The 72089-nt window shown below is 38.8% G+C and overlaps 1 protein-coding gene across 1 annotated transcript; it reads right to left on the bottom strand.

Moving 5' to 3' along the window:
• Nucleotides 1-19258: 19258 nt before the first annotated feature.
• On the bottom strand, nt 19259-70711 carry LOC118852268 (DNA (cytosine-5)-methyltransferase 1-like). Its single transcript, XM_036761975.1, has 34 exons — nt 70512-70711; nt 61750-61792; nt 60609-60716; nt 60154-60397; nt 59399-59471; nt 58800-58884; nt 55579-55619; nt 53920-53968; nt 52731-52814; nt 51964-52073; nt 50534-50652; nt 48793-48885; nt 47195-47346; nt 44127-44314; nt 43070-43259; nt 42232-42329; nt 41494-41641; nt 37342-37457; nt 36894-37095; nt 36660-36793; nt 36168-36341; nt 34449-34670; nt 33365-33557; nt 32508-32598; nt 31894-32025; nt 31422-31704; nt 29070-29211; nt 26558-26724; nt 24776-24953; nt 24278-24473; nt 22696-22859; nt 22169-22285; nt 21695-21785; nt 19259-19648 (listed from the first exon to the last, which is right to left on the bottom strand). The coding sequence occupies exons 1-34, from the start codon at nt 70589-70591 to the stop codon at nt 19611-19613; spliced, it is 4545 nt and encodes a 1514-aa protein (XP_036617870.1). The 5' UTR covers nt 70592-70711; the 3' UTR covers nt 19259-19610.
• Nucleotides 70712-72089: the final 1378 nt, after the last annotated feature.

The following is a 72089-nucleotide window of genomic DNA, read 5'->3' as shown; positions in this document are numbered from 1 at the left end:
TGGAACATATTTTACCGAAAAGACTGTTGCTTATTACATTCCTGAGAAACAAAAATACTTCCTAGAATGGGAATTATCTCAATAGATATAGATATTTCTAACTTGCTGTGATTTTCCTAAGTTTGTTACTTGGAAAGTTTAAAAATTGATTTGGCTGCGAATATACAATAGAGAGTTGGCTCCTTTTCAAAATAATTACCCCACTGACAACAGCCCTGGACCCCTGGGCACCCTGAAGCCCACACTTCTAGGGAAATAGAGGAACCTCTCCTCTCAAGCCCCCAAGTCCTTGCTCCCACACCACTGGAACCTGGGATTTTTGCTCCTAGTCTTCCAAACCCAACAACCTCAATTAGAAAGTAAAGATCTCTCAGGGACCCTCCTCAATGACTCCTTAGACCTTTAATTCAGGTGCTGGACTCTGCAGCTTCCCAGCACCACGCCCCTCCCCACCCCCCACCCCAGCCAGGCTGTGCAACTATGAGGAGAGAAGAAAAGCCTCTATGCTTGGTAAGCCTAATACATGTAATGATTTGGGAATGCAATTAATGTCATCTGAAATTTTTCTGTTTGTACTATTATGTACTTCTATATTGTAGTAAAATTTTCCTATATTGTAAAATTTAAGTGGCTAAAAATAGTGTTAGACAAAGCAATTTTTAATCTGAATTTTGTTAAAAAAAATGAAATGAGAACAATTGTGTAAAACTGGTTACTTTCTCAGCCTTCATTGCCATTTAGAAAACCAGCTATTTTCTACTTTACCTGTAGTTAATGGAAGGTCACAGCTAAAAAATTCAGCCAGCAATTACTTGTAAGATTGCTAACTAGGTCATTTGGGATTACTGTTTTAATGTTAAAAACCAAGAAAGTTCTGAAGAGATAAAAGAAATTATGTCTACCCACCTTTTGGGCTAGATTTGTGGGTGGGTTCTATTAAATTTTACATGGATATTGATTAGGGTAAAGATATTGATTATTGTGAGTTATTATTATTGCTGTTCAATTAATTATCAACCCCCTCTGCCTGGAAGGGAAACTGACTATACCTTGTTAGCAATGATTCAAATTTCTTAGGCTTCCTTTTTACCCAGGGCAAAAGAAGTAGTTAGAATACTGGCCCAGCACATTTTAAATTGATCTAATTATAATAGGTGATTGCAAACTATTTGTAAAACTTTCCCAGGAAAAATGTGAATGGAACTTAGAAATTCATATTTGAATAATTTTTTTAAAAAGTGCATATTGTTATTTGGCATTGATAAATTTATTAACTATATAGCCCCAAGAAAATTCTATTTACTGTAGTTTACTGCTCAATAAGGGGATGGTGGTGGAATCCATTCCCAGGGGTATTACAAAGATTGCATGATTGTAAAGGTGCTTGGCATAAAATAAATGCTATTTGAATGTAAACTGTTTTAAGTTAAAAATAATTGCTTCATATTCATTAACTTTATGTGGATTTTCTTCAATGTGCAGTTTTGGTGATGAGATGAATGATTCTCTGTTATCAGGCAATTTGGGGTCATATCTGACTGAGGTAAAGCCACCAAAATGGAAATTAATTGGTTTTGGTTTCCAAGTTTAAATAGATGATAATTGTTTATGATATTGTTATATTTCTAAAATTTCTTATTGCATAACTTGGTAAGCAGCTGTATCATCTGTGTTGTTAGAAAAACAATTTCTTTTATAATCTAAATGTTATTAGGTTAAGAATTGTAATTTAAGAAATCTTAAATTACCAAATTTTGTCTTTAATTGTTTTGCCATTATTTGGGAAATTTGTGAGATCGTTAATTAAGCTATTGATGTTATTGCTTAGAGATAGTATTTACAATAGTATGTTTAGTTTTCTTTTTTCTCAATTATGTGGAAAAGGTTTGGTGATCAAAATTTAAGAATTGCTTAGCACTTAGGAATTAATAATAATATCAGGATAAATTATAAGCTGTTTCTGAGAGAGAGATTTTTTTATGAAGAAAAGTTTTGTAAAATCCTTTGCATGATTTTTAGAAAGGCTCGACCTTGAATAAGTGTGCTCAGAGAAACAGCAAAAGATAGCAAACAGACCCAAGGTTTTTCTATTTAACCCCTTCCTGGGGACCATGTTACTTCTCCTTAGTTTCCAGGAGCCTTGGCAATTTTACAAAATATCTGCATGGGCCATGTCATCAGCCCCAGAAAAAGAACTTGTTTGAGTTATGTAGGTCCTAAACAATGAACTTAGCTTGCTGAGAAACTGAAAGTTTATGTACAAGAGATAGAAAGGATTCTAATATTTGGCTTTTACACCAGGACAAGTTTAAAGTGGAGAATGAAAGATATTTAATTAAATCCCTTATGTATGTGAGTCCTGGTAAATCTTTATTGTTTATTGCTGCTCTGTATCTGACTCTAAGCTGTGATTGGTGGGACTTGCTGTTCAAGGTTAAAAGGCACTCGGGACCATAACTAATTTTGTTTTGAGTTTGAATCTGGGTATAGTTGTCTACACTACATCAGTATCTGAGAGAAATGCCACAAGCTACTCAGAAGGAATGTGATCCATACTGTTAAAGGTGGAGATCTGCATTTGGGAAAAAGCTGAGGGGACAATCTTAGCCTCAGTCTAGGCTGGGATCCTCCTGGCCTCAGTTTCCCCCTGTGTTCCTTTGGAAAGGAGGTTTCCCACCTATTTCTGAGTGTAGCAATGAGGTGGAAGAGATACTGCATAATTGAGGAATCATAACTATATCTAGATTATAAACAAAGCCAAGGAGGTTTTATCCTGTCATATTTGGTGTGTCACATGTCCCTGCTTTTTTTCCTTCTATAACAAATTTCTGTGATCAGAGCAAGTAGTCAGTATAAGATATGAGCCCTTTTGTGTTATCTTACTGGGCAATCTAATATTTTTATCTAGAACTAGGGCATGTGCAGAAATTTAAACAAACTGCTTAAGACTCACTTTAAGATGTTCCCTTTGTCTAAAAAGGAATTTAAGAGCAGTAGTATTTTTCCTATGATCGCTCTCTTACTGCTACTAATGTGAAATTCCATTACAACACTTTTTTGACTGAAAAAAAAACTTCATGATATCTAAGAATTCTGCAATAACTAGAAACTTTCTTATGATGCTTTGGAATTAATGTTACTTATGGACTTTTGCACCAACTTAATAAAGCTTTATGAAGAAGGGTAGAAATGCATACAAGCCACTTAGAACTCACTTTGTAAATGTTCCTTAAGCAATGTGAGAATGTTATTTTGTTATTTGATTAATATCATGCATGTTTAAAATTTTGGTACAATTAATGATACTAAAAAGAAAAATGGTCTCTGGCTTATCTTGTAGTGCCATCAAGGAAACATGACATGACTAGGTTAAGATTTTATATGTACTGTGTTAAAAATTGGTTATTTAATGTATATGTATGTACTAGAGTCTTATCCCTCTAGTGGGAAAATTAATAATGAGTCAATGTAAAGTATGAGAATTTGGGTTCTGATGTGAATTTCTTAAACATGGCAATTGGCCAAGGTTTCAATTTTGAATTTGTAAAGATGATCAGGGTATAATTATTAGAAATGGTAACAAAATTGTGCTAAGGTAAATTTTGTAGGAGAATGGACAGAAAGCCGGTTCCTCCAAGAAGAATAAGCTGTGGGGATGGCCGAAACAAATACCTAGGACCAGAAGACTTCATTGATGCTCCCTGACAGACAGCTGTATGGGAAGAGACTTTTGAATTTTAAAGGGATGATTGTATTGTTGTTTTCCTTTAGGTCTCTGTATTTGTACTTGTAAAGGGGACTGCCCCCTTTGATTTGTCAATACATTGTTCAGTCCTTCCCATATTTATTAAAAAGGGTAATGGGGACACCAGAATGATGGGAAAGAAAATGTGGTATAAAAGTATGACAAGTGAAGATAGGTGGGTGGATAGTTCATATCAGCAATGGTGTGTGTGTGAAGTCTTCAAAATAGTGTCAAGGAGAGGAGGGATTGTGTGAGGTAGTGAGAGAATAAAGTGTGAAGACTTCACAGGGTATATGTGTGTATATATGTATTTATATCTAAAATGTTTGAGAATCAATATTTAGAGAAGGGGGAAATGGGATAAGTTTGAGTCTGTGGGAATCTGATTATTTAGCCTTTAGGAATGTTTCTCCCCCTTCTTCTTTAGATTTATAGATGTCACCTCAGCTGTGAATGGAATACAAGATTGTGAAAGCTTCCCTATGAATAACTCATGCAAGGCAATATTCAAATAGAGATAGCACAAATTTAGTTAGGATGTGAACCTCACCAGGCCTAAGTTTCGTTTTCCTGTAAATCATATGATTTCGGGGAAACCAGATGATATTCCCCTCTCCCCCTCCCCTCCCTACTTACAAATGGCCATCTTAGCATTAAAGTTTCCCTATATAAGGTAAGTCTGTAGTTTCTGTGCTTGTATTGGGTAAAAACTTATTCCTGGTTAGATTGTGAGGCCACTCATCTCCGAGAATGGGGACAGGGGTCCAGCCTCTGGGGTGGGATTTCTTAGAATTGTTTGTACAAGGGTATGTATCTCCCTGCTTGCCTTCCTGCTCTTGCCTCTCTTCACTGCTATCTCTGCCCTGGTAGTGAGAGATGCCCAATTCTCGAGACTTGATCAAATAAAGCTTCTGGTTTTTTTTCTGCCTTTAGAAACAGAGACATCTTTTTTTTTTTTCACTTGAGCCAGTGGTCTTTTGTCCCATATATATATGTATTACTTTTTCTGAGCTAAAAGCCACGTTTGACATTGTGTCTTTGGTATATAGGATACTCCTGAGTTAGGAATATCAAGGAAGTGATTTTTCTTTTGAATCCCTCGACATCATAATCATAAGAGATATTTGAGGAGTGGAAGACACACTAAAAGATTTAAAGAGAAACCACACTAAAGCTAAAGGCAGAAAAGAAAAAAAAAAAGAGTACTAGAGACGGCATATTTCTTAGAAGCAAGACCAAGAAGTTTGAGCAGAACAGAAGAGAACCAAAGAGCCATAGACCAGAAGGGCAAGTTGTCACTCCAGGTTTTCTTTGTCAATCTTCCCCGCCCTACCTTACGATCTTTTAAACACATAGACACACAACTGGTAATAATCAAGACATTACTTACGGCTCCAGAAATTCTTTAATTCCTTGATAGGTTTTTAGTTTTTAAAAAGAGCATTAAAATACGCAACTGACATCCAGCCAAGGCTGAATGATAACTTGAATCTCTATCCAAGGGATGATGCCCAAAGAAAAAACTGTCAAACCAAAGACAACACAGCTTCTCGGCTTCACCGCCAAAAAAAACCCAACAAAACACAAAACCCAACAGACTAACAACTGATAACAGGCTGTCTTGACAGTACCTCTCCCGTTGTGATTTTAAGCTCATACAGGGGGCAGCTGCACTTCCTATTGGCTGCTGACCTTCTACTCCGGGTGAGATGCAATACACCTGCATCGGTACTCATTCCTCCCAGCTGAAAGCTTTTCTGTTCTAGCCACTATCATAGAGCCAACACAAGTGCCTTCTTCCCATTTAGGGGAAGATGGTGCAGGGCTGAGTCTCAGGGACCAAGCCACTAATGCCATTCCTATTTGGCTCCCTGGGGTGGCTAGGATGCTTTTCTGTGAATTCTTTTTTTTTGTTTGCTTATCTTATTTTATTTTTATTACTATTATCATTATTATTACTGCACTCAGCACTTGGTATAGTACCTGGCCCATAGTAGGTGCTTAAAAAAATGTTGACAGCATTACCACCTTGGCTTCCAATCCATGGGAGAATGTAACTCTCCTTTCAATAGGGTAAGCATTTGAAACTTGTTACACGTGAGACACCATGCTAAGTATTAGGGATACAAAACGAAACCAGAAAAGACTGATATGGCCTGCCCTCAAGTTGCTTATGTTCTAGGTACAGAACATATAAACAGATAAGTAAATATGAGATGATCCGAGAAGGGAGGGCGTTGCATTTAGAGCCTAGGGCCTCAACAAAGCTCATCTTCCCATAGGAAGTGAACTTCACCTAGGGTAAAGTTGGAGGAAGTCGGGGATTCTAATGTGACTCAAATTCCACAAGCATTGTACTTATTAAGCATGTGCTATGTGCCAAGCACTGTGCTAGGAGCTGGGAGGACAAAAATAAAAACCCACAGTTCCTGCCATGAGGAAGCTCACATTCTGGTGGAAGGCAGGGGATGGTCCACAAATAAATCAAGATGAGGAGGAAATAGATGCCAAGCACTGAGGATAGCCTGGGCAAAGAAGCAAAAGATGGAATGCTGATATTGGGGAAACAGGAGGAGGTTTATTTGGCTGGAATACAGAGTTAGGTGAAAAGAAGTAACATAATCAAAAATAGTTTGGGGCAAATTGGAAAGGGTTTTGTTGTTTGGATTTATATATTAAATTGAAGAACTGGTCTTTTATCTTAGAGGCAGTAGGAAGCCACTTATGCTTCTTGAACTGAACAGGTGTGCCTGCCTATATCTCTACTCTTCAGATTTCCATTTTGAGGAATGGTCTGGAGCAACCATAATTCATTCATCTTCTGGACTTCATCACCATTCTTCAATGGAAGTGCCTCTCCCTTGCCCCTTTGCCTCAATTTTCAGCTCCCTTTTAGTGTTGTCTTTCACCATTAGAATGTAAACTCTCCTGGGCAAGGGCTGTCTTTCCTTTTGCTTGTATTTGGATCCCCAGTGTTTAGCACACAGTAAGTCCTTAATAAATGCTTGTTGACTTGACTGTGTAGTGCTAAAGGGATTTAGAGCTACTGTTTTGGCTGATAAATTTGCCAGGCGCAGCTGATGAAGTGACTTTAGCTTATTTACTAGATTAGGGTCCTAATGCTCTGATTCCCCTCCTCTTTGCCTCTCTCCCTGACGGGTGGGAGCAATGGGGAAAATATGGTGTCCTCATGGGCACCAAACCTTTCAGAATGTTAGCAATCAAAGAATATTGTTTGAAATGTGTGTCCTAATTTGGTTTATTAATTACTTGATATATGAGCCTTCACTCCTAGTTCAGTGACATCGTGACTTTTTAAACAATCATTTTTATTGATATCTTTTATTTTTGCCACTTTCACTTCTCTTTCCAAATATATCCTTCTCTCTCCCCTACCCAGTTACCAGCTCTTGTAAAAAAAAGTTTTTTAAGAGGAAAAAAGCATTTTGGTAAAGCAATACATCAATGCTGTCTGGCAGCTTGTGCAATATTTCCGAACTATAATCCCCACGTCTGCAAAGAAGAAAGGTGCATTTTCTCAACTATTCTCCATGACTCAGTTCTGTCATAATTACACACTTGTATTTTTTGGTTATTCTTTCCATTTACATTATTATAAATCATCTTCCATATCATTTTTCTATTCTGCCAACTTCAGTCTTTATCAGTTCTTTTAAGTCTTCTTCCGTTTCCTGTGTGTGAACACATGCATGATTGCAGTAAAAAGAAATAAAGTAACTGGAGCCAGATTGGGAAGGGCTTTGTTATTTGAATTTATTTTTTAAATCACACACACACACACACACACACACACACACACACACACACACATTTCAGATAGCAAAAATCTAAATTCTCTTCCTCCCACTCCAATATCCTTCCAAATTAAGAATGAAAGAAAAATAAACCACCTCACCTTTATAAACATACATGGGTAAGCAAAACAAATTTCCTCATTGGCTGAGTCCCCCTCCCAAAAAATGTCTCACTCTTCATCTCTTCCTTCATCTCTTTATCAGGTGATAACGAATCCTCTGGAATTGTGGCTGGTTATTATGCTGATCAGATTCCCTAATTCTCTCAGAGTTGTTTGTCTTTACCATACTCTTGCTATTGTAAAAGCTGTTTTCCTGGTTCTGTTCACTTCACTCTGCATCAGTTCATATAAGTTTTCCCAGGTTTTTTGGAAAACATCCTCTCCATCTTTTCTTGCAGGACAATAATATTTCATCACATTCACATACCCTAACTTGTTTAGCCATTCCCCAGTTGATGGATATCTCCTCAGGTATACACTCTTTGCCACCTCTAAAAGAGCTATACAATTTTTTTGCATCATTAAGATTTTTGGAGTTTTTTTTGCATAGGACTAATCTCTCTCTTAATCTACCTTCCCTCTAATTCTCCCTTTTCCCCTTTCTCCCTGTACCCAACTCTGTACACATGTTCTTCCCTCATTTGACCACTTCAGAGGGGACACATGTAGAATCTCCCAATATTTGAATGTAAACATTTTATCCTTGTTTGGTCCCTTATAATTGTTCAATTATGTTTATCTTTTTATGTCTCTCTTAACTCCTGTGTTTGAACTTCAAAGTTTCTACACAGCTCTGGTCTTTTCATCAGGAATGTTTGAGAGTCTTCTGTTTACTTAGAAGTTCATTTTTTCTCCTGTAGCATTTTATTGAGTTTTTCTGGATAAGTTATTCTTGTCTGTAATCCCATATCCTTTGCCTTTTGGAATATTTTATTCCAAGCTCTCATCTTCTTTATCAAAGTGGCTGCTAAATCTTGTGTGATCTTGACTGTGGTTCCTTGGTACTTTAATTCTTCCTTCCTGACTGCTTGCAGTATTTTTTATTTAACCTAGAAACTTTGAATTTTGGCTATAATGTTCCTGGGAGTTTTCATTTTGGGATGTGACCAGTGGATTCTTTCTATTTTCACTTTGCCCTCTAGCTCAAAGAAATCCATGCAGTTTTCTTTTAAGATTTCTTGGAATATGATGTCTAGATTCTTTTCTTTTCTTTCTTGGTCATAGAGTTCAGGTCATCCAATGTTTCTTAAATAATCTCCTCAATTTTTTTTCCAGGTCTGTTGTTTTTACTGTGAGACACCTTACATTTTCTTCTATTTATTTAGTCTTTTAATTTTGTCTTAATGTTTCTTGTTGTTTCATGGAGTTATTGGCTTCTATTTGGTCCACTCTAATTTTTAGGGATTTTTGTACCTCTTGTGCCAAGCTGTTAATTTCCTTTCCAAATCTTTCTTCCATACCTCTCATTTCTTTTCTTTTTTTTTTCTTCTTGCCATCTCATTTAATTTACAAAAACATTTTTAAGCTCTTGCTTCATCTCTTACAGGAATTCTAGTTAAATTTGCACCCAAGCTATGTTTTTCTTCAAGTCTGTGCTTATAGATGTTTTAGAGTAATTTTCCTCTTCTAGGTTTGAGTGAGCATAATAGCTTTTTGTGGTGGAATTCTTTTGTCTATTTGTTCAATCTAATAGCCTACTTCAGATCTGAAGGTAGGGCATGGCTCTGAGCACTTCTGGAGGGTAGGTCTGGCACAGTCCTGTTATTGCTTTCTTGGGGGTATTGAGGATCTCAGGGACAACTTAGGCTCAGGACCTGTAAGCTTTCTTTCACTGGTCCAAAAGTGGTCTGATCTAGGACAAAGTCTGATTGCTGCCACTCTGGTGAGCTCTGCAAGTTCCCAACCCACACTGCTGCTGGACCTGACCACTATCATCTGGCTGGAAAGCTCTGCTAGATCAGAATGACAAAACTGCAGGCTCTCTTGGTCTGAGATTTCAGAAATGATTATTCCTTTGTAGATTTCAGACTGGGCTAGAAGCTGGCATTGTGACCCCCCTGCCCTGCTCCTGGGGTCTAAGCTGCTCAGCTGCTGCTGGCTTCTGAACTTGTTCCCCAGGACCCTCTGCCCCATACCTCTGGAGTGCCACCCTTGGGCAGAGTCCCCCTGCTCCGTTCACCCTGGATCTGTGACCTAGAGCTGAATAGTGGGCAACAAAGCTGCCATGTGGCACCTGTTCCTGCATCCTTCACTTGGCATCCTAGTTTGGAACCTCCTTTTTGCATCCTTTCCCTGGGTGCTGGAGTGCCTCCTGCAGACCCTGTCCCCAATGTTCACAAACTTCTCTGTCTCCCTATACTGACTCGGGCTGAGAAAAACGTCTTACTGAAACTTTTTCTTGGATTTCCCCCATCAGAATTTGATCTGGTGCATTTTCTAGATCTGTTTGAAGTTGGAATGAGGGACCAAGTGCTGCTTCCTGCGACTCCAATATCTTGGAGCTGCCTCTTCTGTTGTTTGAATTTAAATATTTTGGGTTTCTTTTTTTAGGGACTTGCACAGGATCACACTGCTAATAAGTACCTGAGGTTGGATTTGAACTCGGGTCCTCCTGATTCTAGGGCTGATGTTCTATCCACTGAGCCACCTAGCTGGCCCTGAATTCAAATGTTAAACTGAGAAACTTAAAAATCCAATCCCCTACTGACGCTCATCGACTTTATGTCCAGTTCTTTGCCAAAAAAAAAAGTGCTGCTGTGAATATTTTGGTGTAGAAGTGTACTTTTTGTCTTTAACCTCCCTGGGATTATATAACCAAGAGTGAGATCTCTGGGTCAACGTTAATGAACATTTTGATCACTTATAAAAAGCATCATTCCACAGTGCTTTCTGGCATTGTTGGAATTCCACTTGGAAACCTCCATCCATCCAAGCTGATCATCAAACTTGTTTGATTGTATGTAGATCAGGAGAAAATGGGCTGTGAATCCCTGAGAGGATCCCCCATGAGTAGAGTGTAATAGCTCTCAGTTACATGGCTGTCAGTATTGATTAGGGCTTCTCAAAAGCATTTCTTAAATTCTTTGATGGTGGACTGTCTTCTGGGTAGTGATGTTCTCAGATAACAGACCCTAAAGATACAAAGGAAAACAATTCCAATAAGAAGAATGAGTGAAAGTTGCCTGAAGAGACTGATATGGATGCATAAGGAACTCACCAACCAAGATAGTTTTGTTTTGTTTTGTTTTTCATGTGCACAGAAGATAGAAGCAAGAAAAGGCAAGAGAGGATGCGTGTGAGATTGTTGTACAGTGCTGTAAAAATGGTGTCAGAAGGGCTTGAACTAAAAACAATTTTTTTAAAAGTCTTTTTTGTTGTTGTTTAGCTACATTGGGAGAAAAAGGAGAGGAGCAAAGGGAAACTAGGACTTCTGCTTGGGGTGGACAGGATAACTGACAACTGAGAGAAGGTAGAACTGTTCAACTCTTACTTTGCTTCTGGTTTCTCTATCAAGGAGAAGGAACTTTGGACTGAAAAGGACAGAACAAAAAGAGCCAAAAGGAAGTTGACACCCAAGATAAGTTAGGAGACGGCAAGGCATCACCTAGTTGACTTTAATGAAATCAAGTGTTTTGGCCCAGATGAACTATATCCTGGTAAAAGGGATTATTGGGTCACTGTTTGAAAGATCATGGAAAATAGAAATGCTGAAGGATCGGAGAAGGGCAGATGTCCCAATTTTTTAAAATGGGCGTGAGGGGCTCCAGAGAGAGGAAGAACAGTCTTGAAACTATAGACTGGTGAGCTTGATGTCAATTCCTGGGAAAATTCTAGGACAAATTAGGAAAGATAAAACCAGCAGGTGTTGCTATGGAGAGAAAAATTGAGTAGATGCATTCCTTTCTTATTTCCTTCTCCCACCAGGGAAAGGAGTGAAATGGAGTACTCCCAAGCCACATCTATGTCTACCCACTGGGGTGGGTTTGATGCAGGGTCTTCCCTTTTGGCTGTCACCCACTCCTCTGATTTCTCTCCGCCCTTTCAATAAGGGGCAGAGATTTTTTGCCTCAGGGATCATCACTGGACCGTGCTCATCCTGCCTCCACTGGGGTTAGAAACTTAGTGAGCTGGTATTCAGCTAATAATAACAGGCTCCCTTATGCCCCAAGGTAAGAGTGGGAGTTATTTTAAGAGAACGATGTAGATGGACAAGGAACCTCATCAAAACTTCAGATTTTTAAAAGAAATGTCCGTAAGATACAGAAGATCTATGTAGAAGACACCAAATCTTTCTTTGCTCTTTGGGGGAATGTATAGGATTATTAACAAAATTAAAATAACAGCGTTTTATGCCCTCAGTGGAACCAAACAACTGGAAAACTTCCCCTTTTGGACTCTCCATCCAAAACCAAATATATTCAGGGGAAAATCACATTTCTAGGTTGATCACATGTGCTTTATGTGAAGAAAAACACAATCAGAATAAAAGAATAGTTAGGATATAACAAGAGAATAAATCATCAATGGATGCTTGATAAAACAAACGAGATGTGGGGGAGGGTAGAGAAGGAAGTTGGAGAAAGAAAGAGAGAGGTAGAGATAGAGAGGAAGAAGGGGGATGAGGAAGAGGAGAGAGAAAACTGGGTGACTTTTCTCACATGTTCAGTTCATCTACCTTTTCCAGAAATATTTCTTCATGATCATGACCTAAAGTCAAAAAAAGAGCAAGCTTCTATATCCATGGGGTATTCTTATCCTTTTTTAAAATTTCATAATTTAATATTTTATTTTTACCCGGTTACATGTAAAAGAAATTTTAACATTATTTTTTTCAAATTTTGAGTTCCAAATTCTCTTCCTCCCTCCCTCTTTCCCATGCAAAACATATTTCCATGTAAGTCATGCTGTGAAAGAAAACAGACAAAAAAAAAAAGAAAAATAGAGTAAAGAAAAAGACTCCATCAGTTTTTTTCTCTGGAGATGGATAGAATTTTTCATTGTAATTGTCTTAAATCACTGTATTGCCAAGAATAGCTAAATTATTCACTTACAGTATATCATCATACAATATTGCTGTTACAGTATACAATGTTTCCCTGGTTCTGCTCATTTCACTTGGCATCAATTCATATAAGTCTTTCTAGGTTTTTCTGAGAGCACTTGCTTGTCATTTCTCATAGCACAAAAGCATTCCATCACAATCATATACAACAATTTGTTCAGCCATTCCCCAATTGATGGGCATCCCCTCAATTTTCAATTCTTTGCCATCACAAAAAGACCTACTATGAATATTATTGTACATATAGGTCCTTTTCTCTTTTTATGATCTCTTTAGGATACACACCTGGTAGTGGTATTGCTGGGTCCTTTGGGCATAGCTCCGAATTGCTCTCCAGAATGGTTAGATTAATTTTCCCACATTCCCACATCCCCTCTAACATTTGTCATATTAGCAAATCTGATAAGTGTAGGGTAGTAGCTCAGAGTTGTTTTAATTTGCATTTGTCTAATCAATAGTGATTTAGAGCATTTTTTCATATGAATATAGATAGCTTTGATTACTTCGCCTGAAAAAATTTCTTGTTCATATTCTTTGACCATTTATAAATGAATGACTTATTCTATAAATTTAACTGAGTTTTCTATATATTTGAGAAATGAGGTCTTTATCAGAGAAACTTGTAAAAAAAAATTTCAGTTTATGATTACTGTGTATTTCTTTCCATCCTATTCTCCCTGTTTATCCTGCTCTTTCCTTTCACCCTGTCCATTATCAAAGGTATTTTGCTTCTGACTTTTACCATCCCCAATCTCTTCCTTCTATCAGTCACCTTCTCTTATTCCCTTCCTCTCCTACTTTCCTGTATGGTAAGATAGAGTTCTATACCCAGCTGAGTTTGTATGTTATTCCCTCTTTGAGCCAATTCCAATGAAGGTAAGGTTCACGTGCTCCCCCAGCCCTATTTTCCCCATCTTTTCCTCCACTGTAAAATCTTTCACATCTCTTTTATGTCACATAATTTATCCCATTCTACCTCTCACTTTCCCCTTCTCCCAATCCTTCTTTCTCACTCCTTAATTTTATTTTTTTAGATAATCATATCATAGTCAACTCACACCCATGCCCTCTATGTATACTCTAACTACCCTAATAATGATGTTTTTAAGAATTACAAGTATCATTTTCCCATGTGGGAATGTAAACAGTTTAGCTTCGTTGAATCCCTTATGATTTTTCTTTCCTCTTCACCTGTTTATACTTCTCTTGAGTCTTGTATTTGAAAGTCAAATTTTCTATTCAGTTCTGGCCTTGTCATTAGGAATGCTTTAAAGTCCTCTATTTTATTAAATATTTATTTTCTTCCCCTTAAAAGATTGTACTGTTTTGCTGGGTAGGTAATTCTTAGTTGTAATTGTAGCTCTTTTGTCCTCTGGAATATCATATTCCAAGCCCTCTGATCCTTTAATGTGGAAACTGCTAAATCTTGTGTTATCCTGACTGTGGCTCCACAATATTTGAATTGTTTCTTTCTTTCTGGCTGCTTGCAATATTTTCTCCTGGACCTGGGAGCTCTGGAATTTTGCTATAATATTCCTGGGAGTTTTCATTTTGGGATCTCTTTCAGGAGGTGATCAGTAGATTCTTTCCAGTTTTATTTTACCCTCTGGTTCTAGAATATCAGGTGAGTTTTCCTTGATAATTTCTTGGAAGATAATGTCTAGGCTCTTTCTTTTTTTAATCATAGCTTTCAGGTAGTCCAATTCTTAAATTATCTTTCCTGGATCTATTTTCTAGGTCAGTGTTTTTTTTCCAATGAGATATTTCACATTTTCTCATCCTTTTGATTTTAGTTGTTTCTTGATGTCTCATGGAGTTGTCAGCTTCTACTTGTCTAGTTCTAATTTTTAAGGAATTATTTCCTTCAGTGAGCTTTTGTACCTCTCTTTCCAATTTGGCCAATTCTACTTTTTAAGGAGTTCTTCCCTTCAGTGAATTTCTGTATATCTTTTTTTCTATTTGGTCAATTCTGCTTTTCAGGGCATTCTTCTCTGAATTGGATTTTTGTCCCTCTTTTACCATTTGATCTATTCTGTTGTTTGAGGTGTTAATTTGTTTAATATTTTTTGTGCCTCCTTTACCAAGCTGTTGACTCTTTTTTCATGATTTTCTTGCATTACTCTCATTTCTCTTCCCAATTTTTTCCTCTGCCTCTCTTACTTGATTTTTAAAATCCTTTTGAGCCACGCTTGGGGCTAATTCATATTTTCCTTTGAGGCTTTGGATGTAGGAGGTTTGACTTTGTTGTCTTCTGAGTTTTTGTTTTGATCTCCCCTGTCACCATAGTAACTTTCTGTAGTCAGGATCTTTTTCTGCTATTTGTTCATTTTTCTAGCCTATTTCTTGACTTTTAACTCTATGCTAAAGTGGGGCTCTGCTTCCTGAGTGGAGGGGAGTACTGTTGTAAGCTGTAGGTTTCTTTGTGCAATGATTTTCTGAGGTAATTCTGGGGACCTGTAAGTTTTTGGTTCTTCCTTTTTTTTTTTTTGGAGGAGGGAAGGCAGGGCGATTGGGGTTAAGTGACTTGCCCAAGGTCACACAGCTAGTGTGTCAAGTGTCTGGATTGGACCTCAGATCTTCCTGACTCCAGGGCCAGTGCTCTACTCACTGCACCACCTAGCTGCCCCAAGTTTCGGTTCTTCCAAAGTGGTATGATCTAGGGAGAGGTGTGCTTACTATTCTCTGGTGTGTGAGCAACCACAAACACTCTTTTCCTCCTTGGAACTGTGACCAGGATCACAGCTCCCTTTGCAGACACAAGCTCTGGTGTGCTGGTGCTCCTCCTCACCCTAGGACCGAGACCCAGGATTGTAACCCAAGATCCAAGTATAGGCAATGCAACAGAATCCTGCCCCTGGTGCCAGCAAAGGGACCCGTGTAGTCTTCTTCTGACCAGTTTTCTGATCTCGTCTCTGAGCTAAGTGGTTTAGGAACTACCACTGCTGCCACTGATTCATTTGTCTCCAAGATCTCTGCTGGTTTGCTGGGCTCCGCTCTCACCTTTCCTGCCAACCTTCTAAGTTGTCTTGGGCTGGAAAATTGTTTCGCTCCATCCTTTTATGGGTTCTGCTACTTTAAAATTCGTTTTGAGGTATTATTTAGAGGTGTTTGGGGGGGTTTTGAAGAGAGTTCAGGCAAGTCCCTGCCTTTTCTCTGCCGTCTTGACTCCGCTTCCCCAGGCTTATCCTTCTAATCACCATTGATGTTCCCTGAGTGCTGGGGGAGGGGAAGACACTACCTACCACTGGTGCCATCAATCTTGATGGATCTTCTGCATTCTCTGGTCTAGCCTTCTTCAGGCTTCCCTAATGTACAATTCTACATAGTCCAGACCTAAATCTCATGACATTCCTTTCATCTTTTTTTTTTTTTGCTAGGAAAAGGAGCACATAGTTTAAGTCCCAGAATTCTCAGCAAGGGTCTCTTCCATTTCCTACACCTGTAGAAGAATTTGTTACAAAGAGATGAGTGAACAACTAGAAAGGGAGCAGTGATTAATTATAAAGAGGCAGCATGATTTCATGAGGGATGGGCTGTGCCAACTAACCTTATTTCCTTCTTTGTAGAGTTTCTGAACTAATTGATCTGGGTAATGCTTTAGAAAGCTTGTCTAGACTTTAGTAAATTATCCAACATAGCATCTCATACTATTCTTGTGGAGAAAACATTAAGATGTGAACTAGATAATCATAAAGCTAGATGGATTTGAAGCTGGTTGTACTCAGAGTAATTGGTTAATAGTTTGACGTCACCTTGGCAGGTCTCCAGTGGGATCTATGCTTGGTCCTGTGGTAACACTTTCATTAGTGACTTGGATAAAGGGATAGACAGCATGTTCGACAAATTTATAGGTGATTCAAAGCTGTGAGGGATAGCCAATACAGTCAATGACAGCCAGGATTTTTTTTTTAAAAAAAACCAACACTATGACAGGCTTGAATATTTAGCTAAATCTAATATAATTGAATTCAATGAATAAATGTAAAGTCTTACATTTGGGTTCAAAATAATCAACTTCACAAGTACAGGATTGGGAAACCAGAGTTAGATGGCAATTTATGTGAAAAAGATCTAGGGGCTTCAGTGGCATACTGTGAGTCAGCAGTGTGATGTGGCAGCCAAAAAAGCTCATTATCTTGGGTTATATTGAGAGGCATAGCTTCTAGGAAGAGGGTGACAGTATCTCTACTTTGCCATTGGGAATAGTGTGCCATCCTTTATCAAGGACTTTGATAAGCTGGGGGGCATCCAGAGAAAGCAACCAGGATGGTGTAAGGGGCTTGAGTTCATGTTATATAACAGTTGGTTGGAAGAACCTGGGTTTTAGCCTGGAGAAGACTTGGGGAAGACACGATAGCTATAATTCAAGTATTTGGAGAGTCGTCATGTACTAGAGGGATAAGGTTTGTTCTGAAGGCCCCCAGAAAGCAGAACCAGGAGCAACGTGGAGGGACGTAAAAGAGGAAAATTTAGATTTCATATCAGGAAAAATTGGCTAATAAATCAAGAGCTATCCATAAGTGGGATCGGGAAGTGGTGAGTTCCATCGCTTAGCTATTAATTACCTTTCTGCTTGGCACGAACACATCATAGCCATATTGGTATATCAGATCTAGTACAAGGCCTGGCATATAGTCGGCATGTTAACAAATGTTTCTTAGATTGAATATTCTTTACTTCAGCAGGAATTCCTTTCCCATAGTACTGCAGCCAGTGTCTCGGAGTACGATAACTATCTTCATATACTCCATGATTCGACGCCTTGCTGGAGGTCACTTCAAGTTGGATTTAGATGTTAATGCATAAAAATGATAATCATTATTATTAACACGTTCTTCAAAACTCATTATTATAAACATCTATGCACCTGTACTTTCTGTCTAGGCCTATATTTATTGAGTGCCTACTATGTGCCAGATGGGGCAGCTAGATGGCAAAGTGAATAAAGTGCCCAGCCTGAAGTCAGACTCACCTTTGTGAGTTCAAATCTAACCTCAGATACTTGCTAGCACTGTGACCCCGGGCAAGTCATTTAACCCTGTTTGCCCCAGTTTCTTCATCTGTAAAATGAGCTGGAGAAGGTAATGGCAAACCACTCCGGTATTATTGCCAAGAAAGCCCCAAATGGAGTCACAAAGAGTTGAACACAACTGAAAAATGACTCAACAACACAAAAATGTGCCAGGCACTGTGCTAAGCACTATCAGCAAAGAATTTCTATCTGCACAGATCTGCTAATATTCTGCTACCTGTAGTCTAGAGTACTGCCTATGCCAGAGAAGCTAAGTGATTTGCTTAGAGTAACTCCGAAAGTACCTATCAGAGGCAAAACTTGAAACAAAAACTTTTTGTCTGAGGCAGGCTGTATCCACTATACCAAAATGCTCTTTTATCTATCTCCAGGATATTGGATGATGGCTAATATTTTATATGGATAACTATAAAACACAAGACCTTGAGAGCTTAGGGGGAGAAATTAAATAAGCTTAGAAGATACTTGGACAAAGGATAAAACTGTAAAACCGACCCTAGGCAGCGTGATGTGGAGAGGAGGGGGCAGCACATTGCATGGGGTGAGAAGGTCTGAGATTGAGACAAGACATCTTGGTCTCCTTTTGAGCCACCAAGCTGTTCCCCAAATTAGGCATTCCATCTCTCCCTACCTTCTTTTACAAAGATTATCTGTCCCCCATGCCTAAAATGGATGCCCTACTTAAACCTCTTAGAATCCTTAGCTGCTGTCAAGGTTGAATTTAGGTGCTATCTATGGAAGTTTTCCAGATCTCTTTGGTTGTTCATTTTCCCTCCTCTGAGGTTGCAGCACTTTTCTGAAAATGATGTATTTACAAGCCTGCCCCCTCTGCCCACAAACTGCCCTCCCCCTGAATTAAGTACCTTCAAGGATGGTCTTATTTCATTTTTAAGTCCTTAGCACCTAGCACAGTGACTTACAAATAATAGGCACTTAAACACTTGTAGGATGGGCCTTTATACACACTTTATTAGACCTGACACTAGGGATATCCCTGAACCCTTGAAAGTCATCCTTCCTCATCTGTAAAATAGTTTTCTGAGGGAAAACACCTCATGAGGAGGTCTTGGAAGAGTTCTACAAATTGAGCGCTTCATCTGAATTATCATTATATTCACTTTTTGTTTTCAATTTCAGCCTGGTATATGTTATATATATTTTATAAAATGGGAAACCAAAGTAAAGTTGATTCCAACATAAGACAGCTTCCTAACAAAGCAGTCTAAAAATGAAAAATGAGATGGACTGTCAGGAGGGGCCCAATTCCCTGTCACTGAAGTTATTCAGGCAGGGACCTGCACTTGTTGAAGACAATGTTGGGGGATAACTCACCAGTCAGGGCTAGCCCATGATTGTCAAGGCCCTTTCTAAAGCTGTGACTCCAAACAAGTAACAGATATATAACTAGAGTAAGGGTTGGGTGAGGGAGGCTAAGGTGTCAAGTGCAGGAATGAGAGCAGAAAACAAGCCCAGGAAGACACTCCCACACTCAGCTTCCTTTGAATCATTTTTAGCAGCTAGAGAAAAAAAGTCATTTTCCTCTGAGTAACAGAAGCAGATCAAATGAGCAGAGCCAGAAATAACTTTCAATACCACAGGAAACAGGATACAGGATAATTTATAGGAGAGATTTATTTGAAGAAATATTACAACATATAAAAACTACATAAAGTATTAATTTCCACTTGCATAAAGTGGTAGATTATTTAATACAATGCATAATAAAAACATATTTAAAAATCCAGAATGCACAAAGGGCACCGCACAGTTTGATCACTAAATGATTATTAGTTGATAATCTGAACATCACAAAACAGCTCAATGTCAGCCAAGGAGACAAACACTGTTCACAAGGACAGCTGAACAAAAACAGATTTCAGCATGTTCAAAAAAACAAGTCAGTGCATGTTGGAGATCCTGGTGCCAGAAAGGAGGACGATGGGAGATGCAAAGGCTAATCCGTGGACTCTAAGTTTTCTTTTTTAATTTTTTCTGAGGAGAAACAAGTTGAAGACACATTGAATAGAAAGGGACAGCTGTTTCAACAATCCGACTAGCAGCTTCTGTGGGGGTGTAAGATCCACCCACAGCCAGCACCCAGAAAGCTGCTGACAGCACAGGTTCTTTTGATCTGCTTAACTAAGGAAAGCAAGGTGAAGGGGTTGACAAGCTTACTTTAATTCAGCATACAAATATCATTCACTTAATTCAGGGGAAAAAGCCAGCACCATGAACTTCAGAACAAAATACAAACAAATTACAAACATCAACAGACAGACCTTGTCTGATTCAGATCCCAATATGTAGTTACCAGAGTTCAACAAAGTCTTAGCATCCGGGTTTACAAGCTGGAGGGCTCCTTAGCTACAGCTGACCAGAGTCTCCTCATCGACACCATCTCAAGAACCCTAGTAGCGTTTTGTGCCTCAGCCCCTGACATTGTCTCATTTTCTCTCCACTCCCTTTCCCTGCCACCATGGCAAGGACAAAGCAGGCAGTCAGGCTCCATCTAGGCTGAGTTGGAATGCACTCTTGGCTTATTTGGCCTCCCATTGCTCCTAGCCACATTAATAGGAAAATTCTCATTTGAGTCAGTAGATTCTTGAGCAGCAGTTTGTTCTCCTGTTATCTGAGATTCCCCTTCTTGCTGCAGGGTAGGAGTGCCCTGGCGACGACGTGGATGGGATCACTAGGTATAAGATCTCTATTTAGAAGCAGAAGAACTTCAGAGGAAGAGATGAATATCCCAGGGTGGGAGGATCCATTTTATTCCTCCCTAGCAAAGGAATTGGCTAAAAGAGGTGGACCCTGTGAAAACTGGGAACCAAGGCTACAGAGAGGAGACCCTAGGGATTTGTAAAAGGTGTTTACAAGAGGTTGGAATTCAGTCAGGGGCATCACTATCTACGCAAAGCTGGATAGTGTTATCAGCCTACCAGCTAGTATATGAAAGATTGAGATTAAGTGAGAGAGATGGGGGCACTCCTGCCCCACAGCAAGAAGGGAAATCTCAGATAGCAGGAGAACAAACAGCTGTTCAAGAATCTACTGACTTAAATGAGAATTCTTCTATTAATGTGGCTAGGAGTAACGGGAGGCCAAATAAGCCAAGAGTGCATTCCAACTCAGCCCAGATCGAGCCTGACTGCCTGCTTTGTTCTTGCCATGGTGGCAGAGGAAGGGAGTAGAGAGAAAATGAGACAATGTCAGGGGCTGAGGCACAAAACGCTACTAGGGTTCTTGAGAAGGTGTCGATGAGGAGACTCTGGTCAGCTGTAGCTAAGGAGCCCTCCAGCTTGTAAACCCGGATGCTAAGACTTTGTTGAACTCTGGTAACTACATATTGGGATTTGAATCAGACAAGGTCTGTCTGTTGATGTTTGTAATTTGTTTGTATTTTGTTCTGAAGTTCATGGTGCTGGCTTTTTCCCCTGAATTAAGTGAATGATATTTGTATGCTGAATTAAAGTAAGCTTGTCAACCCCTTCACCTTGCTTTCCTTAGCTAAGCAGATCAAAAGAACCTGTGCTGTCAGCAGCTTTCTGGGTGCTGGCTGTGGGTGGATCTTACACCCCCACAGAAGCTGCTAGCAGGATTGTGGAAACAACAGCACAAAATTATGACTGCCAAATGTGAGTTTAAATGTCTGGGGTTAAAAAACAATCCTATTAATGTTAGCACAGTTAACAAATTAATGTTAACACAGCAACAAGTTAGTAACGCTGAACACACACACTCTCTCTCTCTCTCCCCTAAAACAGAGCCTAGAGTTCTCCAGAGTAGCTGCTCTCTTAGAGTAAGGTAAGGTGTTAGAATTCTCCATCTTTACTTAGCATCTGACACCCAGTAAAGGAAGCCCACCCAGAAGAGGGGATCTCCCAAGTGAGTTCCCTTCCATGACCTAGTAGTCTGCTTAGACTCAATGAGCAATGATGGGGAGGAAAAGGGAGCAGCTGAGCTACCATACATTATACCTAAAATATAATAGCACACAATCCATTTCACACACCAGAAGCTTCTAGCCATACTGACACCTACCTCTGGCATTCTCTTTCAGTTTGGCCAACACACAGAGCTTGATCTCCAGGCCTATGGCTTTGGCAAGGGGTGGAGGCACTGCATTACCCACCTGCATGGGAAAAGGGGAATAGAATTTGGTGTTGTGCAATAGGGTTCTGTGCCTAGAAAGGTCCCTGTGAACACCTTAGCTTTCAGCACACTATCAGGAAACAGCAGCAGTCTGACCAGGTCTCAGAGAACTTGAGTCAGGATGCCATTCTACCCCAAGGTAGAATCCTCATTCTATTCCCCAGTCTGTTCGAGTGGGTCTTGTTCTTAGAGGTCTCAAGGCCACCTCAAGCCTTCTGGGGAGAGCCAAATGCAATTTATATCAGATATTCACTTGGCAAGAAGACACTTCATTTTGTTCAAGTGTCAACTGCATCAAGCAATGACAGAATTCCTAATGAAGCCCCTTCTGGCAGCCTCAAAAGAATGGAGGTTAACACTGACCTGTCTGTGTTTATCTAGGATGTTGCCAAACAATCTGTAAGTATCTGGGAATCCTTGTGACCGGGCACATTCCCGCACGCTCACTACTCGGTGCTGTTCTGGGTGAAGTACTCGACCCTGTGGACACAAGAATCCATGCCATCAGCTCCCAAGGTTTCCTTTCATTAGAAAGCATGAACTTGCACTAGCCTTAAAGGACAGTAGAGAAAAATAAGACTGCTGACAAGTCTCCTTCCTGTAACACAATGGCCAAAAAGCAGGATCACTGCTTAACCGCAGCAAAGCTTTAGAGACGACATCATGGGATAGGGATCTCCATTGGGACATGGATTATTGGAAAGTGTATGGAGAGAAGTGCCAATGAAAACAACACTCTGAACTGAATGGTCACCTAGGAATGATAGGCCTCAAAATGTAAGGTCATTTGTGGAGCAGCTCTATGGTAAGTAGTGGCTACCAACATTTTTAGGTTCCGCAAGGACAGGGAAATGGGTGAATTCCACTTCCTCCCACTGACACGCCCTCACCTGCTTGCCCATGGGTTCAGGATTAGTAACTGTAGTGCTGAAGAAGCCATCCCATTCCAACCTTCCATAGAGCCCAGCCCAATGGTTGTGCCTGTTCCCAGTGTGGGGCAGGCACCATGGAATCAAGGTGTTGAACTGTCTATCTGCAGGATCACATGGTTTACCTGAATGGAAGAAAAACCAAGCTGAAATTCAGTGGTAAAGGGGTACTTGGTACTTAATTTGAGCGACCATCACAATGAAATGGAATGCTGGGTTTAGAATAGCATCTTTTACCACAGATCACAATAAGCTTCAAAGGAATATGCAATCTAAATGTACAAGGTCACATAATAAGGATAATTAGAGAGTAGAAGGACATACTTTTCACACATATGTCCAAGTAGAGAAAGTTTGATTTTTTTAAAAATAAATCTTTTAGTGTTTTTTTTGTTTGTTTCAACAAAACCTACATTTTCCAATGTATCCCAATCCCCTCTCTAAGGCGGAGAATTCGTAACCAAAAATGGACAGGTGCAATTTTAAAATATAAAATGGACAATCTGGATTACAAAAACTAAAAAGCCTTTGAACAAAAAAAAAATGCAGCTGGAATAAGAGTAAGTATCTGAATAGGAAAAAAAAAATCTTTGCATAAAATATTTCCATTAAAAAGCTACTTATCCAGGACATATAAGGAATATACTAAAGAAAAGCCACTAAGCTGCTCATACCTTTCGATCCAGTGATCTATACCCAGAAAAGGTCAGAGGATCATAAGATCATAAACTAAGAGCTTGAAGGGACTTTAGAATTATATATCTCATCCAACATCCTCACTTTACAGATGAGCAAACTGAGGCCCTAAGAAGTGAAGCAGTTTGCTCAGGGTCACAGATAGTGAGTGTCTAAGGCAGAATTAGAACAAAGTATTCACAGCAGCCTGGCAGTAAAAACAAGAAGCAAAATGAGTGCCCACAAATTGGGTAAGATGTGCCATAAAAAAAAGACACATGAAAAATCTGGAGAAATATTGGAACACTTATCTCAAGACATGAAGAGTAATAAAAGCAGAACCAAGAGAACAACATACATGATGACTACCCAAAAAAGCAGCTGGATTCTAATGACAAAGTGAAACAAACAATCTTAGTTTCGGAAGACTAATGATGAAGGGCACATTTCCTCTCAGTAGAGGGTTAGGGACTACAGATGTAATATATAGTACACATTGTCAGATGCGGCTGCTGTCTCTGTTGGTTTGACTTAAACATTTTTGTTACATAGAAGGGCTTAATGGCGGAATCATGGGTTATGGGGAAATAATTATGATGTAATAAATATCAAAAGGCAACAATAAAACTTTAAAATGTAAAATTACAACACGGAACAAGGTCTGAAAAGGCAGTTAAATTATCGTCTATCTTGAAACAGGTAGACCCCCTAATGTAATTTCTAGGAATTTTGTTCCCCTCTCACAGTAACCCAGTGATCTAAGTGTAGCTGGAAAATATAAAGATCATTTAGAATCAATGAATGAAGACTGGACATTAACCCTCATCCCTTTTGAGAGAACAATTCCAAGAGAAGAAAAAACACCTACCTTCTGCACAGGAGCAGACGCCTCTGAGAGCTCCAGTGTTGCTACGTCCATTCTTCTTCTCATGATGAGTGTATCGCAATTTCCTGGTCGTAGTGCCGTCTGAGAGACGGACCTCAATGTTGGGTAGGTCACGCCAGTCTGATCCTGGGGCGAGGGGAATGTGTCTCATTCGGCCAGCTACCAAAGCACTCATATCCTGCAACCCAAATGACCATTACCTTTCCACTGTTGTCTCAAACCCTCTTCCCACCCAGGTCTACCAGACATCAACAGATCAGATTCTGAAAAGTATTTTAGAACTTAAGATCATGCATTTTAAAGCAATAACTCAGAACATTTACCTCATAAAAGTGACACTGTGAAGTACTTTTCTTTATGGGAACACAACTACTCATAACAAATGTTAAGTAAGTATCTAAAGCATGTAAGGTTTTTAAGACCAGATACCAAACCAGACCAATGGAAAACATGTAAAACTTCAGCTACAGCTAGTCTTACCTTGCAGATATGATCCCTGAGGATGGGTTGATACTGTGAGCCCCTGATCTGCCTTTGAAACCAGGACTGAGGTTCTCCATTGTAAGAGATCTCCAGGGCAGAAGCGCCATTCCTAATCTCGGGGAGGTCTGACATTGTATCACGTACAGTGATAGTTCGGAATGGAGCAGAGTTCATTCTGAAATACAGTACAACCACCGGTGGAATTTAGATTCTGAAAACTGTTTTGATCATGTATCATCAATAACAATGCAGAAGAAGGGAAATGCTGCTTTTGTAGTTATTCTATTACAGAATCTCTTTTTTTCCCCATCCAAAATTCTCCTGGTTCTCCTCCTACCTGACCATTTCTTCTCAATCTCCTTTGCTGGATAATCATCATCCATGCCCCACACCCTCGACAAGGGTGTACCCCAGGGCTTTGTGCTGGGTCCTTCTCTTTCTACATTGTCTCTTGGTGGTCTCATTACTTTCTACAGGTTCAACCACTATCTCTAAGTAGATGAATCCCAAATCTAAATATCCAGCTCTCACTTCTCCCCTAAGCTCCAAGCCCAACTCACCTACTGCTTCATGTACATTTGCACCTACTTGAATGCCCCATTAATACCTCAAACTCAACATGTCAAGTAACAGAACTTATTTCCCCTAAAGTTCTTTTTATGTTTTATTTCTCCCAAAAAAATCCCCTGTTTTTTAACTTTCCTATTTCCATCAAGGGCACTGCCAGTCTTCTAGTTACCCAGGTTGGAAATCTCGGAGTCCTCTTCAATTCTTCATTCTCCCTCACCCCCCATATTTAATCCACTGCCACAGCCTTTCTTGACTCTGTCCTCTCTTTCTCCTCATACAGCTACCACCCTGGTTCAGGCCTTTATCACTGCTCCACTAAACTACTGCCCTAACCTCCAAGTTGGTCTCCCTGCTTCCTCATTCCTCACACAGCTGTTAGCACGGGCCTAACTCTCAATGTCACTCCCCTGCTTAAGAAGTCTCAGTGGTTCCCTATATTGTTTCTGGAAAAATTTCTGCAAATTCTGCTTGGCATTGAGAGCCGATTTCCTAATCAGGTTCCAGCTTATCTTGGCAGACTGAGTTCACATTAGTCCCCCCACACACTCCATGCTCCAGCCAAACTGGCTTACTTGTTTATTCCCCATACATCACATTCCACTTCATGTTTCCATGGCCTCATTCAGACTGCCTCTCTACTTGGAATGTTCTCTGGACCAACCTACATCTTGAAATCCTTGGTCTTCTTCAAGCCTCACCTGAAGAGGCCTTTCCTGATGACTTCCTCTGCTTGTTAGCAATCTCTCCCATCCTTTAAATTACCTTGTATATATTTTATATCTATTTATCTAGCAATATATTGTCTCTCCCCTATTGAACGTAAGCTCCTAGAAGACAAGGGATGTTTCCTTTGTCTTTGTTATCAGTCAGGGACTAGCACAGTGCCCAGAACACAGCAGGTACTTAATAAGTCACAGAATTGAATTCTTGACCACAGAGTGTATAAAACAAATACTGCCAAGTCAGACAATACTAAGCAAACTAGCACAAGGATAGACTACCATGAAAGACAGAGCATTCTATTACTCTGTACTGTACACACCTCCTCATTCCTCCTGCTTCCTTTTATTCCAACCTAGGACCTAAGGCCTACTAGTGACAACTATAGACAATTAGCTCTGAGGATTTTAAGTAAGGTTAAAGAGCTTGCTGACACCTGCAATAGGGATTGGTTCCTAGGATAAATGGAATACTTCTGCATTCCTTTACCTTGTTATATTGCTAACAAATTTTTTGTCATCCACCACTACACTGAGCTGGCAGGCTCGGGGTGCGAATACATGCAGGGGCTCCGGAAACATGGGGAGTTTCTCGCCTGGGGCTGCAGCCAGGATGATGGCCCTTCTTCGAGTTTGAGCAACACCATACTGGCCAGCCTGGACACAGAAGACAAAGCATAAATTCTACAAAGTTAGCCCAACACACTAGACATTATTTAAAAGTACAGGTTATCTGTATTTCTGGACTCTAGGTCTACCTGTTAAATGGAAAAATCGCAAATATGCATAGCAAGGGAGATAGGCAAGGGCTTAGAAACAAAAGTTAGATTTATTGAATTTTTATTACTTAAATCAACCACACAGTTTTAAAGTTAATGCTCAAGTCATGCTAATTTATCTAACCATATTAAAGCCCCTCACCATAGTGGGCCACAATGGATCATCTGCTTGTGGCACTAACCAGAAGTTCTCTTTTTTTAAGATTAAGTTTTGCCAATCTTTTGTTTTTATATTAATCATATCTGCATATACCCTATCACCCCTGGAATTGAACCTTCTAGTACTGAAACCTTCCTTGTTGCAAAGAAAATAAGTTAACCAAAAACACCAATATAGTGACCTCAATTGTCAATCAATTTATACATTATTCTGCCCTAGTAGTACCCCACTTCTCTGCTGGGAAGGAAGGTAGATTTCATTTTCTCTTCTTGGGAACCATTATCGGTTTCTCATTCACTCAGAGTTGAGCTTCCTTTCAGTGATAACCATCATCTCTTAACAGTCTCTAACACTCAAAACTGAATAACTCACCATTACTCTCATGTTAAATGACTTGCCTTTAATTATTTTGATAATTAACTACCTAACCCTCTTAACATAAAAAAATCTGACTTCTATATCAGTAATATTCATGCCCCATAAAAATTAAGAACTCTTATATCATACACCACAATAAACTCAAGACAGATATGTGACCTCAATATTAAAAGTCATGCCAAAAAAAAAATTAGAAGTGAGCCACATAAAGTACCTCTCACAATTATGGCTAGGGGTGAAAGCTTAATGAAACAAGTGTGTTCACAACAAAGAACACAGATAATTTCAATTACGTGGAATTGAAGAGCTTTGATATAAACAAAATTAATGCCATCAGGATAAAAATGAAAGAAATCAATTAGGGGAAAATCTTTATAATAAATATATCTGATAATCTAACACCTAAGATATCTAGTTAGGCAATGAACAGAAACATTGAGGACTAAAAGCTATTCCCCAACAGACAAATAGTTAAAGGATAGGAATAAATAGTTCTCAGAGAAGAATTGCAAATTGTTACAACCATAAGAAAAATTGCTCCAAATTACTAAAAAGAAAAATGCAAATAAAACAATGCTATCGTTTTCTCCTATATTTGGCAAATTGGCAAGGATGACAAAAGATGGAAACAGACAATGTTGGAGAGGTTATGCCAAGTCAGGTGTGCTAATGCATCATTGGTAGAACAGTGAATTCTGGAAAGCAACTTGGCAACTTGGAATCATGCTAATCATGCCTCAAGAAGACAAATGATTTAAACAAACAAACAAACAAGTAGTTCCATATACTCCAAAATAGTTATGACATCACTTTTTGGTAACATCAAAGAATTGGAACAAAGATGTCCATAAATTGGGGAATGGTTAAAACATGTTGTAGTACATGAATGTAATACAGTATTACTATGTACAACAGGAAAAGATATATATAATGATACAGAAGTATGGGAAGACATTTGAACTGATGTAACATGAAGCAACCAGACCTAAGAAAACAATAAACATGCCTACAGCAATGTATACGGAAAGAACAACAAGATAATTACATTGTTCAAATATTGATCAAATTATAATGATCATTTCTGGACCCAAAAAAGAGATATGAGAAGGCACCTTCCTTTGAGTGGGTTGGGGAGGCTATGGCTATATGACACTGCATACAATGTCATACTTTTTTGATGTGAATGTTAGTTTTGTCAACTTTTTTTTGTGATCTTTACTATAAGAGACAGCTATCTGGAAGAGTGTATGTGGAAATAAAGGTAAAAGAAAACAAAATTTCTTTTTTTAGTTAAAGAAGAATGATTTAGGGGTCAGAGGCAAAACTAACCTGCTGGACAAAAATGGGTCATCTTTCATCTAAAAGATATTAGAACTTCTTGAAGTATCACTATAAATAAACTTCATGTCTTCTATCAAGAACCCAATTAGCTTAAGAAAACAAGATGTGAAAAAGGATATTAGTTAAGGGGAAAAAAGCTACAATTTTATTTCACCTTAGGAGAAATGGTTTGAAATGATGTTAGTAACTGGAGTCCACTCTAACACACACTGATAGAAACCATGAGAAGCAGATAAGGTAATAACAAACAGCAGCACACTCAAGAGCAGAGGCGAAGAGGTGCTGACCACATCGGCATCAAATTCCTTGGTTACCTTTGTCTCCCCTGTATAGTCTCAGCATACCTGTAATACGCCAAATGTGCACTGATATCCCATTCGAACCAGACATCGGAGGGTCAGCTTCAGAACCATGGAACGTTTGAATGACACGAAGTTTCTTACATTCTCTAGCAGGAAAAACCTGGGTCTGTAGTAATCACAGTAGCTGCAGGAGAATGGAGAGGAGTTGAATAAGATTCTTTACAAATGGGAAGAACCAAACAACTGAATCCCACAGAAACCTTTATTGCTGAGTAAACCAAATGATTGAGCTCTTTAAGAGACAATGTGGTGGAATGACCCACATCCTTTTATGTTACATTTAAATCTGCCCTTGAATAGCACTTCCAGACCTTGAAATATAGAGTAAAGCAGCAATCATCAAAACCATCTGGTATTGGTTAAAAAGTAGAGAAGTGGATCAATAGAACAGTCCAGATAAGAAATAGAAACAATGAAACTCAATAGCTCAGTGTTCAGTAAAGCAGAAAATGTAAATTACTTAGGAAAGAACTCCCTAAAAACTGCTGAGAAAAGTAGAAAGCAGCCTGGCAGAAATCAGACTTAAGACCAACAAGTTACACCATATTGCACAATACATTCTAAATAGATACATGACCATAATATTCAAGATCATAGTATTAAAAAAGTTAGAAGAGAAGAAGACCATATAAGTCTCACAGAAATAGGTAAGAGATATATTCTTAACCAAACAAGAGAGGTAATTACAAAGATAAAATAGATAACTTGGATCACAAGAAACTGAAAAATATTGCACAATACATTCTAAATAGATACATGACCATAATATTCAAGATCATAGTATTAAAAAAGTTAGAAGAGAAGAAGACCATATAAGTCTCACAGAAATAGGTAAGAGATATATTCTTAACCAAACAAGAGAGGTAATTACAAAGATAAAATAGATAACTTGGATCACAAGAAACTGAAAAGTTTGTGCACAGACAACATTAATATACCTTGGCTATATGGAAGGGGGAAAAATAAACATTTATACAAAGCCTACTATGTGTCAGGGACTGTGCAAACATTATCTCATTTGATCCTCACAACAACCCTGGAAGATAAGTGCTCCCCATTTCACAGATGAGGAAACTGAGATAGAGTTTAAGTGACTTGCCCAGGGACACACAGCCAATAAGTGTCTGAGGCCAGATATGAACTCAAATCTTCTTGATCCCAGGCCCAGTGCTCTCCACTGCATTACCAGTTGCCTCTAATGGAGAAGGGAAATGGTCGGACGGGAAAAAAATCTTTGTATCATATTTCTGTGATAAGGGTTTGGTATCCAAGATAAACAAATAATCAACAAATAAATTATAAGACCAAGAGCCATTCCCCAATAGATGAGTGGTCAAAGGATACGAACAAATAATTCTCAAAAGAATCATAAACTATAAACTACATGAAAGAATGCTCCAATCACTAATAATAAGAGAAACAAAAATCCCAACAACTACAAGGTTATACCTCCTATCCTGCCAATTGGCAAAGATGAGAAAAACACGGTAATAGTCAATGTTGGATGGGTTGTGGAAAGATAGGCACACTGATGAACTGTTGGAGGAGCTGTTAACTGGTACAACCATTTTGGAAGGCAATTTGGAATTATGCAAATAAAGTAAGTAAAATGCCCATATCCTCTAACTCATTCCATTACTAACTGATTCCATTACTAGGCTTATTATACTCGACAAGCCTTTGATAAGAAGTCCCCACGTACATAAAAATATTTACAGTAGCACTTTTTGTGACAGCAAAGAAATGGAAACAAAGGAAATGCCCATGGATTGGGGAATGGCTAAACAATTTGTGCCACACAAATACAATGCAATAATTACCATGATGTAAGAAATGATGAATAGGATGAATACAGAGAAGCATAAAAGTACTACATGAACTGATGCAGAATGAAGTAGAGCCAAGAAAATGATACACACAATGACTACAACGTCACTGAAAAGAACCATGCCAAAAAAAAAAAAAAAATCAGAAGTGAATGCTGCATGACTTTTTGTGTCTATAAAAAAATACTATTTGTTATATAGGGTTGTTATGTGAGGCTCTCTGGAAGGGGGGGAAGGATAGTGGGGAAAACCATGATGATAGCAATAAAAGGTTATTTTAAAAAATTGATTGTCTTTTTGCAAGCAAATCCCTCTGCAGCAAACTTCCACACAGAAAAATGGAAAGGCTGAACCCCTGTGTTCCAACAAGAGGAAGTAGGGACTTCTTACTCTGGAGTAGAGATGTCCTCACTAAGAATGAAAAGGCTCCCTGTGCTTGCCACCCCCCAGTAAGCAGCAAACTCTATAAGCTAAAATGAGGGGATAGTTATTCCCCTGTGCCATTCACCTGAGGAAGGAGACAACTAGGGAGTTCTTGAACTTGGAGTAAGTACGTGAGTTGAAGCGGTTCATGCCACTAAACCCTTGGCAGGGTGGGCCACCACATAGCATTTCTACATCTCCTTTCTGAGGCAACTTCTGGCCCAGGGAGTTGGTCTTCTCCCCAGACATAACCAGCTTCAGGAGAACATTACAATCTTCTGTGAACACAGTAGTCCCAGGATTATTCAGACGGAACGCTTGGGCAGCAGGGTCCCACATTTCAATGGCCCACAGTGTTTCTGATATTCCTGGAGGGGGAAAAAAATACTTCAGCTGTTGCTTAAGAAAGATATGCTATGCATGTCATGCATTTTTAAAGCAAGTCTCTTTAGCTAGAAAGATGAGACAAAGGGTTCAAGAGCCCTTAGAGAAGAACCCTACAGGAAAACAAAAGGCTCAAACTGGAGCATCCAGGGGCAAAAACCTGCTGCCTTTACCTGCTTGGTGAAAGCCTTCAGACAGTCCTCCACAGCCAGAGAATACATCCAGGGTGCGAAGCTTGGGCAGCTTTACTTCTATTGTTTCCTGCTCACTTGGCTCGACTGCTACAGTTTTTCCCCTGCTTTTGCCTGGAGGTAAGAGGATGCCCATTGCTTATTAGTTCACAATTGCTAAGCCCAAAGTCACACCAAACACAGAGATTCCACTTTCCCTAGAAACTCCCAGTGCCTTACTATTTCAAAGAGAATGCCAAAAAATACAGAAGAAGGGGCAGCTAGGTGGTGCAGTGAGTAGAGCACCAGCCCTGGAGTCAGGAGCACCCGAGTTCAAATCTGGCCTTAAGACATTGACACATTTACTAGCTCTGTGACCTTGAGCAAGTCACTCAACCCCGTGCCCTGCCATCCCCCCTGCAAAAAAAAAACAAAACCATAAGCAAAAAAATATATAGAATAAGGGAAGAGGAGGGATTTGCTGAAATATAGTAATTATTCCCGAAAGTTCCTTGGGAAATAGCTTACAAAGTAAATTATGAAAATAGTTAAGTTTCCTTTCGATTACAAAACAGAATTGGAAAAACCTTTGAAAACAAGCCTGGAATACAACTAACCTTTTCCCTTCCCTTTTCCTTTCCCTTTATTCTTAGGACTACGGGCATGATTTGGAGGATCTTCAAAGCTTTTAGTTTTTGCATTATATGCCTAAAAGGACAAAAATCTGACATTAGTTACTTCAAATAAAAGAATAAGTCAATAAACAAACATTTCATCCATGTCTCAGAGAAGAATTGAGTGGGAAGGAACTTCCAAGGGAGCATACTACCCAACTTCTGTAAGAATTTACTCCATAACATAGCTGTTAAGCAGTTATCTAATCTCGTCTTCAAGATCTATAGTGATAGGGAACTCTTCATATTCCACAGTAGGACAGACATTCCACCTCTAAATATTTAGTCCCCTTAAAATGTGGTATCCAGAATTGAAGATAACATATATGTGATGTGACCAGGCCAAATTACTGCAGGACTATCATCTCCCTTAAGATGCAGATTCTATCAAAGTAAATGAAAATCAAATTGGTGGTTTGGGTTTTTTGCTATCATGCTGCAGTCATCATCAAGATTTAAATGCTCTAAAATCCACAGGTCTTTCTCTGTTGGCTGTCTGCTAAACTTGGGTTAAAAAAAAAACCGAAAAAACACCAAAATCCTACATATATGTATCTTTTTTCAATTTATTCTTCAATTTGGGTCCCATCATTTCAGCTTGCTGAGATCTTTTTATGCATCAATTCTTTCATCCAATGTGCTAGCTCACTCTCCCTCCCAATTTTGTGACCTTTGTAAGTCTGAGAGGCCTTCCCAAGACCCAAATCAATTCAGAAGAAAGCTGACTGGACAAGAGCCAACATCCTGGGGGCGCTCTAATAGACTTCCTTCTAAGGAAACACCAACTTATTAATCATCACCTCAAGGAAATAGAAGCGATCTGAGCCACCAGCAGAATAATCCTGAATACATTCTGTTAAGTCTTCCCCATACTCTATGATACAGCGGCCTTGCACAGCCTTGAAGTCCACAATTGCTTCCTCATCACTCCAGTATAGCAGATTAATATCTGCATGATGACTTGCTTTCATCGATTTGTGGGTATTTTCTGGTCTGTAACAGAAGGAATCTGTTACAAAATACATAAGAGTATATCTAGGGGCAGCTAGGTGGTGCAGTGAGTAGAGCACCAGCCCTGGAGTCAGGAGGACCTGAGTTGAAATCCAGCCTCAGACACCTTACACACTTACTAGCTGTGTGACCTTGAGCAAGTCACTTAACCCCAATTGCCCTGCCTGCCCCCCTCCAAAAAACAAAACAGTATATCTAGAGGGGTGTCATGAAACCCAACCCACCCCCAAAACCTCTCTACTGGCCAAGTATGTGGCCTTAACCCGGTACCCACCCAACATTTGTCACTGGGAAGGAATTCATTACAAGATGCCCCAGTTTAAATATACATAACGTGGGAGGGGTAATGTTCTTAGCCATTAGCATGAGCTGGATGGTGCCTGACAGTGACTAGACCCCTGAAGGAATGGGATACAGGATAGGTAAGTTGGTAAAGGGCCAGATTACATGAGTAGACATCTCAAAGGTAAAAAAAGGTTAATATAAGGCCCAGAAGCACAGGGCTGAGTGGTACAAAGGCAGAGTGGGGCAGGTGTAAAAAAGCATCAAGATACTAGAAACTGGTAGCATGCTGAGGAGAGAGGAAAGGGTTCCAAAAGGAGAAAAGAAACTCCTTGTCTCCTTCAGATTTTGAATAGGCCGACCCCGAAGAAACAAATGGCTTTACAAATTATAGTACTAACATCAAACTACTGACACTACCAATAATCACTGGGAACACACTGTATCTATGCATCGTATTCTACTATTCAAAGTGCTAAGGAAAATCTCAAATATCTGAATTTTCTATAGAAATGTTCATAACTGAGCACTAAGCAATTTCTTGGAACTTTGCCACTTGCATGAATAGTTAAGTTTATAACTGCTGCCAACCTGTAGAATTTATTAACTCTGAGTTTGATGTCAGCTTCATTTGGCTTGCCATTACTGCGTTTGTTACAGAAGATCTCTTTGATGCGACCAATGCGATATGGGTCAGGAGCATCCTGGTTGCTGCCTTTAATATATTCTGAATATTTCCGATAATGTTCTGGGTATAATTCCTCATCCACAGACTCCTTCTTTGATCTCTTGGTTGGGCTACACAACTTCATGCTGCAGAAGGTAAAGGAAACTTTATCCAGGAAGACCAATATAAATACAACATTTTAAAAACAGACACAATCTCCCTTGTGCAAGAGTTATTGTGTCATAAAACTTTTTAAAGCCAGTGTGTATGGCCAATAAAAAGCATTGAAAAGACTTAGTTGTGTAGGCTTTTATCACCTGAGGGAAAAGAATTAAATCCATGTTATTTTGTTAGATACATTCACTTTAGAATCTACACTTCCATGGTAGAGTTTCTATTCTACAATCTGCATTTATGCAGAAGGCTGTGGTCAAAAATGACTCCTGTCTACAGTATCACTGGGGGGCATCACCACTGGGTTCCCTCCTATTCAGAGAGACTTGGCCTTTACTATACCTTAGATGACACATATCTCTCAGCTAAGCTAGGTCATAACCATAACCCTGAGGAGGCAACTTACCATTTATTCCAAAACACAGCACCATTTTAGTCGGGACTGGATTCAGCGGCATTAACAGCTCTCAATTTTAAAAATTCCTTAATAGTTTTCTTTCTTAAGTAACTTGCTTGAGTTCACACACCCATTTTATTAGCTTCACTTAGCAGGATGAACCTTTCATCTGACTTAAAGGAAGCTCCTTATTTCCTTCTGTGTTAAATAAAACACTAGCAGTATTTATTGGGCACCTATTAAAGGGATCCTCAATCACAGTCCTCCACCCATGTCTTACTGTGACATGATGATCCCATTAGACCCATGTGATCTGTGCTGGTGGAGAAAACAGCCACTTGGGCAAATTTGTAGAGGATCGTAGAGACCTAACAGATAGAACTGGAAAAGGTATTAGCTTAAGAGTAAAGAGGTGTGTCTTTGAGTTTCAGACTGGTCTCTCCTGAGTCTCAGTTTCTTCAGCTATAAAAGGAAAATAATCCTTGCCCAGACTACCATTCAAAGTAGTAAAAAACACATAAACCTGTGTAATATGAAAATGCTACATCAACATAAGGGAGTATACTGAGAATGCCTGCTCTGTTTCACCAACGTTCTTTGGCATAAACTCTAATTGGAGCCAAGTAAGCTTGTCAAGTTCTTAGAGGTCTCCACTACTGACAGATCAACTATATAAGCTTATGGTATAGATAAGGCTCCCTACCGGAAGCTACTAAAGATGTAAAAAGATAGTCCCCTAAGCCAAGAAACATACAATTCTTGATGTAGAAGGGAAACCACAAGCTAAGTTACTTTTTAGCTAAGTCTCTCCCAGAGATGTACTTCACATGATATGTTGAGGCAGAAATACTGAAATTCAGAAGAACAGATTTAGAAGGACAGGTAACAAGCTAACTCAGGTAAACATGAATTTGTCTTGAAAATATAAATTCCATACTTGAAAAACATACACCTCTGGCTAAATCCTTATGAGGGAATGATTTTCTATATTTAAATCTTGCTTTGTAAAAATAACTTCTAATAATTTCATATATAGAAATAGATATGAATACACTGATGGATGAATACTAACTTAAATCCAAAAGCCTCAGGCAAGAAGAAGACTCCATCTCCTGTCCTATACTGTACTCCATTTTTCATCGCCAGGCCAAAGAGCACTTTGTGGTCTACCTCCTCCAGAGGCTCTGTGACTCTGGGGATTTCCTTCTGCCTCATTTCAGCGAGACGTGCACAGCTTATACAGAACCTGGAAGAGAGGAATCAGAAAGCCAGGTGATTGCTAATGATTTAAGCAGAAGAGAATAAAGACCAAATGTCCGACTCTCTGCTGGATTTGTCCTGGTGAAGGTAGAGATTTTAAGAAAGGGAGGCAACTCTTGCTCCCCTGGATTCCTGAGCCTTTATAGCGCTGCGTGTTCCACATGTTCTTCAATCTTCTAATACTCCAAGAAACCCAACTCCTAATATTCTCTGTGGCAATAGTCAGGATTAAACAATGGAACCCTTGACTGAACTGCAAACACAGACTTTAGACTAACACAAGCTTTCATTCCTAAACACTCACTTGTATTTATTATCCTCTGTAGGCTGGATCTTTGGAGGAGACTCAAACCTTGCATAGTCTTGATCATACCACATCTGATAGAAATAGGTTCTGCCATCATCTTCGACCATTTTAATCTCCATGTCCAATCCCCCCTTTAGAGAGAAAACAGGTTTCGCATGCAATGAATGTAAACATTTTAAGACGACAGAGTGTAGTAGCTGTCTAAAGGGTAAAAGCTAAGTCAGTGCCTACCTCCATGAACCAGTTTTCTGAGGGAGCTTTATAAATAACATTCACTTTGCCATGGATATAGGAGAGCTGCATATCTTCACACTCATCTACCAAGAAGAGCTCCAGAGGGTCTGATGTAGCCCCAAGGACAGTATCTATCCCAGCACAGAACCAATGAGCATGAAACATCTGTCCACTGCTGTCTTCCCACAATGCAGTGATTCTAGAATTAAAAAGAAAAAAATTCTAATTGCTTAATTAAAGAACATTACATCCCATTTAGGAAATGTATGCAAAAGGGCTATTTAATGCTTTCTCCTCTAGAAAAGGCTATGACAGAGTATTACATATGTGCTCAGTCATAGTCTCTGGGTCAGATATTTTTGCTCCATCGTTTTTAATTGGTCACAAGAAAGAATTTAATCTGGAAGGGTAGGTGGAAAACTAAGAAGAGACAGGCAACACAAACCTTGCTAAATATAAGGGTTTGGTGGGATCATCAGGACTGACAGAAACACAATCTCCTACTTCTAGAGTTTCAGAGTCAATGCACACTTTCTGGTAGTAATCCTTCTTCCCATCACTCTGTAAAACAAAAGCATTGTTTATAGACCCAATTTTATATATAATGATAGGTCAGTTTCTGATCCTATAAATTAGAGGATCTCCATTTCCTCATTCCTTTCTACTAGAACTAGAAATTAACAATTATTTTTACCCCACTCAAAATGCTCAAGTCTACAATGGTTGACAAATAGCAACGGGTAATATAAGTCCATTTCTTAAGCATAAAAGAATATATATCACTTTGGCTAGTGACTAAGAAAAGGGAATATCTTGTTCTCTAACTTAATATATGGGGCAGGAGAAAAGGGCACTTCCCTCCAAATCCAAAAGAAAAATGTTCAAAATAACCTTCATCAAGCAGGCACTTGGAGCCCAAAGGATTCAAGGCACTGGACTATGTGTCTGAATACATTGCCAACTCCCAACTCTCATGCAAAAGCTTCAAAAACCAAGAAGGGAAAAGTTTAAATAAAACAAATTTTTAATAAAAAATATTTTGAAATGTATAAATATTTTTAAAACAAATTGGAAAACTAACACACTTTCAGAACATTCGTTCAAAACCTCAATTTCTGTGACTATTCAATTTGCTTGGCACACAAGTTAACAAACCTTTACATTTCTGCTGGGTCTGAAGTCAGAAAGACCCAAGTTCAAATATGACTTCAGATACATAACTAGTTGTGTGACCCCGGGCAATACTTAACCCTGTCTGCCTGAGTTTCCTCATCTGTAAGATGAGTATAATAATAGCGCTTAGCTCTCAAGGTTGTTAATGAAGATCAAATGAGATATTTGTACAGTGCCTAGCACATGGTAGATGCTTAATAAATCCATGTTTCCTTCCCCACCCCCCCACTCACAAAGCTACCACCTTAGTTCAGGCCCTCATCACTGCTCACCTAGATTGTTGCAGTAACCTCCAAATTGATTACCAAGCCTCAAGTATTCCTCCCCTGCCTCAGCACTCCAATCCATCCCACACACCACTACCAAAGTGTAAATCTGCAACCCTAAGTAATTGGAGAAATATTAAGTGCTTATTGGTAGGCTGGGCCAACATAATAAAAACAGCAACACTACCTAAATCAGCTTATTTAATCAATGTCATACAAATCAAACACCAAAGGATTACTTTACAGAAATAGAAAAAATAATAAAATTCATCTAGAGGAACAGAAGGTCAAGAACCTCAAGGAAAACTAAAAAAAAAGTGGGGCAAAGATCAGGAGTAGAATTTGTTAGGGAAAATATATGTCTACATAGATATGCATGCACGTGTATATGTATATATCCATATATAAATATATCCACATTTAACTGCAGCAGGGTGGGGAGAGGAAGAAGAACAAAGTAAAAAGTGCACAGCACAGAGCAAAAGAAAACTTATAAAGAAACAAAGAAAGGATGGACAGCTCTCAACATGTAGTATTTATTACATAGGCTTTCTTGAAATGGAAATTTATTGCTATGTATTTTGAATCCTCTCTTACATTCTGCTATGCACATGACATGCTTTTTTTTCTTTTCTCATTTTGTATTTAAGCCTCAATATTTAATTAATTTTCTTTGTCTTTTCTTATTGTGTATTTAAATTTTAGAAATAAAAAAGTGGGGAAAAAAGGAAACCTAGCATTACCAAATCTCAAATTATATACCCCAAAGCAGAATTCATCAAAATAATCTGCTACTGGTTTAAAAAACTTAGTGATAGATCAGGAACAGATGAGGCCTACAACATAAAGAAGCCTCATGTTCAGTAAATCCAAAGATGCCAGTGATAAGAGTAAGGACTATTTGATAAAAACTGATGGAAAAACTGGAAAGTAGACTGCCAGAAATTGGGCATTTACTAACATCTCACAAAATATATGAAGAAAAACTCTAAAATAGATAATGGCATAGATATGAAAGATTCTATCATTAGATAAAAAATTAGAATAAAAGAAAGTACTTTCCGATCTTTGGATAGAGGAAGAATTCTTGACCAGACAAAAGATAGGTGAGATCACAGAAGATAATGGACAATCTGATTACATAAAATTAAAAGTTTCTGCACAAACAAAATCAACGCATTAAAATCAGAAGGGAAACAGATATGGGGGGAAATCCTTTGCAGCAAGTTTCTCTGATAAAGATTCATGTTAAAGATATATAAGGAAATGATTCAAATTTAAAAAGATAAGAGCCACTCTCCAATTGATAAATGGTTAAAAGATATGTAGATGCAGCTTTTAGAGGAAGGAATCCAAGCTATGGGCAACAGTATAGAAATTACAAAAATACAAATTAAAGTAATTCCAAAGTTCCTTACTCATACCCATCAGACTGGCAGAGAGGAAAAAAAGAGGAAAATGACAAATATTTGAGAGACTGTTGGAAAACAGACATACTAATGCACTGTTGGTGGAGCTATGAATTGACCTAGCCATTCTGAAAAGCAATATGGAACTATGTTCCAAAAATCACTATATGGCACATACCCTTTGAACTAGTGATACTACTATCAGGCCTATACCCCAAAGAGATCAATATTTAAAAAAAAAAAAAAAAAAGGATGCATATGTACAAAAACATTTATGGTAGGTCTTTTTGTAATTGCAAAAACCTAGAAACTCATCTAAAGGGGTGCTCATCTACTAGGAAATGGCTAAACAAGTTATGGCACATGAATGGAATTATTATACCATTAAGAAATGACAAAATGGACAGTTCAAAAGAAAACTGGGAAGAACTTTATGAATGATGCAGAGTGAAATGAGCAACAACTAACAAATTTATAGAACAAAAAACTAAAAACAATTTATACAATGACAAAAATATTATAAAGAAAAAACAACTTGGAAAGACTTTAGAACTCTGAACAATGTAATGACAAACCATAATTCCAGTATGCTATACACCTCCTGACAGACAGGTGATGACATTAGACAAAATGAAAGATATATTTTTGGACATGGCCAATGAAGGAATTTATTTAGCTTGACTATGTGTATTTGTTATGAGGATTTAATTGTCTTTATTTTTGTTGTTGTTTGAGGGGGGCAGGGGAAGCAGAGGAGTCAAAATAAATTGGAAAAAAGTGAAAAATTAATTTTGTTTTTAAAAGTACAGATATGACCACGTGACTCCCTTAATCAATACCAGTGGCTTTCTACTGTCTCCAGGATAAAATATAAACTCCTAAGTGTTTAACATTTCAAGACCTTTACAACCTGGTCCCAACTTATCTTTCTAACCTAACTGGGCATTATTCCACTCCTGCACTACACATTCAAGCCACACTAGTCTTCTTTCTGTTCTTTACACACAACTCTCCTCCTATCTGTATGCCATTACACTTTCTGAACCATGTGCCTTGGAATGCATTTCCTACTTACTTCTGTCTCAGTGTTCCTCTCGTTCTTTAGGTTGCAGCCTAAGCATTATATTTTGCGTGAAGACTTTGCTAATTCTCCTCAAATGTTTGTGCCCTCCTTCTCAAATCACCTTGTATTTAACTACTTTGCATGTATTTGTATTTATTCACTTTATATTTATTTCATATGTATATTTTATAGATACTTGTCAATGTAAGCTTCTCGCAAGATGGGACTGCAAAGCACAGTGTTGGCATATAACAAGCACTTAATACCAACTGATCCTAAAAGGATGCTAATAATCTCCACCCTTATTTGTATATAGCAACTTAGTCTGCAAAGCATTTTCCTCACAACTATCCTGTAAGATAGATAGTGCAAAGGGTTATCTACATTTCTGTCAGCCATACACCAGCAGAGCTGGTGAGGTAGGTAGCAAAACCTGGGAAGAGGATGGATAGGCCATTGGCCAGTGCTGTTTTAATGGCAGAGGAGTAGTTAGTAGCCTATGAAGATTCTTATTACTCAGAAATCTTCCAGCTATTCCTAGTCCCCAAAAACCTGAAAAGAAGTCATACAGTCTTGAGGTTAAAGGAAGAAGTAAAATTTGGCTTTTTACCCACCAGCAACCTCCATGCACTTGTTAGAATGCAAACATTCCTTACAATGAGACAAAGTAAACTTTTAAATATTACCTTAATTGGTGCTCCAACCCAGGAGATTCTAGTCTTGTTCTGCTTCTTTTTCCTCCCCTGGAGCATTTTTTTGGGCGAGGGCATTTCAGGAATATTATCATCGACTTCCTCATCTTCATCAGCCTCTCTCACAGCCAGATTTGGGCACCTAGAAAGTCACTGATCTTCATTATAGGTTTTAGGAGGAACTTTTGGGGCTAGGAATAATTTATAGTTAGTATACAGAAAAACAAAAGAGACTCTTTACAAGTACGAATTATAATGGCAGCTCTCTGACATAAGTTAATCTGTCTCCAAATGCCTCATTAGGAATCTGCCCCTGCCTGCAGAGTGAACATAAGCATGTGGTAGCAGGTCCTATCAAACTGGACAGCTTTCAAGAAGAGGCCCAGACATGATGACCACAAAATGGTTTTCTGGGGACCAGTCTAGTTAGGTGGAGAAGATCACCACATGATTTGGCTACAGGATGAAGTATGTTTCAGACCGAGCACCTCTTGAAGATTGTCTCCCAAGGTACAGAAGGAGGACCTTCAAAGACTACCCTTCAAGGCTTGCAGAGAGGAGATCAAGAACTGGTCATGAATGCAGAGTAGAGAGGAGCCTTTTATAGAGTGCACCCTAATATGGGACCTTTCTCTGTAAATCTGTGTTCTCTAGAATGACCTACTACTCTTATACAAGAAAAAAAAAGCACCCTATAAACGACATGGCTACTAAGGAAAGCTGTATTTTTACCTCCTCTGTAGACAAGCCTGCTTGCTGCGCCCACTGCCACCAAATTTAACCATATCTTGACAGGCTTTACATTTTCCACACTCGGGCTGTTGGCAAACCTGGAATAACCCAGATTATCTGTATTCAATGACTAGAACCACGACTAAAGTTAACAATTTTATATTAGAAATTAAATTCAGACAAATATAAAACTTGAAGGCCAGAAGAGCTCTTATTAAAAATCAGACAACACAATGCTCTACAGATTGACTGATAGCATTGACTTCAGGGGAACATTTCTCTTTAAGACCTATACACAATTCTCATAATGCTACCCCATAAGATGGAATCTGGAGATACAACTTGATGGCCCCATGCCTCTCTTTCCTGGCACATGAATATGAAGAGTACTGGGCAGAGATTGGACCACTTTGTGCCCCCTGAGTGCGGGCAGAGGCATTAGGGAAGTCACAAACCACCCTCAGTTTAGCTTGATGGAAAGTGCAGTGAATTCTGAATGGCTAGAAGGCTCACAAAGAACCATCATTATTAAAGATTTTAAAAGTTTACAACACTAAGAAATAAAAATAGTCCTTAAAACTATGGGGTTTTTTGAGTCATCAAATACCTCGAATACCCAAAGATAGCTAACCTAATCTAATTAGATTAGCTTTGGCAGGTGACATTTGTTGCCCAATGAAAATCACTTCATATCAAAGTAACAATATTCAGAACAAATACCCTGTTCATCAAGGACCACACTTATAAGAAATCTATGCAATATCTCAAAGAAAGTTGAGTCACAAGGACTCTCCTTGCACTAACTCAAATTTGTGACCCTAGCCTAAATGTGCGTTACCTCACAGACTCCACAGCGCCGACGCTTCGTAGCATTCTCCTTGTCATCTTCTCTTTCGTTCTTTTCAATTTGCTCTGAGAAGAAAGTATCAAAAATCAGGTAGACGAGCTTGGTGGTAGTGGCTTTGGTTGGTCCTTTATCCTTGTCTATTTTGGTAGGGTGTCTGATAGCTTGCCGCCTTGCAGCTCGTCTGAAAGTCAGAAATCATAGTAGTAAAAAGGAAGCCTGCTCTGGTCTACATGCAAAATAAAGGGTCAGTGTGCTAGTGGCATTCAAAGAACAAAATAAAATGGAACAGGAAAACACTGTACATGATAACAGCAATAGTGTGATGATCTACTATATAACTTAGCTATCCTCAGCAACACAAAGATCCAAGACAATTCTGTAGGACTTATGATGAAAGGTCCTGTCCATCTCCAGAGAAAGAACTGGTAGAACCTGAACGAATATCAAAAATACCTTTTCTTTATTTTTCTTGAGGATTTTTTTTTATCTGTGTTTTCTTTCACAGAATGACATGGAAATGTGTTTTGCATGACTATACATGTATAACCTATGTCAAATTGCTTGTCTTCACAATGAGGGGGTGGAGGGTGGACAGGAAGGGAGAGAATTTGGAACTCTATTTGAAAAAAAATGTTAAAAGTATTTTAACATGCAATTGGGAAAAAATAAAATAAGAAAAAAATTAAAATAAAATGGAACAATGGAAATAATTTATTTTCTAGATGCAGATTCAATGCCTGCACTACAAAAAACGTTTAAGCCAGTTTTACTTCAGAATAGTAGTACTCTATCAGATCAGAAAGATCACCTCCTATTACTCCTTGCCCAGAAGTCCTACTAAGGAGGCACTAGAAGATTTTCCCCAAAATGTCAAGACCAGGAAAATGAACATACAAGGAATTCTAGAGCTAAATCTACCATATGGATTATCACACTATTAAGTAATTTCAACATTCTACAAATTGTGCTTTAAAATTAAAGAAGTTTTGTCTTGTGTGACTATTAGAATGGAATAGTGGAAAAAGTTCTAATTCTTAAAAAACTGTACCTTTTTCCCAAGGTGACACCAGCTAATTTAATCAAGTCCCTCATGCAAGGTGTAATGATGACAGGCTGCTCATCACTGTCTCCAGCTTCATCATAGCTTTCTACTTGTTCCACCACAAACTGGGCATGTCGAAGAAGAGAATCTTCAGTGAATCGATTAAAGTTCAGTCCAGCAGGAGGAACAGTAGTCTTTTAAAAGGAAGGAGAGATGAATAAAAATCAAAAGTTAATCTTCATCAACAAGCAAAGCTGCCATTCTGAGTTTCAGGCTTCATATTGGAAACACTTCCTGTAATCAGAAAAAAGATCAGCCTGGGATCATATCAAACTTTTTTCCATTTATTGATCTGGAATAAACCTTCTTCCTTTTATTTTTTGTTAGAATTTTGATCTTATTTTATTTTTTTAAACAGTTTTTATTTTACCAGAACACAAATACAAAAGAGAAAAGAAACAAAAACGTATCATAAACTTAAATATTGAAACTTAAATATAAAGAAAGAAAAAAAGCATGTCATGTGAATAGCAGAATATAGGAGAGGATTCAAAATATGTAACAATAAATTTTCATTTCAAGAAAGCCTGTATGATAAATAATACACCTTGTGTTGAGAATTAGCCACCTTTTCTTTGCTTCCTTGTGTTTTCTTTTGTTCTCTGCTGTGCACTTTTTAACTTTGTTCTTTTTTTCCCTTCCCCCTACCTCCCCAGAAGGCTACAGTACAATTTAGATGTTTCTTGATATATACATACGCATACAGATATATACATGCGTATATAGAATATACTTTCCTAAACATACTCTACTCCTGTTTTTTATGTTTGTACGTATCTTGTTTCCTATCCCTCCTGCCTCCTCTACTTTCCCCTGCTACATCGCCTTCCTATTACTTGCCTACCCCACTCCTCCACCAACCACCCTGCTCTATTACTTGCCTTCCCCCCTCCAAGGATCCCTCCCCTATCCTCTCATTCCCATTGATCTAAACTCCCTTTACCTATTCCTTCATTTTCCCCTCTAAAAATCTCTCCCTTATTCTAATCCCTCCCTTGTCCTCTCCCTCCTCACTATACCCCTACCATTTTATTTCTTCTAAATTTAGAAGACTTTTATACTCTTCTAAATGTATATGTATTGTTCCCCCTTAAACCCATTCCCGATGAAAGTAGGTTACCAGAACTACCAGCCCTCCTCCCCCATCTAAATCCTCTCTTCCTCTTGCACCTCTTTTATATAAAATACTGTTAGCTGTTTCTAAATGGTTTTACTTTTTAAATTTATATCACAGTCAGGTTTATCCCCCTCTTTCTTATGAGCTCAACAATTATTAATAAGAATCTCAGACATACATTTTACATTTTATGCTATATAAAATGTAAACAGTCTGTCCTTATAAATCCATTATAGTCAGTCTTTGGTATATACCTTATGTTTCTCTTGGTTCTTGTATGTCTTTAACAGTCTTGAAAGTCTGAGGGTTTGTCAAATGTCCATTTTTTTTCATTCAAGATAATACTTAAATTTGAAGGGTATGATATTTTTGGCCAGAGTCCCAGGTCTTTTGCTCTTGGATATATTGTGTTCCAAGACCTGCGGTCCTTAAATGTCTCTGCTGCTAGGTTTTGAGTAATTCTAACTGTGGCACCATCATATTTAAATTGTTTTAATCTTGATGCTTTTAATATTTTATCCTTGTGCCTTTATGATATTCCTGAGTTTTCCTCGTAGGATCTCTTCTAAGTGGTGTTCGATGGATTCTATTTCTACTTCTCTGACTTGTTCTAATGCTTCAGGACAGTTTTCTTTAATTATTTCTTGTATTACTGTATCAAGATTCTTTTTTTGATCATAACTTTCAGTTACTCCAATTATTTTTATAGTTTCTCTTCTTGATCTATTCTCCAAATCTGTTGTTTTCCTTATAAGATGTTTCACTTTCTCTTCTATTTTTTCATTATTCGTGTTTTGTTTAATTATTTCTTGATCTCTCATAATTTCACTGGCTTTACTTTGCCCAACTCTAATTTTCAAGGTGTCATTTTCCTCCTTGTGATTCTGGATCTCCTTTTCCAATTGGTTGACTTTCCTTTCATAACCTTCTTGTTTTTCTTGGATTGTTTTTATTTTTTAGTTTTTCCTCCATTTCTGTCATTTGATTTTTAAAGTCTTTTTTAAGATCTTCTATAAATTCTTTTTGGGCAAGTGACCATTTGACATTGCTCTCCGGGGGTTTCTTTACTTCAATATCTTCCTCTGAAGATGAACCCCGGTCATCTCTATTCCCATAATAGGTCTCTATGGTTGGATTCTTTCTCCTTTGCCTGTGCATTGTTTTTTGTGTGAAGTAATAACTTGATTTTTATAATCACCTCTAGCCCTGGGGTATGGGAAATGGTGCCTCTTGCCCCACATCTTCCATTCTCCCTTCTAGCCTGGAACCAAAGCCAAGCTTCCAACCTTCTGTAAGTGCCCACGGCCAGGGGCTTTCTGCCCCACTGCTTCTGCACTCATGGGCATGTGCTGATTCCTTCTCACCTCCAGACCACTCCTCACAGCACAGCTGGGTCTGGCACTCCTCATCAGTAGAGGTTCTCTCAATCTTCCTGGGCTCAAAAGCACAACTCCCCTCACTATTCTGGGGTGAAAAGTTCCAGTGGCTGGGATGGAGGCAGCCTCTCAGACCAACTAACCCCAGGACTTGCCGCAAGTTGTTTAAGTGGCTTGCCACTTGCTGTTAAAAGGGAACCAAGCCTGTATGTGTTCACTCCTTGCAAGGACCAAACCCAGCACTGGGATTTTTCTTCAGATCTTCTCAAACTGTCCCAGGAAGATCCTGGTTGTGCCCCTATTCTTCTTTGTCTCCACTGACACTTCGTTTGCCCTAAAGTGATATTTTAACTATTTTGTGGAGGAAAATCTTGAGAGCTTGGAATTTTCTGACCTACTCAGCTGTCTTCCCAGAATCCTCTCTGAATAAACAGATTCTTAAAGAACCCTGAACTCTATTTTTCTATTCGCAATTAACTTGGGACCTTGCATTGGGAATGTTAAGGACTGAGCACACTTACTTCAATCTTATTGAGCAAATCTTCATAGCTGACATCAGGATTATTCTGCAAGAATTCAACAACTATTTTACTCATGTAGATCTTCTCTTGCATTAATGCAAATATAGGTGCGTATTCCTCACTAGGCGCCATCAGAATATAATCGGCAAAAGCTAAAAGACAAAGTAGATTACGCATAGTGATGAAATGACAAAATGAAACATAAATGAAAAACACTACAGGCAACAAATTCAGCCGAAATGCAATAAGCACACTTGGTACAAGATCACCGATGACAAATACACCAGTTTTGAGATAGCACCTCTTTTTTAAAAGACCCTGAGGTCCTCTAGGCTGGAAGCTCCTGGATAAGCTGGCACAGTGGATAGAGCACCAGGCCTGGAGTCAAGAGGACTCATCTTCCTGAATTCAAATCCAGCCTCAGACACTTACTAGCTGTGTGACCCTGGGCAAGTCACTTAATCTTGTCTGCCTCTGTTTTCTCATCTGTAAAATGAGCTACAGAAGGAAATGGCAAACCACTCTGGTATCCTTGCCAAGAAAACCCCAAAAGGTGTCACAAAGAGTCATGACTGAAAAAAAAACCTAGGCAACAACAGCAAAGTGTGGTACTAAGAGGTACTAAGAGTAGAGGATCTGGAGTCAGAAGACTTTGGTTGAAATGTCACTAAATCTCTCTCAGCCTCAAGTGCTTCAGCTATAAAATGAGGGGACTAAACTTGATGACAGCTAAGGTCTCTTCTAGCTCTAATCTATGATCCTCTTGCAGACTGTTGGGATAGATTTTCAGATACAGTCTCTGTGTCAGTTTATTTTGTTAACTGCTCTTTGTTACAATGGAAGATTCAACTAGGGGAGAAGGAATGCTATTTGAAGACAACAGTGGCATAAAAACCAAAAATGTAAAGAAAAAAAAATTCACAAACTTAAACATCAAAAATTGAAGAAAAAAAATTTAAATAAGCAAACCTGGATGTTATCTCAGCCTTATTGTGAAGTTTTAAAGCAAATACCCAGAGTATAGCTGGAACTAGCTTCAAGTCAACAAATAAGCTAGTTTTCCATTAAAGAGTGAACCCAATTTGAATAGAATTAAAATTTGGCTTTTTCCTTCACCTTTGTCTCATAATTTTCAGATGGTTCAGAATTCAAGGGTGGAAAAGAAGGGAACAAGCATTTTTTTAAGAGCTTATTATGTGTCAGGCTTTGTGCTAAGCACTTTACAAATATTATCTCATCTGATCCTCACAACAACCCTCTGAGATGGGTGCTATTATTATTATTACCACTACTTTACAGGCATAGAGGGGTCAAGAGACTTAGCTAGGGTCACATAGCTAGTAAATGTCTAAAGGTGGATTTACACTCAGGTCTTCTTGACTCCAGGTCCAGCATTCTAACCTACATTTTATAAGGAGAGATCATCCTACTTAGGTAGTGTTTCATTGTTTTGGTCATTTGAAGACCTTTATCAAGGTGTTTCTAACCCACTAGCAGGAGGATTTGGAGTATATTTTATAAATACCCAAAGTTAAGAACTTTGATGCTTTAGTAAAATGTTGCCAAGTGCTTCAAACTAATTCCCACTTTGAAGGTACCTGTGGTGAAGCCAATCAAAGCTTTCTCGCCACCATCAAAACCAGTGATCCACCATGCATTTATGGGGCCAAGTTTTTTCGCTCTGACACCACCTAAGGAAAAAACAAAAAATATAAATTTAAGCTGTTTTTTAAAACAAGGGGCAAAGAATGTCTGAGGTTTAACTAACGAAAGCCAAAAGTAAAATGTCTTGTGTTCCAAATGGTATTAACAATCACAACTAAAGTCTAACTGTGATTCCTCATTGTTACAACCTGGTGACCCTAGGTTTTTCAAGTCTAGGCCAGGTAAACACAGGTTCTACCAAGCTGGAATGATTTCTAGGACAGATTTAGTAATGGAGTCCTTTCAAAGGCCCTGTCCCACTAAGTTTTGTGGGTTCATCACCAAAAGGCTGGCTAATAGATGAGAATTTAGAAGCCATAGCAATTCACAAGGACAGTCTAAAGTATCCAATGGTTATAATTGTCAATGAAAAGATTATTCATATCAGTGAATTAATGGTTTCTTTTATTAACAGGTGATTAATTCACATTTAGTGTCAAATGTCATTTCTAAGTGGTCAGTCACCAAAACTTAGTCCCTCAGATTGTTACTATAAATATTTTGGTAAACTAGCAAAACCTTCAAATTCTAAGAATTTTCAATCACAACTGTCTAAATGAAAGGACCTATTGCCCAAATGAGTGTACAACACTATAAAAAGAAAAATATTAGTCAATTATAATGAGAATTTCTTTACTAAAAATAGAAAAAGATGGTAGGAGACAAAATGAATGAATTTTCTTAAATAAAAAGTACACGGCAAAAAGCAATACAATCAGAAGAAAAAAGAAAAAAAGATTTTCATCAGAGACTTCAGGTAAAAATGCTTTCTTAAGCAACCAAAAGTTAACATAATTTTATTTTTTTTAAATCCATTTCCAAATAGATAAGAACTCAAAGACTTTTTTGGTAGGTCACAAAAGCAAGTTACCAAAAACCACCTGCAGACTTACTCAAACTAATACAAGTACAAACTGGGAATGAGTTACTACCTTATAAGTTTTAAAGTGGCAAAGATAACTTAAGATCAACAAAAATCAATGTTGGTGGGCCTGTGGAAAAATAGGTATGCTATGATATTGCTGATGGAGCTGTGAAGTGGTGCAGTTTTTAAAAAGCAATATGACAAACATGCAATAAGCTAGCAAATTGTTTATATCTTTGAACTCACTGACCCCTTAGAGAAGGGCTATTATACTCTTAAGACTATTATCTAAAAAAGGAAAAAGTCTTGTTGAAAAAAAAAAATTGATGGCAGCTTTACACTGAATAGCACAAAACTGGAGAACTCCTGTATGTACAACAATTGGGGTATTACTGAAGAAAATGGTATACAGTAGAATAATGTAATGGAATATCATTATGCCACAAAAAATGCCAAATACGCTAAAGACTTGAAATTATGCAGAATCTACGTGCTTTCCATTAGTATAGAAGCTGACTACAGACACCAGCACGAAGAATAACCAAATCCAAATATACAAAGATCAATTAGAAGAGTCAGAAGTAACATACTCATTATTAACAATCAAGAGTTAACATGCCCTTCAAACATTTCTCCATGATTGAAATTTATGGCATTATGTACGAGCTTTATTTAAATGCAGATTGATGGCTATTCAATTTATAACAAAAGCAAGGACGTACAATATTCTGTCTGTCCCAAATATGGTACCCTGAAACATGTATTCTTACCATCCAGACACGGGTTGTCATCGTAGATTGGTTTTACTGTCCCACTGAAGTAGAGTTCAATATTCTTCTCAATTAGGCCTGTATCAAATGGGCACAGATGGCCCTTCTTATCATAAACACTAGTGAGGGAGGGAAAAAAGGACTTTTTTGTAACTATCCTAATACAAATTTAAACCAGATACTGTAGTATTATGAAAGCCGACTCCTTTAATTTAAAAGGACTATGTTTGAGTCCTAGGCTCAGTAACCCCATTTGATTAATAATCAAATCTCTATAGCTATCATAACATGAACGTGTCCCCCAACCAAGAATAAGAAAGCATAGCATCAAATGTATACAAAAGTCCTCTCTAGGTTTATGAAGTAAAGAAAAGGCTAAAAGAGAAGAGGCAAGGCCCTGTTTCTTTAGTTAATGCCTTTGCTCATTCCAGTCCCTCTTCCCCTGGTCATCTTGGCTTCCTCTCAGGCACTGCTCATGATTTGAAGCCTCCTTTGAATTCCCTCCTTCAAATGAGAGAATCGCCTCTTCCTTTCAACTCCCATTTAATTTTTTAATTCTAATAATAACATTCATCTTATGGGGAAGTAACATGCCATGGCAGAAAACCCAAGATTCAGTCCTAGCTCTCCTATTTACTATCTGCGTGATAACCACAGGCAAGTGCCTATAATTGAGGTACATACATACAAACTGATATTTTCTATCTCACGAGGTTATTATGGGAATCCAATGAAAAAGTGTAAAAAGCACCCTGTAACCATGAAATGCTATCTATGGTAAATGCAAATAATCATTGATATATGTACAAATTATCTCCCCTATTGGATTATAAAGTCCCTGAGAGCAGGCATTATTTGCTTTCTTATTCCCTAGAGTCCAACCAATCAAACATTTTTCGAATGAAGAATTCCTAGCATTGCCAAAGGGAAGGCAACCTCCAACCTGTGGAAATGGTAGCTCTCAGTTACATTGATAGGCTTCCTAGACAAGGACCAAAGAGAATACTCCCATTCATAATTACAGTTACCAGAGACATTATCCTAAAATTCCACAGTATAGGAGTATCAATCCATGACACTTTATTGGAGTGGGCATGAGGATAAGAAACTAGTTCTCCTCCCTTAATTTTCTTTCTTTCCCTTTTGATCTCAAACCATTAATAAGGCATTACTTAGAATTACATTATAGTTATTGCTTATATTTACTAAATAGTTTCAATGAACAGAGAACATAGAAGAATAAAGCAAATGAAATGGTGTTTTATATTTCTCTAAGAAAAATAAATAAATTGAGGCCCTAGATGAATTTTTCTCCTATGGTTACTTAGAGAGGAAAAAAGTTTCTCACCCCAGAGTCAAGTGTTTTTCCTGTCACAGTAATTAACACAAGAATCAAAGCCTCAACTCCATCTCTCCAACACCTATGTTACCTGAAGGATGTTACTCTATGCTGTGGGAGATCATCATAACTTTCAAAGCCATCTTCGTTGGCATCAAAAATGGATAATCGTTCATCTGTTAACATCTCTGGCTCATCCAACTAAGAGATATTTAAGAATTATACAAAAAAGCAGAATATTGTGAGAATACGAAGAGTGTTCAAATTTAATGCATCATAAAATAAGTCCATTTCTATTTATTTTTGTTATTCCAGCTTACCACACATTTTCCTAACTACCTAAAATTCTCTCGTTTGTTCTTTATTTTTTGAAATCTTAAATACAGTAGTGAGTACTGTAAAAAAAAATCTAATCAGTAATAATTACTAAATCACCCACATCCTAGCTCCCACCAACCTTTCAGCTACATCTCTCCCTGAAATCTACTAGTTGTACTAATCCTACTTCTGCATATACAGAAAATTTTCCCCATGCCTAAAACGTACTTCATCTCTATCTTATTCCATGTCTTACAATCAAGGCTCAGCTCAAGTGCAGCCTCCTCAGTGTAGACGTCTCTGATCCCCACCCACCCCAGGTTACTAGTGCTTCTCAATTTTCCTTACATTTTTCTTATTTATTTACATACTATACATTTTCCCTCCTAGCTATAATCACCAAATAGAATATAAGCTCATTCAGGGCGACCGTTTTAGCCAGGGCAAAGACTTTTTGTCTTTATATCCCTAAATGCCCAGCATGGTATTTTACACATAAGTACTTCACACTTGTTGGATTGAAAAGGAAAAAAAACTTACTGCACCATCAGGATCTCCTTGAAAAAATTTTAGATCAGGGTCATCCAGGTACTGTCTGCAATCCACACACTTAGGAGGAGTAGACTACAGGGAATAACACGTTAAGTAGCATTTAGAAAGAGTTACCAGTTTCTAGCGGACACATTAGAACCTGACACATGGTACTGTCTTAAGATAACACAGACAAATCCTGATTTAGGTGAGAAAGTTATTTCCCAAGAGCTAAGTGTAGCTCTAGCCATATTTTAAGTGTACCAATAAAAAAGGTATTTCAAACAATTCGGTGGTACATTTTAAAAGGAAAATAAATCACATCTCAATTTAGGTCAAGTTCAAATTTTCTTATAGAAGGCAACACCAAAAGGACAAAACAACAAGAATACTTCTTTTTGAGCTATGCACGTCCAGATAAAGAATTATGGAGTCTGAATGCAGACTGAGGCAAACTTTCTGCTCTTTTTTTTCCCTTCTTTTTTGGTTTTGTTTCTCCTTTCTCATGATTCATTCCACTGGTTATAATTCTTCTTTACAACTGGACTACTGTGTAAGTAAGTTCAATGTGAAGGTATATGTAGAACCTGCATTGGATTATGTGCTGTCTTGGGAGGCAGGGAGAGGAAATTTGGAACCCAAAAACCTGTGGAACTGAGTGTTGTAAACTTAAAATAAAAAATAAATTTATAATTAAAAAAAAGAACACTTTTTTTTGAAACCAAAGTTATCCCAAAAAATTATACCTTAACACTAACCATTTAACGGTAGTTTCAAAAAGCAAAAGTGAGTTATAGTTAGACACTCAAATCAACTCTTGAGGAGTGTATGAAGTTTGATCTAATAGGCTCAATGGTCCAATATTATTTGCTAGGAGAAAAACTAGATAATTTTATCAAATGCCTCCTTGTGTTAAGTCCTACTATTACTTTGAGACCTTCCCTACCACAGAGTTTGAACAGTGATAAAATTTAAAGCTAAAAAGATCCTTATAGATTATCTGATCCTACCCCTCAGTTTACATAAGAGGAAAAAACACCCCCCAAAAAGTTAAAAGACTTGTTGAAAGTTACCCACTAGTAAGTAGCATACCTACTGAACAAGTTTAGATTTTTAGGTCTAATATACTGGGTTGTACGCACAGAAATAATGCAATTAATAAATACACTTAATATATCCTAATTCACAGGTAACTTACCTTTACAGGTAGTACAGCTTTGCTCTGAACTACTTCTTTTATTTCAGGTCTGTATAAAAAGAACAGCAAGATAGGTGATGAAAATTCAACACCAAAACTTGACCTTTGCTAAACAGCTTCTCAGTAAGAATTTGACTCCTAATCCCCTCTCTCCTAGTGAGTTCTGTGTAACCCTATGCAAGTCTCTACTTCTGTTCTTCACAGAGAATGCTCTAGTTGCAGTTTTTGTAAAATTCAGAGACTAAAAAAGTATATAGTACCATTAGTAGAAACCCAGTTAACTTGTCAAAATACATAATTCTTAATCTGATGCCTTGTTGTGGCACATAGGCTAATGGTCTAAGATCTAAGGTAGAGCTGTGAATTGGCCTAGCCATTCCTGAAAGCAGTTTGGAACTGTGCCCCAAAATTTATTAAACTGCATACCTTTTGACCCAGCAGTACTACTTTTAGGTCTTTACTCCAAAGATATAAAAAAGAAAAGGAAACAGATCTTTATATACAAAAATACATGTGGCTGCTCTTTCCATGACAACAAAGAACTGGAAATTGAGGGGATGCTCATCAATCAAGGAATAGCTGAACAAGTTGTGGTATATGAATGTAATGTACTACTGTGCCGTAAGAAATGATGAATGAGATAGTTTTAGAAAAATATGGAAAGACCTGTATGAACTGATGCAAAGTAAAGTGAGCAGAATCAGGAAAAGTACTTATACAGCAACAACAATATCATAAAGACAAATAACTTTGAAAGATTTAGGAACTCTGTCCAATCACAATTCCAAAGAACTCATAATGAAACAAGCTATCCACCTCCAGAGAGAGAGCTAATGGACTCAAGAGTGCAGACTGAAGCATTTTCATTCTTTTTCTTTTTTTTAGACATGGCTAATACAGAAATTTGCTTCGCTTGACTCTAAGTATATGTAAGTTTTGTTTTTATTCTTCTTGCCTTCTTGATGGTTAGGGAGGGGCAAAAGGGGAAGGAAAGAATTAAAAAGGGCAAATAGAACTGAATTTCAAAAAAAGTTTATCTATGCTACTCAAGAACAAGAGGTCTTACCAATCTAAAGAGCCTTCCAACTAAGCCCAGTCATACACTGTATCTGAGGACTGACCAGCTTAAGCAGAAGCCTGGTAACCTGATCATGAATTCTTTTGGCAGAAAAATTTATGAAAAAGGGAAGATTATCATCTGTACTAATGGGGGTACCTATGCTTATGAAATTAAAAATCTTTCCCAAAGTATCACAGTGCAACTCCCTTGTTTTACTACCAAAGAAAACAAATCCAAAGAAGACAAGAGACTTGTCCATGTTCCCAGAGGGAGATACAACAGAGAGTCCCAGGTCTGCACTCTCTCTACTGCACCATGCTGTTAGGCTCAGTAATAAACACTAGTTCCAAAGAAGGATATAATTTACTTTTACAAAACTACGGGAATTATTCCCAAGAATATAAGAGGTTAAGGATCCAACACAATAAAGTGACAAGTCTACTTTCAAATTTCTTTAGTAATGTCTCAACTGATCTGGCTTCTGATTAGCCCTGACCTCTTACTAGAAATCCCCTGGTTATCTTTTCCTAGCCCCTCAGAGTAAAATAATTTCAGGAAACATGAGATCAGCAAAACCAAAAAACATTCACTCTTCTTACCCTTCTTTGATTTCGAATTTCATTTTCTTTTCCCCTTGTTCCTAAAAGGGAATAGTTAAAAATGAAAAGGTAAAAAATTTCATTAAGAGACTCTGCTTAGAAAGGCACCAGAGCCAAGGATTCGGTTGGTGCCTGCGACTTCACTAGAAGACATGGGAAATATAAAGACAACGCCACCTTCCCTAACCTCAAGTAGTTTACGATCTAGCTGATGTAAATAGCATATGTATTCATCAAAATTTATACTCATATAGAGATTAATATATATGTACATATATATTTATATACATTTATTTATTTCCTGTATTAAAGTGGTAGACTTTATGTTACTAACTAAAAAATGCTACAGGAATTAGAAAAAGAGAAAATGAGAGTAGCCTGGAATATCAGGGAATCGTTTTTAGAAGGAATCTACATGACCACCACCACCACCACCCCCCCCCGCCACCCAATGAAGGTATCCTCCCCCCCACATAATATTCCTAATGGGCAGTCACTTGCCAAGGCACACATTACAGAAGTGGGCCTCTAACCTTTCTACTTTTGATTAGAAACTACTCTAAGTTGTCATCCAGAGTAGAAATCATTCTTAAAATAATATACAAGATGGCCCCACAAAGATTCTGGGTTTTTTTCAAATATACTTAACAAACCAACATTTCTATAAGTTATTGCTAGTGGATCAGTGAAAGACCCATTTATATATTAAAATGGTACAAAATAATTATTATGACATCATGAAAAATAAATTAAGGCTAGCTGGAAGTGCTATTCTCCCTTCAAAATCAGGCTTAACATGAAATGGCTACTATAAGTTTAAGAGTATAGGTACTTATGTGAAAATAAAAAACTTCATAGGAAGACTAGGTTATACTTGTTTAGTGCTATATTCTTTACAAAATATTTTCTTACATGCTACAGAGAAGTAGGGGACTCCCATTTTACTTATGAGGAAATAGGTTCAAATGTAACTTACTAGTCATACAGCTAGTTAGCAGGGTAGTCATGTCTAGAATTCACATTTGACAGTCCAGTACTCTTTATACAAGATTACCTTTAAAGAATTCTCACCTGTTCCTAATCTCAAACTCCCAATTAACATCTTTAGGTTACCTCTATGGCTTAAATGTCTCCTTGACCCTGCCATTTTCTCAAGATATCATCAATCTATATCTTTCCTCTTGGTCGTACTGTTGGTAAAAGCTATTTATACTGCCTATCTTTACCTCCTCATTGTCCACTCACATTTCAACCCTTCAGAAGCTGGCTTCAACCCCATAATTCAAGCGGAACTACCATCTCCCAAAATAATTTACAATCAAAATGTTAAATCCAATAGTTTTCTCAGCCTTCAGCCTTCTTACCCCTCTACAGCTTCTCATGATGATTACCAACCCCACCCCCTCTTCTCCCAAATGCTCTCTCCTCATTCAATCTTAATGACAAGGCTCTCTCTATATCCTCCTGCTACCTATCTGACCAAAGCTTCTGTTTTCTTTGCAGGATCCTCATACATATGTCATCCTTTTAAATGATTATGCCTCAAGGCTCTCTTCCGGGTCTTCTCCTTCCTCTCTACACTACTTTCTTTTCTTGATAACCTCATCACCTCCCATGAGATTGGTTCAACTATTAGCTCTATACAGATATCTAGCCCTCATCTCTCTCCTGAAGGACAGACCTTCACTACCAATTGCTTTCTATACATCCACACCTAGATATTCCATATGCATCTCAAACCAAACATTCTCCAAAAAATCACCTCTCTTCCTAACTTCTCTGTGTCAAAGGCACTAATGAACTTTCATTTGCCTAGATCTGCAACTGTGGAGTCATCCTCAACCCTGCACTCTCCTTCACCATCCATAACCAACTAGTTTTGCACATCTCTCAACCCTCTTTCTTCTCACAAGGCCACCACCCAAGTCACCACCCCTTTTACCTCTTTCTCACCCAGACTGTTGCAATAACCTCTGAACTGGTATCCCTGCCTCCAATTTCAATCCTCTTCATTCTATCACCTACATAGATGTTGAACTGATACTCTAAAAGCATAGAGCTGAGCATGTTACTCTCCTGCTAAGACGCTTCAATGGTTCCCTACTGGCTCTAGGATTACATATAAACTCTGGCATTTAAAGCCATTCTCAAGCTAGCCCTACTACATCCTCCCTGGGGTACTGTTGTTCATCCTTTGTTCTCAAAAAGGACCAGATTACACCTTACTTCATGTACTATTTATACTCCAAGGAAAACTGGTTGAATTGCTGTTTCCCATCCATGATATAACATCTCTCGAATCTGTGTCTTAGCAGAGTTCTACCTCCATGCCTAGAATGCTCGCTTTCCTCACCTTCACATGTTGCAATTCCTACCTCCCTTTATGACTCAGCTCAAGTGCCACCTCTTACAGGAAGCTTTTCCTGATTCCTCCAGATAGTAATGTTTTCCACTTCCTATTCCCCTAAATTTACTCTGTTGTGTTCATGTATGGGTGTGTAGGTATGTGATATGTATATCACACATACAGTTATGTGCATAAAACATATCTATAATCTATATTACATACAGGTTATGGATATATTATATAGCTAATATATGTTGTATCCACATAGCTGTACACACAGTTTCCTCCCCCACTGCACTGTAAGCTCAAGGGAAAGAACTGCTTCATTCATCAACTTGTGTCCCTGGAGTCTAACAGATGCTAAATAAATACTTGCTGAATTAACAGAACTAACAAGAAGCAAAATTTAAAGTTGTGATTTGATAATGTGGGTGTTTCTTTCTTACCCCTTCTCAGTCAGTGAACATTATATATACTGCAATATGAAGTATTTATCTTTGTTTCAAATCCCTATCCAAGGAAGAGAGGAACTTAAGAAGCTGCCAGTTGAGGGGTAGGTAATTCCAAGTACCGCTTACTGTAGTAGATACTCCTACCTTAGTATACTAGCAACCATCCAGTTCAATATTATTACAAAGAAATCAACTGTGAGGTTAGAAGAGATGGTCTGAAATTTCAAGAGGCAATTACTTCCAATAGCCTACAAATACAAGAATAACTTTCAATCAACAACAAAATTCTCCTTTTCTAGCATTACTGAAATTCAACATGATGTCCTCATCATCAATAACTCTGTATCATTTTCCCTACCAAAAGGGCCATGCATACAAAACAAAGAGCTGTAAATGGTAAACTTAAAGATTCTTCAAGTTACCTTTTCTTCAAGATCTTCTTCCTTCTCTATATTCATCTCTTGCTTTATTTCTCCAGTCGCCCCTTCTGACTTCCGTTTACTGGATCTACCATTCAAAATGCAACAAGTCCCAATTTGAAAAGGAGGCAAACTCTTCATAGCACATACACTAACAATAATGCTCCCACAACTCAGAGAACAACAGACACAGGTTTTACACTTACCTTGTTTACAAAAAGGTCCACATAATTTCATGCCGATTAAAATCTCAATCTGTTTGCAAGTAATCTTAAAAATTGTCTCTATCTCCATCCCCCAAAAATGATTTTGTAAAGGAAGATGTTTTTAACAGTACTAAAAATCCACTCACATGAGATCTCCAAAAGACGTTAACAAACTCATAGGCAACATTTAAAAACAGTCTTCAGAAGTAGATTTTTAATATGTTATATAGATAATTGACCAGGGAGACTCCCTACAAAGGGAGAATTGGGTGCCTCATAAGTTACCAAGATAAGTGAAATCCTCCAAATCCCTTCCACCAATATTTTAACCAAAATAATATTTAAATCAGCATTAGTAAAGAAAAGTTGCCTAATTAAGGCACAGGCCATACTGACCCTTTTGAAAACAGAGATACAATAGTAGGTTGCTTGCCAGAGCTTCTCGTAACCCTTGAGCTAGCTGAAGATTCTGTTTAAAAAGAAAAAGAAACTCAAGATAAACCCTCATTATATAAATGAAAACAGTACCTGGTCATAAGTACAGTTTAAAAAAACCTAAAGGGCAGAAGTTTAGTACTTCACCAACATAACCAAATCATTAGAGAAAAAAGGATGGAATGAACAACGTTCCATGAGATGTAGGAGATATGCTATTTTCCATCCATTCAGTTAACCACAGTGGCCTATGATTCCTATAGGAGAAGGAATCAAGACAGCTCACTGGTCTATTTTAACTTCTAAACTAGAATTAAAGTACATCACATTATCTAACTTAGTAATAAGCTCTACAAAAACTTAGGAGAGGTAGGCTGACAGTGCCAAAGTAGGCATTTGGGGGTTTTAAGAGAACAAGCACTAAGTTCAGACACACACAGATTTAAAGGTTTTGAATCTACTTCTTAGATTCTATATAGTCTAATGAACTCACACTTATTGACAAGTAAATATTTGTTTACTATTTCTGTTCAAGACTGGAGTATTCTTAAGATCTGTTTTGTACCTGACAGCAGTGAAAAGAATCCAAAGATAGCACTATCCATGGACATATTCTCACATTTGGTTGGAAAACTAGAGAGTCCCTCCCCTTCAAGGCCAATGTAATGTTAAAATACTGTAAGTAATATTTATGTGCAAAGTTTAAATTTGATTACTTTTAGCCTCGCCATCTGATTTACTTCGTCTAGATTTTCTGGTTTTTGACAGAGATGTTGATGATCCAGTTGCTTCCTCCATGTCTACTGTACTATCTTCTTCAATACTTTTCTCAAAATCGTCGTCGCTGGTGTAAGTACCGTTTTCTAAAGAACCATTCACTTTTGGATTGAGAGTATGGTCTCCGTTCTCCAAAGATAATTCTTTATTTAACAGGAATTTTACTTTTGCCAAGTAACCCTCCTAAAGCAGGATAGAAACAATTTAAACAATAATTAGCATGTGGAAGCCTACAATAAAGCCCAGATACTTTCCATCTACTCTAACACTCTATTTAATATAAAGAGATATCAAGCAAAGGCTTGTGAAAAAGGCTCATTTCATCTCCCTGTGTCCTTCACATAAGGGAAGGAAATAGCCATGTTAAAAATGGTACACTAAGAAAAAGACTTACTTCAGAAAGCTCTTCTTTGTGCAATTTGATCTCCAAGTCAAATAACTGATGCTGTACTTCTGTTTGCAGAAATTCATGCAGTAGACTTAATTTCTTCTTAATAAACTCCTAGAGAAAAGAGTAATGATTTGGAGTCTCAAGAACTTTCCAGACATTTGAATTGCAAAGATGTAGCTAAATGACACTGGCAGCACACAATAATCCAGACACACAAGGCACTCGAGAGCAAAGGAATGATATAGATTCATGAAACAGAAGTATTATAAGACACAGTAACACTGTACTTCAGTGTGATCACCACACCTATTATGAAAGGAACAAAACTACCTTAGGCATAGCCTCTCATTTTAATATATTACCTATAAGGAGAAAATTACAGGAGGAAAAAGTATAAGGATATAGAAGATGACAGTCCTGTTTCTATAGATGTTCTGATAGAATTAGTGGGTCAAGTTAATGAGCTCAAGGAAGTCTTAAGTTATCGATTAATTGCAGCTTTTGAAATTGTTTTAAGACAGTAATTTTTAATTCAACTATTCTAAATGAAGGTTAGTTGAATATATGCTAGGTTCTGGTAGAGTATTTGGAAATCTACTCTCTTTGAAATAATGTCTCTTTCTGGGATTAGTTTTCAATGACGATAACAATGCCAAGGATGCCCAGACCAGATTTCCCTGGATAGAAATTCCTTCCACCAATGCAAATTGGCAACTCTCCGTAACCTTTCATCTTAGAAAGTTGCCTAGAGCAACTTGTGTGATTGGCCGACGATCATACTGCTAGTATATATCAAGAGGTAGGATTTGAACTCATATCTTTCTAATACCAAGGTCGCCCACTAAACCATGCTGCCTCTCTTGTTTTTGTTAAAAACAAACCAAAATGATAATGCCCATTAAAAACTAAATATCTATCTTGGACATCTGCACGTTAACAATCCAATTTAAGAAACAAAAATCAGGGGGGTAACTAGGTGGAACAGTGAATACAGCACTGGTCCTGGAGTCAGGAGAACCTGAGTTCAAATTTGGTCTCAGACACTTGAAGTGTACTAGCTGTGTGACTTAACCCAAACTGCCTTGCCCTCCCCGCTCCAAAAAAAGAAAAAGAAAAAAAGAAAAATCATCTAAGGAGGAATTACCTTTTCTGTAAGAATATCCTCATCTTTTTCTAAATCTTTAAGCCTGAAAAAAGAAAATATAGTTGTTATAGTACAATTTCTCCTATAGCTCAAACATACAAATACACCTCCTAAAACTCATGAAAATAATGGAAATAGACATTTCTACAATACATCTGGGCCAAGGACAGTGGATAGAGAATGTCAAGTTTGAAAGTTCTAAAAACTAATGCAATCAAACGAAGAGGACCAGAGCGTACCTAACAACACCAGCATACCTAGCTAGGCCACACGCCTTCTTTAAGAGTCAAAAGGTACCCAGGGTACACTTTATCAATTGGTACAAACGAAACCTACAAGAATACTCCCCTTTGTTGGTTCATCACCCAGCACACTCCCTAACTATGGGCATTCCCAAGGCTTTGTCCCGGATCTTCTCTCCCTCTTGTTAAATTTTCTCTTCATGACTACACTAGCTCCCATGGATTTTATTATCATCTCCATGAAATAATTCTCAGATCCATAATCAAATCCAGACTGGAGTCACTTTCTCGAGTTCCAGTTCCAGATGGGCAACTACTTACTGGACATTTCAAACTGTATGTATGTTCCCTAGACAGCTCAAATTCAACATGTCTAAAACAGAACACAAGAACTGGTGCAAAGTGAAGTGATCAGAAACCAACAACAGTTTATACAATGCCATTTAGTCACGCCTGACTCTCTGTGACCCCATTTGGGGTTTTCTGGAGTAGTTTGCCATTTCCTTCCCCAGCTCACTTTACATATGAGGAAACAGAGGCAGACAGGGTAAGTGACTTGCTCAGGGTCACACAACTTCGTCAATATCTGAGGCCAAATTTGATCTCAAGTCTTCCTGATCCTAGGCCCAGTGCTCCATCCAGCCAGCTGCCCCATACGATGACTGTTAACACTGTAAAAAAAAATAACTGAAAAACTAAAGAATCATAATCAATGCACTGGTCAATCACAACTCTAAAGACTAATGATAAACCATGCTTCCCACATCTCAGTAGAAGTAACTGACTAGGGGTAGGAAGGCAACATACTTTTCAGCTGTTGCTAATGGGTCATTTTATTTTTTGTGACTATACTTAGTTGTTACAAGGAAGGTATTTTTTTTGGGGGGGGGGGGGACTTGGGAAGGTAGTGACGATGATACCATAAAGGGGGAAGAAAATGAAGACAAGAATGTCACTGAATCATTAAAAAAATATAAAACAGGAGAACAGAAGAAAATTCAGAACAGAAAAACAGCAGTATTGGAACTACCTCACTAAATTTGAAATAACCACAAAACTCCCCCCATGTTGTAGAAAATAAAGACTCATGGTTTCACATGCAGTATACAGGGAAATGTATGTTTGTTGATGTTTGTCAAGTTTGTAATAACTAAAAGGAAAATTAAAGGCAGGAATTCTAAGTTTTTAAACCTCAAAATCCCCTCCCTCCCTATCTTGTATTTAACTTCTATTTATTTATTCTGGATATACTTATATGTATGTATGTTGTCTTCTCTAACAGAAAATAAAGTTCCTTGAGAGTAGAGGCTATGCCTTTTGTTTTTAATCATTGTATGGCTACCACCTAGGATGTGAATGGCTACTTATCCTCCAAGGTGACAGGTGCTTAAAGCATGCTTACTGATTGATTGAATACCTATCCAGAGAAGGATCGCTAAGAAGGAATAGACACTAACCTTCGAAATTCAGTGAATTTCCGGAGAGACAACACTGCATCTGTTGGCCCTTTATGAACCCACTTAGTGTATGCAGTGCTTCCAAAAAGATCAGTGGTTTTTTAGCATTTAGGTTCCATGAGGAAAAAAAAAGTGGGGGGAGAATCCTTCCCTCCCTTCCATCTCTTAAAAAGCCACCTCAAATCACTTTAAAGAGAGGCATATTTCATTACTATCTCCCTTTATTTTAGGGGGAGAAGGGAATCACAGATAATTCACAGGTTGAGTACAGCTGTGATTAAATGTCTTAGAAAACTATCAACAAAAGAAAAAAATACCTTAACCCATTTCACCAGGTGTATACAGTTTTCTATCCTAATTATGAAGCTCTCAAAAATGCATCTATACTGCTGCCCAGATAATAGTAAAGATCAACATGGCAAATGTGAGTGCCTCAAAACCAATAAAAAAGATGCAGACAAGCTACTGAGGACAGAAAGTCACTCCACAGCCAAATGGCATCCCTAATCTGAATCTGGGTTTACTCTAGGTATGATACCCATTACAGCATCATCATCTGCACACATAAGCCACATGAAACCAAGGAGCATGGGGAGGGGAGAAAAGAAGAGGACAGTGGGCTTTCTATATGTAAAGGAAAGCAACTGGACCTCAATGGAAATGTCACTAAGCAACAGTGTCATTCTGCACAGTAAGTGGGTCAGCACCAGGCCCTAGCTCAGAATGGTCTTTACACTGAAGAAAAGTAAATCAAAGAAGTACCTAAGGGTCAAAGAATAATCTCACTGATTAGGCTACTGCTTAGTAGTGAGACTTTAAATATGTGCTAAACACTCCAGTGATACAAAGTGCTGATTATTGGAACAACTGATAAGTTATTTGTATTAATGAGGCAACTAGCTTATAACGAAGCGTGATCTCCAATTCCATCTTAAGAAAAAAACATCAAACGCAGGAATGCCATACAAATTTCTTCTTTCAGTCATTAACCTGATGGAATTTGTTTTAAGAAAAAAGGAAGGCATTAGGTCTGGCTCAGATGGAAAGATTCAATGCTTAAGAAGCTGCTAGAGACATAAGGTAGTAAATTACTCAGAACAGGTGGATAGAAGCCTGCATCTAGACATTAGCAGATTAGCAGAAATAACAGTAGATTTGGAACATAAGGACCTGGGCTTGAAATGAGTGCTGTTCTGTGTGATTTTTGGCAACACCCCCATGCACACACCTTCCCTTTAGATGAAAAAAGAGGGAATGGACAGGATGACCTCCAAGAGTCCCTTCCCAACTCTATGTCTATTATCCGACATAAAGCAATCAATACCATCAATTGTAGTATGCAAGCTGAGGAGATCCAAGATTCCAAAACCTACCACAGATTTGAGAACTGCTCAAAAACTCAGATTCCTACCCACTACAAATCCTGTGTTCAAGACTGTATGGTAGCAAGTGTACCAACACTGAAATCACGTAGATGCAAAGAATGGATAGCCATGTAGCTGCTGCACAGTGAGCTGAACTGGGATCATAACAAGAAAAGGGTAAAAAACAAAACAAAAAACCATAATGCTTCCGGGGATGCATTATAACAGATTTAGGCAATAATTGTGGGTTGCTGAAAACAAAAAAAATACTTACCTTTGTCTATTTCATTTGATGTTTTAACAATATACTTTGAAAAGGTAGGACAAGCTTCAGTTAGCTTCATTTTCCTGAGCCTGTCTTTGACATGCCTAAAGTTAAAAGCTAGCAAGTGACAGAGCATACAATTGAAAAAAAAAAAAAAGGTAAATAGACCAACTCATAATAGCACTATCTGATGCTCTTTTAAAGCTACATTTCAGGGCAACCACAACCTGAAGCAAAATTGAAAATGGCCATAGGCTTTGTAAAATGACAGCAGCAGTCCCAAAGAAAAGGATTAACTAACAAACCAAAGCAGCACAGAAAAAAAAATCACAGTTATATACTGGACTTGTTAGCTTTATCCAAAGAGATAAGATATCACAAATGCCACTACTATCGACTTTAACAAGGTTACTAATACATACTGAATATTATACTGTTACAAGGAATGAGTTTTATATCAAACTGAATCAAAACATTAATTACTCTTAATCAGACTAATAGTACTAAGAGAGAATGGCCATCGATCTTCCACACACACAAAATCCCATGCCTTTGGCTACTCTTAAAGGAAGCTACCTCTCCCATCTGAAACCATCCTTGCCACAGCCACTATATGAACCAATACAAGATACAGATCTTCTCTCCCTCTTTCCCCCGACTCCTGTGCCATGTTGCAGAGTTAAGTTTTAGAGAAAAACTGACCAGTAACAGTCATATTTTTATTACCAAGAACTATGCCTTACAGAGTCTGGTGGCCAAGATGCTTTCTTTTGGGTTGTGAGGCTTGGCACTTCTGTGTCAAAGTGAGATGTGCTGTATTTTTGAGAGTAAAACTCATTTTATTGGTCTCTGCTTATCTTTGTAGGGCTGGAAGGTTATAGAAGCACATCTTGAACTTTCAGATACTAAGCTGATCTTAGTTTGATCCTTAGGCTTCCAGCCTAAGGCTTCCAGCATTCTGACACCTCTGTAGGTCACTCTCCCAAAATAGAGAAGAGAAAATAAAGTGCTTTCATAGGCACCAGACTTTGAGCATGTTAATAATCAAAATACTGTTTTAAGTAGAAATTATTTACAAATTTTGTTTACAAATACTTCAATGGCTGAAATAAGTTCTTATTAGAAACTAAATACTGCAAAATGTGTAATCTTTCAACATTCAAAGCTTAGAGTAAACAAAAGGCCTGAAAAGAAGACAAATATACTTTCTTATAACTTCCAAAATAGCTTTCTAAACCTGTGAGGATACAATTTAAAAAATATATACAATTTGTTGTTCTTTGTGACCCCACTTGAGATTTTCTTGGCAAAGACGCTAGAGCGATTTGCCCTTTCCTTCTCCAGCTCATTTTATAGATAAGGAAACAGGAAGATAAGGTTGAGTGACTTGCCCTGCTAGTAGGTGTCAGAGGCCACATTTGAACTCAGGTCTTCTTGACTCCAGGCCCAGCGCTCTATCTCTGGCATGCCAAAATATAATTAGAGGTAAAATACGGTAAAATTTCAACTATCTAGAAATTTCACTGAAGGAGTCATCTTAGATGGCTGAGAGTTTACCCACCATAAACATCAAAGTGTTTAATTTTGTCATTTGTGATGGAAATCTGTCTTCGGCCCATAGCACTTATTAAGTCTGTACAGTGAATGAGGCACTGCCCTGGAACACCTTCCCAGTTTTCTTAAGTAGAGAATATTGAACTTAATAATTAGAACCATCATTTGAATGTCCATGATCATAGAGTAATCCGGTAATGCCTCAGGGGCCTACAGACCATTAGGAGGGGCTGTTTGCCTCTTTTCTAATGACTCCAAACAGTCAAGTTTTTTAAGTTCTCAGATTAGTTTTTTTTTTAAACTTTTGTGATCACCTGTGAGTACCTACACATCTAGCAACTCCTCTGTCCTTCTAATTTCTAGGTTTGGAAGTAAAATTAACAAGTTTCTTAAAACTGTTTATAAGTTAAAAGTAAACAGAACTGAGCCCCTGAAAAATTATTATTCTACAAGTGCATAAACTTTATACTTCACGAATTTTTACATTTACTTATGTTTTCTCAGAAACATTTTATACTTCTTACATGATATTGGTCTTTATCCTAGACAAGTGAAGTTCTCAGGTAACACAGTTCTGGACATCTGAAGTGTTAGTGAACATAATTTAAGTATCTATATAAATAAAATTCTTATTTCATATTCTCTAAAAATGAAAGTCATTTTCATTTCAAATTAATCTATAAACTATTCATCTTTCTGCCTGGCACAGATACACTATAACAATGTCGGTATAAGGGGCAGGTAGGTGGCGCAGTGAGTAGAGCACAAGGCCTCACTCACTACCTGTGTGACCTTGGGCAAATCACTTAACTCCAATTGCCCTGCCTTCCCCCCTCCAAAAAAAAAAAAAAAAAAACCACAATATTAGTATAAGATACCTTGTACAAAGAAGCTACTTAGTAAATATTTATTGTACTTAACTGAATATGTAAATCACCAACTTTTCTTCATTTCAGTAGTAACTTCCTTTGAACAGTGCTAACTACAAACACAACTATGAGTATAATAGTTACTACCATATAAAACAGAGTTTAGTACTCTCTGGAGGTCCCTTCCAGTTGGATTTATATATTAATAACTAAAAATTAAAATGATGCTGATACAATTACCACCTTGTTCTTCAAAAGTCATTTCTGAATCCCTACTCTCCACAGAATATTGGACAAGGGTGAGGTTTTATATGGATAGGTATAAAGATCCCAGGCCTAGGGGGTGGGGAGACTAAGGATAATAAGTAAAATAATTAAGATGATATAAAAATGCCAATGAAAAATTATCTGAGAAACAATTAGAAGTGGAAAGGACATTGTGGTGGGAATCAGAGAAGGCCTGTGATCCAGTCCTGATTCTGACATTAGCTATAGAGGCCCCTTTTCATTCTAGGATTAGTACATATGCTATTTATTTTATAGGGTTTGTCAGAGGAAAGCACTCTCTAAACTAAAAAGCACCAAATAAATGTGAACCCTGGGGCTATCCTTAGTCCTACTTCATCACTGGAAGTCTTTAAGCAGAAGCATGACAATCACTTGTCAAGAATATTGAAAACCTGATCAGCTCGCTCACTCTTGGTAGTGCTAAGACTGATGATCAATGAATGTCCCTTCTAACTCTGCATTTCTGATATTCTAAGAATAATCCTAAAATGAAAAGTGCTTCTTCAGTTTTCAGTAAACCATGTTCTATTAATTCAGTCTGGCATCTGTTTTATAAAAGAGAAACTGAGCAACTTACGACTGAATAAATATATGTAAGAATTTTCTAACAAAGCAATCCAAAAGTGAAATGGTTGTCAGAAGACAGTAAATTCCCCATCAACTGGAGGTATTCAATCCAAGACTTGAACTCATCTGACAGGGAAGAGAGAGAGGGAGGTCATTAATTAGACAGGAGGTAAGCCTAGAAGACTTTCAAGGTCCTTTCTAAATCTGATTCAAAGTGACTTGCCCAAATTTACCTAGAAAAGTTGCAGATACAGAACCAGAATCGGGTCTCCCAATTCCTAAACCAACTATTAACAAAACTCAGCAAAATCTCACCTATTCTCATTATTGTAGTTTGCACACCGTGATCCTCAAGTTCTAAGACAAATTGTAAAAAACCCTCACTTAGAATTATTTAAGTTGAGAACTTAGTGGGGATACCAAGAATCAGAAAGAATTTACTCTAAGGTCTCTAAGCACAATGTTTAAAATGTTTCTGTATCATCTTTAAAAATGCCACTCCAAGTTCATCAACTAAGATTTAAAACTCATATTTTCCAGTGCCTTGATGCAAATAACATCAAAGTATAATTAAATGGTTTTTTTTCCTGGTGCTAAGAGCTGTGTCTCTCTTAAAACAGTATTTAAAATAGCAAACATCAAGTAATCAGAGACCTAATACTACACTTTGAAGATGTATGACATCAAGATCATACTAATCATAGCAACTCTTTTGTGAGGTGTTTTCTCCTCTGTGAAATGGGGACAAGTGAGGGAGAAATTGAGTTAGTTGCCAAAGGTCACAGGGTGAATCACTGGAGTGCCAGGATAAACTTGAAGTTCTTGGCTCTAACCACTAAACACTACATGGTGGCAAACAAATCTCAAAGCCACCCAATAAAAATACATTTTTTTAAAATGAGATTACACTCGGGTTCCATAGAAAAATTTCTGCCAAAGCAGACAAGGCAACTGACCTCAAGGCTAGCCACTTTACCTGAACATCTTCATAATCACCTTGCCTGAGGACGGAGCCAAGAAAAAAAATAAAACTGTAAATTACAGTAATAAACAAAGTAATCAAAGGTTATCCTGCCACAATAAGGACAATTATAACTAATTAATTATAATGGCCCTGGAAAGAGAGCAAACCAGCGGCTAGATCCCTGATAAGGGTCCTTCCCAGAGAACTTGCATTTGCTATCACGATCACACACAACAGACACAAATGCCTTGCTACCAATTTGCAGGGAAACACCATAAAATAATACTTTTAAATGAGTGATTCTGCTATTAATTTCAATAAAGAGACTAAAGATGGCTCAAGGGGGCATTTCACACGTCATTACAAGCACTAGGGACAAATGGATGAGAAATACAGCCTGGGTACAAATCCTGGGGAAGGGGAAATCCACGCCTGGGCAGGTCTCCCCACTCCACCTCTTGCCCCAAGAACGAAAGCCTCGGGAGGGGCAGCAGGAGCAAGCCCACCCCAACCGGGAGAATGGAGGGGGAAGGAAAGCCCAGGGGCCTTCCCAAGGGGCCAGTGGGGGCTGGGGAGGCCTGCGCCCCGGCTCTCGCGTGGGTCAAACGCGGCCTCCCCAGCAGCAGCCCCACGCCCCAGCCGACCATTCCCAGCCCCAGCTGGGGCACGAGCAGGCGATGAGGGCCCCCAGGCGGGGGCTGCAGCGGCAGACACCCCCCCACACACTTCCTGTCACTGGCACCGCCGGACCCCGGCGCCTCCGCCTCCCCGAGGCAACCCCCAAACCAACCCCCCCCAGCCCGCTGGGCTCCAGCTGACAGCCCCGCCCCGGGGCCAAGGCCGCGGGCAGGTCAGGGTGGTCCCGGGCCGAGGCCACCCCTCTCCCTCCTCACGCACCTCCGAGACGCGACACCGCGTTTTGGCGCCAAATGTCCCGGGGAGCTGGGAGGGCGGAGGCGGCAGCTACGCGGGACGGGGCCCTCGTGGACCGACGCCCCCGGAGGGACCCGCGGCCGCGAGCCCAGCCAACGGCCAACGGCCCTGGCGCGCGAGCCCTCCGCCCCGACTTGGGGCCTGGCCCGGCACCGGCCCGGCCTGTCAAGCGGCCGGCGCGCGGTAGCTCCAGCCGGGCCCTGCCCTGACCGGCCCAGCGCGGCCCGAGCCCCTGCAGTCCCGGGCAAGCGGCACTTACCGTCTGCGGACCTCCTCCGGCAGTGGGAGCGCGGGCGAGCCCGGCGCGGCCACCGGGGCCGGGCCAGTGCGGGCGGGCATCTCGCGGATCCGAGCGGGGAGCGGGGAGCGGGGCCCGGGGGGTCGGAAGGGAGCCGGCACCGGCCGCGCAGGAACTAGCGCGCGGACCGCCGGCTTTTCGCGCGGAAACCAGAACCGCGGAGAGGGGAGGGGGAAGGGGAGAGGAGAGGGATATACCAACTGGGAGGGGGGTGGCTGGCCGGCTACGGGGTGGGGACTCCGAAGCGACCATTCCGGGAAGGATTGTACCAAACGCAAAGTACCGGCGGGGGGTGGGAATTGGGAATGGAGGCCCCCGCCCCCCGCTCCGACTCCCCTCCCCTCCCCTCCCAGACAGTCCCCCTCTGCTCGCCGCCTCACACGCGGCTGCAGGGGGAGGGTGAAGAAGGAGATCGGTTTGTGTCATCCCGTGGTGCCCGAGAGGAGAGCGGAGCGGCCTGTACCATCGGCAGCGAAGAGAGAGGGGGAGAAAAAATGGACTGGCCCAACGCGCCTCTCGGGAGCTCCGGGGCAAGGATGAGGGAAGAAGCAGACATTAGATCCTGAAACCTGCAGAGGATGAATCTGGGGACCCAGGTCTACCTCTAGATGGAAACTGAAACTTGTCCACCACAGCCTGTCTGCTTTGCCTCTGCATGTAGTCACACTGTGTTCTCAAACCCTGCGTGCAGTCACCTGTTTTATATTGCCTACAGTCAGGTGGTCTTGTCAAGCCATTCATTGTCTTGTTAGCCCCGGCTGCGATCACTGTCTGCTCAGCACCCACCTGTTTGGTTAATCACTGCCTACAGTCAGCTCGTCTTGTCCAGTCATTCATTCAGTCTTGTTAACCCTTGACTGAAGTCAGACTGTCTGCTCAATCACTACTTTTACTCAGCCTGTCTTTGTCCAGACGATCACCCAGTGTTGATGGTCACTCCCCCTGTCAACCAAACATTTTGTCTTGTCCACTACCGCCTAGTAGTCAGTGTCAGTCAGCCTGACCTGTAAGTGTCTGTTCAGCATCAATAAACCTACCTTATTCAGTCAGTGTCAGCATCATAGGCTCTCAGGACTCAGAGCTAGAAGAGACCTTAGAGATCCTCTCATCCAAGCCCCTCATTTTACAAAGGAGACAACCAGAGGCAACATGGCCAATCAACCTTTCCTGTTTGGATGAGTTTGCCTTAGTCAATGCAATTCATTAGTTCCTATTGTCTATGTGATAATGCTGAATCCCTAGAGTCAGCAGACCCCAAAATCTTATGGCCGCTGATTAACCGTCCCCCATCCTATTAAACCTGTGGCCAAGACATCTTGAAATTACTAAGGAGAAAGTGGTCATTGAGAAAGATACCTGGCCTATAAGAAAGCCTATTGACAAAATAAAATGTGCCCCCCCCCAAGAAATGCAGGATTGACCTGGGTCCTCAGAGTGTTATTAAGCTCAAGAATATTGCTGTCCCCCATTTTCTGAGATACTTTAAAAAGCTCTGAGGCCTCCCATCCTACGATCGACCCCTTCTTGGTCACTAAGGGA

This window comes from Trichosurus vulpecula, chromosome 1 (genome assembly GCF_011100635.1).
Source record: "Trichosurus vulpecula isolate mTriVul1 chromosome 1, mTriVul1.pri, whole genome shotgun sequence".
NCBI lineage: Eukaryota > Metazoa > Chordata > Mammalia > Diprotodontia > Phalangeridae > Trichosurus > Trichosurus vulpecula.
The sequence above is the reverse complement of the archived record's forward strand: the minus strand, read 5'-3'. Positions and strand labels throughout refer to the sequence as shown.

What these genes read in the sequence shown, in the direction of transcription:
- LOC118852268 (XM_036761975.1), bottom strand. Translation starts at nt 70,591, where the DNA reads ATGCCCGCCCGCACTGGCCCGGCCCCGGTGGCCGCGCCGGGCTCGCCC. An exon ending in AGGATATTCTTACAGAAAAG is followed by an intron (nt 60,717 to 61,749) that starts GTAATTCCTCCT and finishes TCTTTTCTCTAG; the next exon opens with GAGTTTATTAAGAAGAAATT. An exon ending in TGACAACCCGTGTCTGGATG is followed by an intron (nt 48,886 to 50,533) that starts GTAAGAATACAT and finishes TTTTTTCCTTAG; the next exon opens with GTGGTGTCAGAGCGAAAAAA.